Source organism: Mya arenaria, chromosome 10 (genome assembly GCF_026914265.1).
Source record: "Mya arenaria isolate MELC-2E11 chromosome 10, ASM2691426v1".
Taxonomy (NCBI): domain Eukaryota; kingdom Metazoa; phylum Mollusca; class Bivalvia; order Myida; family Myidae; genus Mya; species Mya arenaria.
The window spans coordinates 67,559,765-67,631,853 of NC_069131.1; the positions used below are offsets into that span (position 1 = coordinate 67,559,765).

A 72,089-nucleotide genomic window follows, 5' to 3' on the forward strand; every position below is an offset into this window, starting at 1 on the left:
ACTTTTTTCTGAATTCACGTAATATTTTGCACAATCATTACTTACGGCAGCGCAATTAAACGTCACGTGGTCAACAAAATGTACGTCATCAGAATGTGCATACAATTATGCTTATTAAATGCCTTTGTCAATTCACGTGGTACACAAAAATGAACTGCATCGAAATGTGCATAATTTTTTAAATTTTAATTTAAACTTTGCTTACGTCAACATAATTCGAGGTCACTCTGTACCCAAAAGTAAGTAATCAAAATATGCATTAAATTATACACAATTAATACCTACGTCAGTCACGTAGTATACGTAAAATATTATAATAAAATAATAATTTAAGTAAAAGTTTTGAAAATAATTACTAACGTCAGCACAATTTGAAATGACGTTGTACACATAAGTCAATCATCCAGATTTTTGTAAAACAAATCCCAAGAAATGCTTACCTCTCAATAAAGGATATTTATTCAAAGTTAATACATCTAAACAATTGTTTTACCCTTTTCATTCGGGAAAGCACTTTATGAAGTATCATAAATGTTTGAGCGTATGGAAAACTAATGTCAATTCTTTTTTTTCGCTCACAAAAATGCTTGGCTCAATTTCGTCAATTTTAACTTCCTCGTCTATGGTCTCAATGTCTTCAAAATTATCTTTATCATAACAGTAACCGTCACAAAGGTATTTCGCATATAACAAACTGTGCCATCTGGGTTGTCATCTTGCATGGATTCGATTTCGCTCGATATTTGTTCTTCAGCATCTTGAGCATCTCGCAAATAATCTTCAGCCATTTCTATCATTTTTTCATCTTCATTGATATCATCCATGGGTTGCTGAGAACAAGATTCGCTCGACATGTTTTTTGCATCTGCTCTTTTTCACTAGTGTTCTCACAAGGCGTTGTTTGCTGTGTCGATTCTTGACTGGACATAATGGTTTTAGATTGTGTATGAATAGTACCGAATTTCCAGCCCTTTTAAAATGAAAAAAAAACAAAACAATTCAGTACATAGTACATCGCATTCCATGATATAAATCGAAACCAAAACTGACAGTGATCGCTCACAATAGAAATATGACGGACATAAGCAACCTTAATCTACAAATTACCGGCTTCGTAGCGAGACTATGTATGGGTGATAACAAACACGAGTCTACGTTCAAAGACATCGTCTCGATACTTGACAATATCGAAAAAACTTTTCTGCAAAACAAACTAGCAACTGAGTATCGCAAGAAATGTGGCGCACTACAACAAATGGTGTTTAGTTTGACCAGAGAGAACGATCGGTATAAGCAAACTCATTTGCACAACTTGAATACGGACGATAGTCAACTATTGCAGGACGAAGTAACACGCTTGATATTGAATCTGTCACAGCTGACTGCGGAAAACAATCAGCTTAAGCAAAATAACACGGCATTGGAAGACGAAGTTTTGCGCTTGAAATCTCAAACAGACAACCTGCAATCCTTAGATGAAGCTGCCTGTATGGAACTATTCAACGGAAACACTGAAGATTTTTCATGAATAACTTTACTTTGCCACTTACAAGTGAATATTACGAAATACAAAAAAAAAGCAATTTCAAAGCAGTCGTTTGTATGTTTATTTTATGTTGTCAGAAGTCTTTATGGCTGGTTTTCTGTTGTTTTTTTTACATTGCTCACTTCGCTGGCCAGCTCACAGTTTTCCGTTTTCCTCTTAGCGCTTAAGTTCGATGTACAATCCATCAGCATCTCTTTTTGTTCTGTGTAGTACATCCTACAGTCGTCGCACTGACAGTCCTCAATTTCGAAAAACTTGCAGTTGTAATAATTCAATCTGAAAAACTTACAGTCATCACACTGGCAGTTCTCAATACAATTGTTCGTCATGATGCGATTTGTTTGACATTTGTTGATTTCAGCATGACTTAGCAAGATATATTCAAAAACCGTGGTCCTAATGTAATGCATTAAGTCTTAAGAACGCAAATCTCAGTACGTTGTGCTTAAACTGTTCTCTTGCGCTTTGCTTGATTCTAGCCAGATAATCTTTTCCTTCTGAGTTCCTTGACTATTGTTTATTTTATCCAATTTCTTGTAGTATCGTTTCCTTTCCTTAATGTGTGCTAACGCAACTGGATGGTTCAACCAACAAGCAGAACAAAAACGTTGTATTCATCAAAACAGCTTGGACACGCTGAATGTTCGAACACACAGTTTTTCATAACGAGCAAGAGATAGTTAATGTTACTGTAGCCACCGCACCAATGACAATCTCTGAAACGTTTTCCGAGTCTCTTATCATACGAAATATATTTTGAGCTTTTTTACCGTTGTTGTGAGCCGTACTTAATTTAAAAGGTTCAAAAATATTTCACTAATGTAGTGGCAAGCCGATTTCATTCAGTTTATGTAATTCAAATGTTTTGACAACAGTAACATGGCAAATCCAAACCCTTAGTGACACAATAAACTACTGTCTATGTTTGCTGCGTTTTACACATTTACGAAAACACTAGACGAAGAATATTTCATTTTTTTTTTCATGTTTATTTTACAATTGAATCGTTATCTACAAACACTTGAAACATCATAACACACTAAAGTCTCCAAAGTCCTGATACTCAGAGTCCCAATGATCTTAATTTTGAAGATCTATAGGTTCATTGTTTATAAGTATGGTTTTATCGTTTTCCATATATAGCCTATGTGCTTCAACAGGAAATCGTTTAGAATCTCAGGTTCAGCAAAATCGTTTGAACTGTGTTTCAGTGCTGTCCTCGGTTCTTCCGTCTCACAATACTTGATCATTCAGTACATTTCAACGCACCTCCGGATCTGGTCTGCCTCATATTTAGACTCCTGAATCTTGTATATTTGTTCAAGTATTTTTGCAACTTGATCATGATCCAAAGGGGAAGCCGGCGAAGAATTTTCAAGATCATCGCTAAAGCTCTTAATCGTCATCTGAAAGGACAATAGCTGTAGCTTCATCTTTTCCTTCCCGTGCCTTGAACTTCTTCCTTATCGGGCAAGCAGGTGGAGTAAGAACGTCTTCTTTTACTTTTACTGCGCTGAATTCTTTCTCATCCATGCTCACATCCATACAAGGCTCGATATTTTGATGTTCAATTTCAGTTTTTCGGTTTCAATGTATCGGAGCAACCCAAAAAACCATCGCAAATGCAGCAGTGTGCCTTCTTGCAACCTGGATAGTACCCCCAATACAAATCGGGCAATTGCTGTTTTTCGTTTTTCGACGATGTTGCAGTTGGCACATCTTTATGTTCTTCATGTTCTGCTGCATCTCGCAAATAGTCTTCTGCCATTGCTTGTAGTTTTTCGTCTTCAGTTAAGTAGTGCTGAGGAGATGATTTGCTTGACATGTTGTAGATTGTAGATTGTTTGTAACCAGTGCACAATTTGGAGACCTTATAATAGCAAAAAAATAATTCATCGATGTTATTCATCGTCATTTCATTTGATTCAAACAAGATCCATATAGTCATTGTCCTTGTCCAACATACCAACTCTCATCGATTCGGTTTGTTGGGGGTAGGTATTGCTGTAGTCTATTTTCTGTTTTTTCACAATGTTATACGTCTCACAATTGTCCACTTTTCTTTTCTTTCCCGCATTGGAACTAGAATCGTTCAAATCCATCTGCGGTTTGAACATTTCATAATAATTCATGAACATTTCCTTGTCCAACATATCAACACTCATCGATTCGGTTGTCGATTGTTGCGGGTAGGTATTGCTGTTGTCTGGTTTCTGTATTTTTACTGTGTTAGCCACATCACCCATCTGACAGTTCCCGGCATTGGAATCATTCAAATCCATCTTCTGTCGGTACAATTCACAATCGTCGCAGCGACAGTTCTCGGCACAGAAATTGCAGCGGTACTCATCGAAAAAACCATGGCATGAAATGGTGGTACCCTTGTTTTGATATTCCAAAAAACATTTGATTAGCTTTGCCATGATCTCTTTGCAGTTTGGTTTTGCAGTCTTTTGCCATGTTTTGTAGTGTTTTGCTTTTATACCCATTAGAACTTTGCATTTTAGAACTTTGCATTATTAAAAGGCGAACATCAACACGTCACTTTTAAACCTTTCCCTTGTGCTTTTCTTAATGGTGGCGAGGTAATCATGCCTCATCTCTCTCTATAACCAGTCGTTAGTTTCTATTTTACCCAATTTCTTGTAGTATTGTTTCCTTTCCTTGATGTGTGCTAACGCAACTGGACGGTTCAACCAACAGGCAGGACAACATCTGTTCGAACACACAGTTTTTCATAACAAGTAAGAGATACTACTCTATCCACACCACTCACAACATCGAAAACGTTTTCCGAATCTCTTATACGAAATACTTGACATGTTTGACATTTTTGGATCTGTATCGGCTGTCATGTTTTCTTTGTATGTTTGTGTGTTTGTATGTGGGCATGATTTCATAAAGTCTTACATGTTTTGTAGCCACCACAAATAATGGAATACAGAAAACGAGGGTGAAAATAAGGAGGGGGATTTTCAACAAGGGGGGGGGGCCTTTTTATATTTTTTTTCAAACATACGAACAAAACTTTGCAGTTTGCTCATATAGTAGGAAGGGAGCCAGACATGCTCAAACGATGAAATCTCAAAATGTCTTTAGTCTAATACGCTAAGGTTTCTTAGTTTATTTATTTAAACTTGATTCAACAACACAAAAACAAATATGTTTACATGATCATCTTAAAGGACTCGTTCGTGTTTTCTGTAAAATGCACTTTTTAAATCTCAACAAATATTGACATATGCTGAATTATGTCTTTGAAGTTCACAATTTTGAATAGCGTCAGGAAAGGGGTTCAGCAACAGACGTAAAGGTTCAGTTATGTATGTGTACGGTTCCTTGTGGGCGTTAGGTTTTGTTGTCAGTTCCTGCAAGGGTTCACACTCAAGTAATACTAGAATGTTTATTTTATACTCAAAGTGTACTTTTTTGAGTAATTCCGGATTAGATGTCTTACCGGAAAAAACAAATTGTTCAAAAGCATAAACGAGTCTCTTTAAGATCATTTTTGTTTAATTGTTTCAAACTTCTTTAAAATGGCATTTCTATACATTTGATACAACAAAATGTGTTTGCTTAGCTTGATCCTGTTTTAAGGGATTAAATATACTTCGAGAATTAGGCTTAGTTCGGTTTTCTAGCTGCTTAACATTATTCCAGCGGTAAAGTGTTAAAGCCCTCTCCGGGCTCATTTTTACTTCCAGGTTAACGATAAAGATATTACTTTACAAAACGTCCAGATTATAACGTACGCACCTGTTATCAGGAAGACGTGGAGTTCCGGAAATGGGGTCTGCCGGGGCGAGGTGAGGGGGAGGGGGCGATACTTGACTGCCCAATGTTGTTCGGGTAAAAGGTCCACGTCAGTCTCCTATGTCGTTCTGTTGAAGGTTTTATCTAAAAGAAACACACAAAACGGGAATTACTTTTTCATCAGTGCTGTTGATGATTACTTATAATTATTTTTATTTCACTCTGAGCCCAAGACGGTAACATAAATTTATGACATAACATTGCTGATTATTCAGATTTCTCTTTTTCTAGGTTAATGCTATGAAAACTATCAATATGCAGCATATATATCTCAATAAAGGCAACTTCGATGCTACATTTGTTTGAGCACTAAAGTTATAGAAACATATTCTTCGTTTCTTTTTTGGCAGATGAATCTTTTTAATTTAAGTTTTTAATTTCATCTGAAAAAACATTAATAGGGCATTTTTTGAAAAACATCAATTGATAAATCGCATTTGATAGCTCTACATTACATCATCATCATCATCATCATCATCATCATCATCATCATCATCATCATCATCATCATCATCACATTACTTACCAAACTATTCCTTAATCGCTTTGTTGTCGTCTCTATGTTGATGTGCACGTGACCTTTGAGCGGGCGGTAGATTTCTTTGACGTCATTCACTGGAAGGCTTGCACCTGGGCGTTCCCGATGCAAGGCCAACTTTAGGTGTTAGGAAAGTTACATCTCTGAAAAGAGTGATAGAATTGGCGGCGAAAAATAATAAAAATAAATATTATTTACGTTTGCTGCTTTATACAAAGTATTACTTATTGGTATGAAAAGGGACACCGAATGTGTATGATTGTATCAAAAATATTGAAATAAATACATTCAATGTTAACTATAAATTTAATAAAAAGTTCAATGTGCATCAACGTCCATATTCATGTTTGATTTTATTTATTTGCTTAATTTCGACAACCAAGTTCATATTCCGATTTTTTTTTCATTATGTTATGTTTCAAAATGATTTTTTATTACCCAACAAAACAAAATGAAAATCATTTTGTGAACAAGGTTTGCCTATCAGACTGTCACATTTTTGCGAGAAAATTACCCCAATTTCGTGCCAACAATGTGGCGAATAACATGAAAACAAAATAAACATGTTCTGCTACCCGGGTTTGGTTAAAGCAATCTTGGGAAAGATGCTGGCGCTTGCACTTTCACTGTAAGATTGAGAAAACCAACCGAAAATGCTAGTTTGATTTTAATGTTATTGTTATAAAAAATAACAAAGACATTTCTACATATATATTTGGGTTTGCTTTCGAAAGAAACAGTTCTTTCCCGGAAACTTAAATCCCATCTTTTATTTAAGTAACAAAATAGATTTGTTTGCAATTTATTTTCTTACCCGAAGTGATTTATTCACATTGCCCACAAAATACAAAATGAAAATAAAATATAAATTACTTCCAAATAATGAAACAATTTCGATTTTGGAATCATCCATGAATTATGAATGTCGTGAACAGATATAATTATTTACGCATTTAAACAAAACTTACTTATAAACATTCATACACACAAGTGTTTCTTTTCGGATTTTCCTTCAATAAAACATTATCGGAGCCATCGAATGTTGTCAAAAACAATCATACCTAGATGAAAGAGAACTGTCAACCTCGCATTATGATATAAACACTTAGCTTGTGACGCAGATCGCGTTCGGGTGTTTCCGTGATGACGTTCGGTCTAGATTGTTTATTGTCGGGCACTTTCGGCGATTTTCGTCTACACCTGTACCAATCCGTTCTGGCCATGATCTTCAAACTTTGCATCAAAACTAAAATTGTAAAAACATAACATTGTAAATAGCATATACGCGAACAACATAAAGCGATTAGTGACCGATTGAGCAATATGTTAAACGCAGTTTGACAAATAAAAAATTAAATAGAAAATAACCCGGTATTGGTTACTCGAAGGCACACTGTACGCGTCAGATTGGTACATTTGCACATGCATTGGTCAATAATCTTGGATTATAAGTTATTACTAATTATGGTCCATATCCCACTTTAGAAAATAATACAGCCCGAGCAAAACTGAGCAAGTTTTAACAAAAAGAAGTTTAATGTTAACTGAGAAATAAAAAGTAGCTTCATATATAATACGTACATGCACACTTTTCAAGGTTCAAAATATCTTCTTATTGTCAAACAAACTGACCGGGAGCTCCCAAGGTACCGTTTGCACATGTGCAGTGCCCATTTGACAAGCTGTCCTCATGTAATCAGATTTCAAAACCTGATGAAAATACAGGTGTAAAGAATATATATCAAATCTATTCGAAGATTAAATGTTTAATGCAAAGAGTGTTATTTATACATAACTATACATGGTTTTAGTCAACAATTAAATGTATGAATTCCCGAAATACAAACACATATGTATTCTAAATGTACTAATTGTTGATTGTTGGATTCGTCGTCTAGCGGTAACACACTTGACTGTCAATTCAAGGATCGCAGGTTCGATTCCCCGCCGCACCACTAAACAAATACGTATCGCCTTCCGGGAGGGCCGTTAAATTGGGGTCCCGTTTGACAGTGCCATACACTGGTGCAATTTAAAGGACCAGGGAAGCTCTAACCAGGGTTACAACTCGCACTTTGCTCCAAACAACATAAAAATAATAACAATCATATCGGAGCACTCGCCGAATGGGCAAGGCCCGAGTGCGAGAATTAATAAGCTTACAGACCACCAAATGTAATAATTACTCTGAAAAGCGACAAAAGGACACGGACAGGCACAAAGATGACCCAAATGAGCGGCATACCTGCACAGTTTTAAATAAAAAATGAATTATTTGTAGAAGGTGTTAGGTTAACAAATAAAGGGATCAACAGGGGATATATCCGTTAATCTTAGAACACTAATAATTAAATATTTACCATTCTTATAATGCAGGTATGTTATATACATCTGAATGTTGTGATATTTGATGTAACTGGTGCCATAGACAACATAAGCGACATTTGAGGGTGCTACACACGTACAATTACAAGTCTTAAAACGAAATAGAACACATATTTCATTGTCAACAAGGCCATCAGAAAATAAGCATCAGTAATTGGTGCCATCATATATACTGCACTGGAACTGTATCAATATTAAGTTTCAATAAAGCATTTAAAGATACACTCTTACTCCCAAATAAGATTAACCACAATTCAACCGATTATTTTAATATGTCAAAAAGGATGAATAATTGTCAAATACAATGGTTCTTATGAAGGCTACCAAGTTTAATTGGAATGAAATATGGAGAAAACGCGGTATTGTTACCTTATATGACGATAGAACATCACAGCAAATCTTTTATCACTCACCAATCTTTAAATAGTGTTGTGTTTTCGGCTTTTAAATACACGGTTACTATCTTGTTATCAGTAATTAATGTTTTCAATAAATGCATTATTTAGTATGTAGTTAAATGCTTTTCACTCAAAAATTAATTATTTATAAATGTCTTAAGGCCACACCAAATTAATGTTTAGTTCCTCGGATTTTTGCCAAAATAAATTGGAGCGAGCGAGCGAAATAAAAATAAAAATAAAATTTTGTCAGTTTTCATTAAAACCGAAGCGAGCGAAGAGCGAAAAATATATTTTTCCTTATATTCAATATAAATAAGAAGGATTGTTCAAAATAATTGCCCTTAAACCCATTTTAATGCCATCTTAAACTGAACCTCTAACGGACATTAGGAAAATGTCGGAATACACTCTATTTATTCATCCGTGTTTAGTACAAACATTATATGGATAAATCTAATTTCTTATATAATTAAAACGTACTTTAATATGACGATAATTCATAATAATAAATAACCCTGCTTTTAGTAAAAAGTTGGAAACGACTTATATAAATCTACCTGAATCAGTTTAACATCATATGCAGCTGTATTTAGACATAACTTAGGATTGATTTTGCATTTGTAAAAAATGATCACTTACACAGGCATCATCAAACATCAGACTCCATTTAACATAGACTAAATTTTGTTTTTATTATCACAGGAAATGCAATGACATGTGCTTATTAAAACAAAAAGAAAGATATTTTTTAGAGTACTTTTTTTGGTTATTTAGATGTTTTTATGCACCAGCCAATTTTATATGCCACCTCCCCCCCCCCCTCCTAAGTCCGGAATAGCGGGGACTTTGACTCCCGGTCTCTCAAAACCCGGGTAAAATACCCGACCTGCAAGGAAACACTGCTGGTAAAATCCCTGCCAAATGGCCCCGCAACCCCAAATACCTATGTGAGGCCCATTCCCGACTATTTTCAATTTGAAGACAAAACCACATTCACTAGGCACTGGGGGCCACCTGTAAGGTAAAAACACAGCCCATTGCCTCTGCTGTCCCCGGTATACCCCTGGAACAAGGTCGAGGGGTGGGCGGGGCAGTGGTTACAATTGACAAGCGCATAACAATCCCAGATTATGCTGCACATAAAAACAAAATATAAGGTGATAAACTTACGCTTACTTATGTTGAGTTATATCCAGACCAGTGTTTATATAGCTATTTGTGAAAAGATACTTGTTCAAAACTGTTGTTTTGTCAGAATTTGATCAAAAATGAGCTTGATACATCAAATGGACCAAACAATGACTCATGTTCCATATCATCTTCAGCATCGTCGTAACAAGGTAAAATTTTGGGCCCTTGTATTATGACTTGAATAAAACAGTAATGGACAGTACTAAGTTGATCATTCCGATTTCCATTCAAAACGAGTCACTAATTACGCAATATAATCGCTACCAGTCTTAGATACACATGCTTTATTGCCTAATGATTGCTTTAAATAATGATCCTTTAGTGCATGAGACGATCAAAAATGAATTCAAGCATGCTCAAAACATATTTATTGTCAAAAATAAGATTTAATTTCCAAACTTCGAGCCACATTGTTTATACCGGAAGCCGCCATTTTGATTGAATTTATTGAAACCCATGCTAAACCGATCGAGATACAGTATAAAAACACTACGCATCGGTAACTTCCCTTTACAAAAACACGAAAACTAGCGTAGAAAAATTATATTTGATTATTTTTAGCCTATTAATAAATTATTACCTGAAAAAAATCTGCTTGGCGATCAAAATGGAGGTGCGGGCGCACAAAAAAAATAAAAACATTTTTTTTACATTTTCATAAAAATAGGAGCGGTAAATCCGAGGAACGAAATATCAATTTGGTGTGGCCTAAATGGCAAAAAAAAATCGTTTTTTTTATTTCCTCAACTTTGTGTACATTTTGTGTAGTGACGGCATTGGCATTCACTCTAAATACAAATTCTTTGCATTTCACAAATATAAAATCGAAAATCCTTATATAATACCAATCAAAGATAATATATATTTATGTCATGTTCAGTTGTTTTATTTTCGAGGAGATGCTATTTTGTTCAGTGCTCGAAGGACACACATATATATGAAGTAAGTCTTAAATCGCCTGGCGTTTTTATATATTAATTTTGTTACGTTCCGTTCCGAAAAATACAGGGTAATTGTATTTTGTAAGAACGAACTTTGTAAATGCTTCAATTTCTATAACATGACATATAAGAATTTAATAACTGCTTTTATCATTAAAACGTGGCCTTTATTTTAGACAAATTCCATTTCTATCTGAACATATTGTATAGACTTCTAATGATACATAATGACGAAAACAGAGCAGAAACGAGCAGAAAGTCAAGAAGTCCAAGATATGCACTATCAGCTGAAAAACATTGACATTCATTGCATTAAAAATATTATGTTTGGCTTATCGGCAGCATTGACAAGTCGAATAAACTTAAGTTATCACATATTTTAAAAAATACCCCGACAAAACCGCTTGTACTCAGAAATGGCTGAATGTCGTGTTTCCGTATTAACAACACGAGCATGCGCATTATAAAACTCGCCATTGTTTTGTCATCTTAATTTTGTTTTTGAACTCTGGATTTCAATTCGGAGTCACAATCTTAGTCAGAGCGACTAAACTGTCACACAAATCCAAGGTTCGCGATTGACCATGCTAGGCAAAGTTCTTCTGCAGTTTCATAAGTGAAGTTACATGTGACATATTCTTTTTCGGGCCATTTGTAACTTAGTCAAGGGCTCTAACTCTCGTAATATATTGTAGAATGTCACACAATTTAGAGGAGCAAATAATCCCATTCTGACAGACATTCTTGAAGTTAAATGGTTGTATGTGCCATACGTTTGGAGCTAAATACGTCAATGACATGTCGTGAAGGGAGGAAACTTGTCTATATAGTCCCATTAATACATGACTAAGTTTTTGCCCGGACAATTCTAAATAACTTGGACGTTTCAACAAAGGTTTTGTCAGTTTTAATTTGACCTACAGACATTGGTTTTGCACGCTATTCGTCATCTTCTCATAATGAATGTGTGTGCGAATTATAAATCCCCTTTTGTGAACTGTTATTAACAATTATTTGCATATGTGATAGCCGCAATTGCAAGTGTGCTTCCAAATGCATGTTTTGCTGTACAAATGTCGTGCATTTCAGTTTAGTTGAAAGTAATTCGAAACCACAAGTAAGACACATGAAATGTGATAAATTGTGCACACTTTTATGAAATGCTTAAACACATAAATGTATTATTTTCTGCGTTGAGTAAAATGAATTAGAATAAATTAAGTTCCCTTGTTTGTAATGGAATAACCGCCCGGTGGCGTTTTATAAGCACGAGTGATTCATATGCACGAGTTTATTGTGCGCATATGAATGTAAAGACATTCAGGGCTGGTAAGCCGATACGTTCACATCGATACAATTAACTGCAAACAATTACAATCAAATGTTTAAGGTGAACGTTTTCTGTTATTATGCAATTTTATCATATGAATGATCTGATCTTAATTGTTTACATAGCCTTGTAATCGACACCTTTATGACTTGTAATTGATACGTATACATGAATCATATAAATAATATGTATTTTATACATACTTGTTAAGAAGGTTACGGGTGATAAGGCCCGACATCTAGTGGTACGAGACAAATCCTGTAAATCGGGATGACAAACGGGCAGAGGTTTCTGAGTTTTCCCCAGAAGGAGGGTTTTATCTCAGTTTTTCCTCGGCCAGTCGACCACGTCTTTAAGCTCCATTGTTTGCAAGCGCGTCGTTAACTAGACAAACTTTGCTCATTTGGTTAGTTTATGCTGTATGTGTTTATCGGTTTCCCAAATCGCTTCAATGAAACCTCACTCGAAAATTATACCATTAAAAAGTATTGATTGTATTGTTTTCTATAGGAGGTTATAGAATGGTATTGAGGGAATTACTATTTAAATATTCATTTTAAATTTGCGTCAAGACTATATCGCACGTGATCGCAGGAACAAACTTTGCAATCAAGCTTTGAGTTGCATCAACATTTCTGACAACGACCGCAGAACATACAGTTTTCATTTGTTTTTATTTGCAAAAATATTGCACATTTTTAAAGAATTTCTTTACCAGCAATATGGAATAGGCAACATTGCATGCACTACATTTCTACATTATATTCAATACATGCAAAAAAACAATAACATAATCAACAATGATAGTAAATCACAAACACATATTGCTTGAATAATAACCCAAAAACCAATCACAACCTTTAAATAATGTATTGCTCATAGATATATTCAAGTAAGGTTTCACATTCAAAACAAAAATACAGGATGGAGACGAAACTTCTGATATATGAGGTATCCATTCGATACTTTCAATGATTCGTTTCAAAGTGAAGATAATCTATTTGATGGCTGGATGTTTCAGCAAGTATGTTTTTGATAATTGGACTTTTGAAATTTCGACAAACATTCTTCAATTTGGCGAAAACGTCTTCAATGTTTGTGCTCGAAATGAGGCTATTCCTAACGTTGCATTTCAAAACGTTGGAGCGTTTTGAAAATTGGTTGGCAATATCTAGAAGCCATGCGTCAGGAAGAGACATATTTTCAAATTCCAACTCATGAATACACATCTCTGCGAATTGGACGACAATGTTTTCTACTCGAGTGTTCTTGAATCGCACTGATTGCAATGTCTGCAAAGTACTCGCATGATTTAAAATGGGCGAAATGATAAGCTGTTCACATCGTTCAAACGATAGTTTTGAAAGCCTGCTCCATTCTTTATCCTTGAGAACCATTCCTATTCGATCCGTGGTAATGTTAACAAGATACAGTTCTTCTATTGCATCTGAATCAACGCTTCCTACAACAGATTGTGATATTTCATCAACACGAAGTATCGACAGGTTTTCACACATGGATAAATCGGTCTCGTTTACTTGAACATTCTCTAGACTTAATTCACAAATGCTGCTGGTGAATTGAGCGTGTTCTGGAAGATGGAGCTCTTTTGGTGGACGTAATTGCTGTTTCGGTTCGGAAGTAAACGTCCAAAATATTTCTAAATTTTCAGTTGGTATATTCACAATCTGTACATTTAAGGTCAGCACATCGATATACAAATATTTGAGATTCGTCATATGTGACATGTCTAGTACCTTATTCTCGTACGAATACAATGTTTCAATGCGTAGCTCTTCTAGATCATTACAGTTTGCTAAACAATCTAAAACAGATATTCCGTGTTTTGTAGACAAATTGCGCACTATTAACAGCTTTAATTTACTTGACTGTGAAAAATCAAAATGTCCATACAGTTCAACATGAACAAGACTAAGCTGTTCCAGATTGTTTGTAAAGTTCGATGACGCAGGAACGGTAACAATCAGTGGTTTAATCGTATTTGCGATTGGTCTACTATAATATACCCATAGTTCACTTAGTTTTTTAGTCGTAATGACAGCTTTGTCTACTTTAACGTTAACAATCCTAAGTCGTTCGAGATTTATGAGTCCAGAGAAGTCCAGTGTGGCATTGTTTGGATACTGTAATGAATCTAATAGTACCTCTTTCAAATGAGTTAAATTCTCAAAGTTTTGAAAACATTTTGCATTATATTCCGGACTAGAAGAAATATGTTCTAATACTAATTTCTGTAAGTTTACACACTCAGACAAGTCGGTAGCAATGTTTAGCTTCACATGCATGACACTCAATTCTTTCAATTTTGCTGAAAACGTTCCTTGTAGTTGTAGCTCTAGATCTCTAGTGGGTCCCTGTTGTAGGAATTGGTTTTCAAAATACATCCAGAACTGTTCTAAGTTGTCTGCTTTTATTTTCATGGAAGAAAAGCAAACATTTTCTAATTCAATATTAGATAAATGTGTGCAGCCTGTTAGGTCTACATGCTTTTTCTTCAACTCCACATCATTGATGAAAAGAAATCGTAAATGTTCACTTGACGGTTCTGTTAGTGTTTCAAGCATCAATGTATCATTATTACCAGTAATGATAAGAGTACGTAATGAGGTCAATTTGTTCTCTCTGAATTCCATATCTAGGTCGTCACTTCCAAGTGCTGAAGATTTCAAAAGCAATGTATTAATATTCTGCATATTTTGTGCCACCAATAAACAAGGCGGTCCCTTGTTGTTATTTCTGTCTATAATCATGTGTTTAAAAACAATATCTGCTGTTTGTGTTCCACTGTTGATGCATTCCTCGTGGGCCATAAGCACAGCATTCTGATAACTGATCAATTCATTCTCGTGATATTTTCCATCTCTGTAGAAAACTCTATCGATTGCACTGTACATTTCTGAACACTTCTTTCCTTGCTCATAGTTCATAACACACAAGAATGACATCATGTCGGGGGATGCATTTGCTTTGAAGTATGTTTCAAAGCGATCCCAATCATCGCTGTTCAATTGCCTTGTACAAATGTATACACATGCGAGCATTTCTTGATATGTCTTGTGCAAAAATGTGTAAACCATTGATTTGTCACTAAATAGGTTAGAGACAGATCCCGATATGAGACCAGATGCTAAAAGAAATTTTATTGAGATTTGTTTCAGTTTGTCGTGAAAATATTCGCAGACAAAACTCTCCGTCATTTCGGTCTCAGATTGTCGCATTATGTCGTAAAATGCTAACTTTCCAAGACTGAGGACGAATGATGGTATGCGGTTGCATATTTTAGTTTTATCAAAACCCGTTGGTAGATCATCTTTATCTTGTTGAAATTCGCACAACACTTCGAAGCATTCTAGCTCTTTCTCAACTGCAAGTTTTAACATCATATCGACTACGTTGGCATACATATGTGTTCGTGTCTGTCCTAGTAAGAATGGTTTTGTTCCTGTTTTATTCATGTCATATCGATCGTAATAAATGCAGAGTAATTGCAAGGCTATGAGTGGATTTGGCAAAAGACTTTCCAAGTTCTGTTCTCTAAGAACAGTAAAAAAGGCACCAATATCACGCTTGATTACAGACTGACTATTCAGGCAAACATTGGCATGTTTTAAAAGTGTGTGTGTACTTTCCAAGTTCATTTCCTCAAGCTGGATTTCTGTGTATGTCGATGTAGACATGCCCAAGGCGCCAAGTTTCCAAGGACGAGAAGTACAAATAATTGTGTAGTTCCTAGATTCAAGGGGAGGCGTGAACTTTGACATGTTTTTCTCATCTAAACCATCTAATATGATTAAACTATGCTTCTCTCTCAAGTCTTGTTGTAGTTTCTTTTTGTCGTTTTCACTTACCCATGAATCATCGATTTTGTTTTGCAGATGGCTAAATATAATATCGTCTATATTCACATTGTTGCTTTCGACATCTTTTATGCTGACAGAAAAGAGGTAGTCGAACTTTCTTAAGTATTCTACGTCTTGCAAGTAATCCGCCTTCCCTTTGAATGCATCCAAGAGGTGATGGTCGTTTTTCTTTACAGCACACCATAATCGAGCTAAAAATTTGCAGAACGAGGTCTTGCCCAATCCAGCATTTGATGTGATGCAGGTAAATCTTTTGCGCCTGCCAAGTGGGTTCAATAGTTGCTCTAGACTTGTTATAGGTTCTTTTTTGTAACTGGTATATCCAGTAGCCAACCTCACTGGCAAAACTTTAGAAAGTGTTGGTGGAACGTAAAAGTCATCAAGGTCTGGATTTTCCTTTTGAAAAAATGGCCCTAGCGTCAGTTTGGTATTTTCAGAGAGATAATGCCGAACAATGGTGTTTTTTAGACCTGTTGAAAGAAACAAATGTATACATAGCATGTATTAATTAACTGAAATAAATGAATTGATTTAATTAAGTGCAAGTCATATCAGTTTATGTATACACATTTGCAATTGTGAATATAACGAATGCATATTTTTCATGTTATAAAACATGACTTTCCCGAAAATTTAACAGTAAAGTGTGCCCACAAAAACTTATAAAAAGCCAATAATAACCTACACAATGTACATTCCTGCCCAGTTCAACTGATTCTCAGAATCCCCACGCCAGATCTGAGCCTATTTGCACAAAGATATTTTCAGGTCAGTGTGAAACACTGGTTTTCCTGTGGAGGGTTTGATTGTCCTTATCTAATTTTTGAATGAATACACTTGCGACCTTTCTTCTAAGGTATAATTGGACTAAACGTTTTAATAACGTGGAGTTTACACTTGCATTAAACTATTTTGTTATTTTACAATGAAATGATTAACATCACACGGTAAAGTTGTTTATTATTTATAAAAGTTTAAGAAGGTACCAAAGTGTTTGTTGTATCTTAAATGTTGCTAGAGAAAAAGGATTTTTTCTACATAAAACATAGAACCCCAAGGTACGGCCATCTTTCATCCAAGAGTCATAATTTGAAAACTTTTGGTAAAGGACTATTTAATGATTCTTGTTTGTGATTTTTTGTTTTTGTGTTCTATGTCTTTGGCGTTTACCCAGTGCCATTAAACAGGGTTTATGTTTAAGCTTTTTTGCTACTGTGCTTGTTTCTGTAGTTTTTCACATAAGTAATACATACCAAAAATCAAGGCTCTAGGCCTTGCAGTTTCAGATTAGTAGATTTTCAAGGAACTTACTATATATAGTTATGAAAAACGTGTGACCCCGCGGGCGGGGCTAGTTTTGACACCAGGTATATAATTTGAACAATCTTGGTGACGGACCGGTACATAGAACTGCATTTCAAATAGCGTGGGTCTGGCTAATTGGGTTTCAGAGAAAAATGTGCTTTAAGTCTTAAAATGTTGACGCCGGACGACGATCAACGGACGACGGAAACTTGACGGTCGCAATAGCCCACCTTGAGCACTTCGTGCTTAGGTGAGCCTTAAAGTTTTAGCCATATACTGGTCAAATCACTGAAGATCATTAGTCATAGGTCAAACCGATCTCGAGTTATTTTGCGTACGAAGTTTTTATAAGACTGTTGACTGTGGCCATCACTTAACCTACTGGTCTTAAACAACGAAAGCCAACTTCTGGTGCTGTACAGCCTACTACTGTAGCTTGCTGGTCCTATGTTAAACAGTTTTTGAATGCTTGTACGGACAGGTATGGTCTATCGACGTGCTTTTATTTTAAAAGGGGGCGTGAAAGCCTTAATTCTATTGTCAACATCCCTCAGAATTTTCCGACTGTTTTCGTAGACAAGAGTGATCAAACTTAGTTTGAAAAAGAAAAGGATTCTTTATATTTCATCTTGGTCGAATAAGAACGCATGACGTGGATTCACCCTTATAAAATCAAAACCAACAGCAACATGAACAAAGATAGTAAACCGTGTTGCATCCATCGCAAATGATTGCCTTGCGTGACATAGAGAACTTTAAAAACTTTCTTTATTCACCGACAAAGATGCATTGTCGTTACGATTTTCTAAACTAAACATAATGTTAACTTTCTGAATATGGTAGTCCATATTTTTTACCTTCAAACTCATCGTAATAACGTCCTTTGGAAGAGCAAGGGTCTTCTTCTGTCCCAATTTTTCGTCGTTTGGCTGGGATATCATCCGACATGATGATATCTTCAAATCTTCTGCAAATTAAAGCAATCAGTTTATGAAAGTTCGTTTGACGCCTATTAAATCAAGAAAATTGCTAAATTATGCAAAATAAACATTAAAATAAACATCTATTTAATTTGAAGACAACGATAAGTGTTTTGCTAAATCTGGACAAAACTCTTTTTTAGTTCATGAATTTTATTCTGCACTTGTGCGAAAGTGAAAGTAGACAAAACTTGTAATAACAACACAATGTTTAGTACATCAAAATTTAGGCATATTACTCTTTGGTCTTTGGTATCAAACAAAAGCACACTAGTATGTGAAAATAAATAGTAAGGTAACTACAACGTATAGGTCTAAATATTGTTCCTGTAGATCAATGGTTTGTGCTCATACTGCGTAGAAGAAACAGCCAGTTACGTACATCTCGGGGTACTATGCGACAAGTATATGAAAATCTTATTTCGGTCTTACAGATTGCGGGGCATCAGATGACCAAAGTCTACAACCCCTAACCATGAAACATTTTTACGAAACGATAGTACTTCCAAAGGCTTTATACGGTTGCATGGTGCGGAACAATATCTTAATAACACAAATAAACTCCCTGATTCGTGTCCATAAACAATGTTTTAAGTCGATTCAAGGATTTTCACGCGCATGTAGATCAGTCGTAGCACTAGACTCTATCGGTATTTTATCTTTTAACTACACAATAGACAAAACAAAACTTTTGTTCTTCGGACAACTTTGCAAACTGGACCCCGCGAAAACAGTTAAACGGATATTTATATACAGCCTTCTTGAATTCCTTGAGAGTCCAAGTCAAATAATAGATTTTTTTCCCGATTGATATCAAATATTGTGCAAATACATTATTTTGGTTTACGTTAACCAATATCTAGAAAATGGCATGTTTACAGTAATGTGTACGTGGAAAAACATCGTTACGGCGTTGCTAACGCAGAATTTCAATCAAGGCTATTGAGTGAAGACAGTTTGCATGGTTTTCTGTCTATTAATAATGAAATATCACATCATGTATTATATGGAGGTTCTGTCAAATATATCGTGAGCAACTCAAATATTGCAGGACGGTGACCTTAGCTCTAAGTAAAATTTTCAGCAGACCTTACGTTACTAGGTGCACACTATGTTCTGATCAAACATATTTCATTTCAGAACATTTTTTGTTATTTTGTCGTGCGAACGATACTACTAGGCAGTGCCTTTGGCGAAAATTAAGTTTATTATTCACAGCAAAACAGTTTGATGAATTTTGTCGAATGCATTATTCAGAACAATTATTAGAAATGATGTCCGGGTTACGATCATATACGTTCCGCGACCATTGTCGAGTAAATATTTTCAAGACGGTACCACGATATCTATTTTTCTCAGCAGGCAACTGGCTCAATTTTTACCGCATATGTAATTACATGTACAATGTGTGTAAGCATACCCTCATTTGAAGTTTTGTTCATTTTGGGTTTTTTTGTAAAAGTAATTATTTATTTCACTGTGTTTACTGTTCTTATAAATATCACTTCTTTATCATTGTCATAATTCTTATCTAAAATGCAGGAATAAAAGAATCATCTATCTATCTACCAGGTTTAGTGTAGGGACATGTCATTTATTTCCCAGTCTTTGAAGTGTTGTGTACCCTGAAATTGATGTTATATGCATAACATCAATTTCAGGGTACATATTATTTTCCATGTTTTGATTATATATCAACAGTATATTCATGTATTATATGCTATAAATATGTTATGCCCTCCATTGTTGGAGGAATAAAAGAATCCATCTATCTATCTATCTTACTTGATAATTAAAGAATGTTTGATCGTCGAGTACCAATGTAGAAAGCCTCAATGCAATATATCAGGTATTGCTGAGATATTGACATATGTGCAAAACCTTTACTAGAATGTTAAAGTATAACAATAAAGGGCAATATTTTCCATTATTTGCAAAATATAGAAATTTAGCTTAATTAAGAAGTTTGTATAGTTTGAACACATTTCTAAAGTTTAAATGCATCACATGATGTATAGAGTTATCTAACTTAGTTCTTTAAAGTAGGTTGGATGGTTGATTATCGTTGTATGAAGTCTCAATGCAGTTGTCTCTCTGATAACTCATTTATCTTCACCTAAAATGCACTTCAACCGGGCGATTTAGCCCCGGAAGAAGAAAATATATATTTCAAATGCCATGCCTTAATGTTCGCTTGTTTGGTTGAAGTCAATGTTTTTTATAACTATTTGTTTCCTACTTCACATGAAACTCGGTTGACTCAGTTGAGTCAATAGTTGAGAATGTACGTGCATCTTCGGCCAGATATCAACTTAAATGCCCGTCGTCAATAAACAGGCCGCATTTGTAACTGTCCTTTACAATAATTCATTCATCTTTCCATGAAAAAACTATAGTCCCTACGAGACCTGAACTACCCTTAGTCCCAACAAGTTAGAACATATGTTAAATATCATGCTTTACGCTATGTTTGTTTGGTTGTAGCCCATTTTCTTATATAGATTATATTGAAAACCTCCAGAAACATAGTATTTTACAAAATTAGCTTCGACCAAACAATCTAAAATTCAAGTATGTCATTTGAAATATATCTTTTCTGATTCAGGGGACTAATTCACCCGGTTGAAGTGTATTCAAGGGCAGATACATGAATTATTGAAAAGGACGATACATTAAGACGTTGCCGAGACATTATCCTATTTGCGCTAAATACTTTCTAAGTCGAGTTTGCTTTTTAAAATCAAAATTTTATTCAAAATGCTGTTATCTAGCTTTATTATTAAGCATGATAGATAAAAAGATACATATATCTAAAATTGTAATACAATACATGATGTATTTGCTGAGATAACGATACATGCAAAACCTTTACCAACGCGTTACGCAGACGCAGACGCAAACGTGATGGTATATATTTCATTACTGTTCGAATAATCAATTTTAAATCAACGTAAGTTGCAGGTTCCCAAAAGACATATTTCCATTAGATTAATAAAGGAAGATTATAAAATAATACTATTGAAAAATGGATTAAGTATTTGTACATTATTAAACCAGCAATTGCAATTCATATCTGTTTTGTTTATGGGTGATACTAATTAAGCCATTCAACTCAGTAGTATGAATTTGGTTACTTCATGTTAAGATAATATCTCATCTGTCCTTTGTTCTATTCGGAAGAACAGCCCTCAGTTGTTTTGATTTATTTTTAAATCAAGATAATCATTTTGGTTTGTTATTATACAAATCTTTGTATTTGATGTTATAATTGTATTGTGGTGTATTTGTTACAACTATATAGTCTCCTAAATTCAATAAATAGGTGACAACGCATAATATGTGTCATATTATATTGAAGATACATTAATAAACTACGACACAATTCCGTATGAGTAATTTTATTTGAAACCTCGTTTGGCATTCCTTTTTCCGCTTTAAATAATCATTTTAACATTATATCATCAGACATTTGTACCGTTGATATAATCATTCTTATATATACCAGCTACGTACACGAATGTAGATTGTTTCTATATGTGATATTTTCGTCATCGATCAATGACGGGTTCTTAAGTAATTAATGTGAATTGAAAATTAATGCTAGCTGGCTTGTATAAATGTATTCAATTGGAATGGTAAAACGATAACATTTAACCATTTAAAACAGGTTTTTAAAATTACAAAGGTTTAAGTTAGTTAATATTACAAACAAGAGATAATAGTTCTATACATTACGATTTGTTCTAGAAGAAGTGAATAGTTCAAATCATTACAAAAATCATTTAATTTTAATACTCACGTTTATTATGTCACAGTAACATTCCATTGCCCATGCCACCTCGGCATAGTATGAAGATACGCTTGATCTAAAAATAGAACAGTCCGTAGGTTAACACTATCACGCATGTTAAACGCCACATTCATGGTAACACCAAATAGTGTTAATATCTACATTTATGATTTGATTGTTTAATGGGTTCTTCCCTGCTCCAAGTTTTTGTTTTGGGAAGAACTTTGAATTTAGCTCTGTTTTACAAACTGACTGTAACTGTCGACCATTTTAGTTTTATTAAATCACCCTTAATTTATACCATCTCTTGTTACTAGGTAGCATTAGCAATTATATATGTTGTGCTGCGCAGTTCACAAACGAGCGTATCAAGTGTTATTATGTTGAAAGTCCATTTCCTCCTTTCCTACTAGACTTTCGGCAGCATGAAACTCAAATCAAATTAAACTTGTGTTACCGGAATAGATTAAACAAACCTTTCATCTGGATACTGTATCCAGAAGGCTAAACGTGTTTTTAAATCAACACTTGTCTGTTAAAAGTATTCAACAACGTTTCTGACTCTGTTAATATACCTTGTAAGCGATAGCGAATACCACGCGTGTTAATCTAAAACGAAATATAACAATACGGTCTCGGTGGGTTAGTTTATATTTAGTTTGTAATATTTATCTTTTATGCTTTTCATAAAGCCTCAATTCCACCTTCAAGGTGTGCTCAATGTTGAGCTTTTGTGATATCAATATCTGGCGTCTAGCGTCCGTCGTCCGTTGTTTGGCGACCGGCGTCAACAAATCAATATTTTCGTCTGAAACCCTATGGCCCAGGCCCATGATATATGGTATGCAGCCTCAGGAAGTATTCCATAACCAAGAGTGTTCAAAAAACGTTCCCGGGGTCAAAAGTGGCCCCGCCCCAGTGGTCACTAGTTTTCTATATACTCATGTATAAAAATATCCTTTAAAATCTCGCCCTTATCCTATAGTCCTAGGTTGAGTCCATATAGAGTGGAAAATAATTTTGATAAAAATATGTTTGTAAATCCTGCAATAATGTTGATTTAAAAAGATAGTTTCATGATTATTCAGAAGTATAATAGTTTGAGTATTTTAACAGTACACACACTTTTAAAACACAGATATTTAAAGGAGACTCATATGAAACTGTTCTTGTTGTGACCTCATTGTAACTAAATTGCACAATAGTTCTATAAATGAGAAAGTGCAACCCACTACAGGAGACGGAATACTAGATTTATTCAATGCGATGATCTCCCTTTTGCACTGCTCTGCAGTTCTCTGAGTAGCATTGTTGATAAGATGGAAGAACTTATATCCTATATCATTATCAAGCAAAATATACCTCGGATATATTGAGGTTCACAATCCGACCTCTCGATAGGTGGGTAAGCTAGGTCAATTCCATCTGCATTGCTATATATTATTGTGAAAGATGACCTCCTTATAAACCAACAAACTACTCGACAACCACCTACTTTCTTAGCAAGCAGCAACATTTTAAATAACCACTTACTATTTGATAATTTTGATCAACTGACCAATATTATAAGTTACGTTGTTAGTAGGTGACCCGAAATTGGATATAAGGGGCAAAGGAAATCATAGCTCGAACCCGAATATGGTATTCTGCGCCCCGTTCATCCCATATAGGGTCACCTACTAACTGTTTCTTCTAATAGCTCGTAAAAATGCTGCAGCTGTAAACAAACTTTAGTTTTATTAAGTTCTAATGTTGTTTGGTTTACCTGTCAACAAAACTGAATGTAAGAGGAATACGAAGTTGCAATTTTGGCACCGTCTATTATGGTACCGTCACATGTCGATCTAGAACGGTTACATAAACGAAACAATAGAAATCGTACTAACATGACGTTTCTTAAACATTAAAACAAAACTTTGTTTCTTTAAAAATAACGCCTACAGTCATTTACAACGATTTATTTTGCCAAATACATTGTTTGCATTGTGCTACGCCCTGTGATATAATCAAAAGAACAATACCGCATTTGACTCAAACAGATTTGATTTTAAATGAATAAAGTTTTGCTATGTATTTTTGGGTGATAAAACGAAAAAGTTAGAAATTGAAATTAAGTATAAAAGTTATATATAAAACATCGAAGGGAATTTGTTCAAAAGTTATAAAGCAGTTTAATTTTTCTGTCAAATATGTCAAATTTGCAAATTCTAATAAAAATGTTTTTTTCGCATATTTAAGATATTACGCACACTTGAAATACGAAGTCGAAATAAATTCACGAGATAGAGAGCTTCCATAACTGTATTTATATTCAGTCTGACCCATGCTTTCGAATAATTTTCGGGCCCACCTGTTGCTCCTGAAAATATATTACAGAAATTAATTTATTTTTAATGTTTAATGAAAGTACTTGTCAGAGAAAGGCAAAACTGGCAATAACTCTTTAGGTTCGATTTCAGCTTGACATGAGTTAAGATAGTGCCATATAAATATTGTGTGTGAATATAACGTCATTCTTTGTAATGGAGTATGTTTCCTTCTCCAATTGTCAAATTTTAAAAGTCCCTGTAACGATAGGAATTGAATTAAAAGAACTAGAGAACAATTTCGTAAATGCGTTTTAGTAAATATTCTTTTTGTTTTAATTAAATCCCCCTCTCCGCCCGCTGACTTTAATTTAAATACAGCATTTGAATGGTACAAATAAATAGATGTCACGCTGATTACAGTGTTAACTTCAAGAACGGATATTGCTCATGATTGATAATAATCTGCACCATTATTGCAATCTATACGAAGCAAACAATGATTCCAATATCTTCTTAATCATAGCACTGTACTATCATTTAAATGCAGTGTATGGTCTATTAAGCAATGTTGATTTACGGATATAAATTATCCTTAATTAAACTAAGACCGACTTCTGCTGATTTCATGGGATTCGCTTTGTCCCATTCGTCGTTGTCCTATATGACATAATAACACTGTGTGCAATGTCATCATCACGCGATTGTCCTGTTGAAATATTGTAAACACAAGGCAATAAATGACATCTGAGGATACTATTATTTCTTACGGTTTATTTATATTCAAGAATCTAGTTAAGCGTATTTCACAATTAAAATGTCATTCTAGTGTACACTCAACGTAATCACTTCAAAATGTTGCTTTTACTCTGCTGTTGCTTCTGCTTCTAATGCTGCTGCTGCTGATGATGATGATGATAATTGCCGACATCTATATTGTAATGTTAGACTAGACTATTCTCAAAGTTACGTACTACACATGTAATATAGCATTGCTGGTGAATTGCCTTTAGCATTTATAACGTGCGAAAGATCAACAAGGCCAACAGATCCCATTATATACACTAAATTCTCTATCCACACGTAGCCCGGGCATTGCTAATTTGCATATTACCAACCAAGTAAATGAACGTACTATGTACGTACTTCAGTCTATAACGGAATGTTATACTATGAACGCACATCCGCCGCCTATAGCGGACAGTTACACTATGAACGCACATCCACCGCCTACAGCGGACCACTACACATTGAAATATCTCATATCAGGGACATTTTGTTATCGAAAAAAATGTGATTACAAGTTTGCCCAAGCAATTCTTGTTAATAAGGGTTTGAAATGGTAGAGTTAATTATGTAGGGGCTGTTGTCCGATCTGTAGATTGTTATTCTTTACAGTTTCCCTGTCCCACACGATGCATCTTTCACTATTTGGATATAGTCCGAATATCCTTACAAGAAACAAGCAAAACTTTCATCGGGCTACTTTATCAAATTGGCTAAAGTTACCCGATCTTAGTTATATGTGATAGGTTGTAAAGATTTGATAGAGTCTATGTTCATGTAAAAGATGAAGAAATTCTTTCCGAACTGGTCAAGCAATCTAGATGGTATATTTAATCTTTATCTATGTATTTTTTTATCACCTGTAACATTGTTGCTTTTATGATCTAATAATCGGACTGCCGTTCCGAAAAAGAAAAGAAAAATATCCGATGTTTTTTGGGGTTTTTCAAATGAGCACACGTCTTCGATGGCTTAACAGAAGTATACTTATTCCGATTTTGACAGCCATTCAGAACAAGTTAAAAATACCTCACTCGGGTTTCCCAATATGAGGTGTATTCATCTGGATTAAGAATAGTCTGTTATATAAGCCCGAAGAGAATCAAATGAAGTTGATAATATTGTAGTGCTTAGGGACATTTAAACGGTTTCGTGCTGTAAGTTTATTAAGAATTATATACTTCTTTACCACATTGTACAAAGTACCAATATACGTATTTCATTTCAGCTATTGAATGTTTATTATTAATTCAAAGAACCTGCCGTTCTGCTCATATTTCTCTCACTTAAAGACCAAATCGATATAGGTGGCGACAACATTGCAATAAAACTTTCAATATTAAAACTACTGTTGTTGATTTCATTATTAAAATCATATATGATCTGTTCTAATCCAAAGGTGGCAGTATACGCCAGATATGATAAAATGTTATTAATTATGTATATAACTTTCTACATGATAACTTCTAATCAAACATTTATTTTTCAAAACCGACTAAAAATATAGGTTGCAGTATCAGTAAGTGATGAAGGAAATATTCGTATGAAAATAATTCTATACATAATCAGTAGAACAGGTATCCAACATTGTTTTAGCACGTGCTAATAAAACAAATCAGCACACCTCCTTCACTTTTATTAAGGAGCTTGGATGTAAGAACACTTACCGCGGTTTCGAGAAATGCAACTTTGTTCACTATGTTATCGGGTTAATTATCAATTATTTACTAGTAGTTCAATAGATCAATTCAATATCTGATAAAATAGTCTAATGCCTTATACCATGCAATATTAATATAAATAAGCTTATAAATCTACGATACAGTCAGATGTTTGATAAAACCTTAAAACCACACGGTGCTTGATTGATTTAAAAGAGAAATGTATAGGAAAAACCAACGACATCCCTTATTCGACAACTGACCAACTATATGCTAATGAGGTAGATAAGTTGGCGAATAATGGCGCTTTGCAAAGAGTACTGAGCAGTTGCCTATTTCCAAACACTTTTTGAGTTTTAGACTTTATAGATTTATAACTAGAGAAATACTGTACATTTTCAATCCTGTTTCTAAAATAAATGTGATGCAAGCCCTTTCGAATGAAAATGTATTAATGTTGTTCAGCGAAACATCACCGATTTAAACTGACGTATGATTTTCTTATTATCTCTTTTTTCTTCAAATGAATATATTTCAGCTTTAAATCAAAATATTTTACGAAAATAACAGTGTAAGTATAATTATATTGTTTTCCTAAAAACATATTTAAGCAAATAAATTCTTAGCAACGCTGGTGCGCTTCATGGATATGCAAAATCTCGGCCGAGCGTTCATATTGCATGATCGTACAAAAAATAAGAATCAATCCTTTGTAATCAGAATTACGAAGCTGAACATAATGTACGGTTCCTTTTCAAAGTGCGTGATTGTTGTTTGCTCAGTTTCCTAAAACTCAAAAAAGTGATAGAATGTGGTATTCAATAGACAGATTTGCGTGAATAAGGCTACGAAATAGTCTAGCTCATTTTAGAATATTCATTTCCATTCCAACCTTTTCGAAAGTCCGAAGGGCTGAAATTCATTGCATGTTCGGGCGGGGTTTGATTATGTTACGAAAAACGGTCTAATATGCACATTGTGGTGTATATAAAACAATTGAAACTACTGGGAGGGCCGAACAATAAAACATACTCCTGTTTAAAGTTAAATCGTTTCTCGCATAATGTCAGTACTCCTGCCTTAAGTTACGTCGTTTCTCGCATAATGTCAGTACGCCTGTCTAAAGTTACGTCGATTCTCGCATAATGTCAGTACTCCTATTTAAAGATACGCCGTTTCTCGCATAAAGTCAGTACTCCTGTTTAAAGTTACGTCGTTTCTCGCACAATGACAGTACTCCTGTTAAAAGTTACGTTGTTTCTCGCATAATGCCAGTACTCCTGTTTAAAGTTACGTCGTTTCTCGCATAATGGCAATACGCCTGTTTAATGTTACGTTGTTTCTCGCATAATGCCAGTACTCCTGTTTAAAGTTACGTCGTTTCTCGCATAATGGCAATACGCCTGTTTAATAATACGTTGTTTCTCGCATAATGTCAGTACTAATGTCTTAAGTTACGTCGTTTCTCGCATAATGTCAGTACACCTGTTTAAAGTTACGTCGTTTCTCGCATAATGTCAGTACGCCTGGCTTAAGTTACGTCGTTTCTTACATAATGTCAGTACTCCTGTTTAAAGTTACTTCATTTCTAACATAATGTCAGTACGCCTGTCTTAATTTACGTCGTTTCTCGCATAATGTCAGTACGCCTGGCTTAAGTTACGTCGTTTCTTACATAATGTCAGTACTCCTATTTAAAGTTACTTCGTTTCTCACATAATGTCAGTACACCTGTTGAAAATTACTTTGTTTCTCACTAATGTCAGTACTCTTGTCTTAAAGTTACGTTGTTTCTCGCATAATGTCAGTACACCTGTTTAAAATTGCGTCGTTTTTCACATAATGTCAGTAATCCTGTTTAAAATTACGTCGTTTCTCACATAATGTCAGTACTCCTGTTTAAAGTTACGTCGTTTCTCACATAATGTCAGTACTTTTGTCTTAAGTTACGTCGATTCTCGCATAATGTCAGTACTCTTGTCTTAAGTTACGTCGTTTCTCGCATAATGTCAGTACTCCTGTTTAAAGTCACTTTGTTTCTCACATAATTTCAGTACTCTTGTCTTAAGTTACGTCGATTCTCGCATAATGTCAGTTTGCATGTCTTAAGTTACGTCGTTTCTCGCATAATGTCAGTACTCCTGTTTAAAGTTACGTCGTTTCTCGCATAATATCAGTACTCATGTCTTAAGTTACGTTGTTTCTCGCATAATGTCAGTACTAATGTCTTAAGTTACGTCGTTTCTCGCATAATGTCAGTACTCCTGTTTAATGTTACGTCGTTTCTCGCATAATGTCAGTACACCTGTTTAAAGTTACGTCGATTCTCGCATAATGTCAGTTCTCATGTCTTAAGTTACGTCGTTTCTCGCATAATGTCAGTACTCCTGTTTAAAGTTACGTCGTTTCTCTCAAAATTTTAGCACACCTGTTTAAAGTTACGTCGTTTCTCGCATAATATCAGTACTCGTGTCATACGTTACGTCGTTTCTCGCATAATGTCAGTATTTCTGTTTAAAGTTACTTCGTTTCTCACATAATGTCAGTACGCCTGTCTTAAGTTTTGTCGTTTCTCGCATAATGTCAGTATTCCTTTCTTAAGTTATGTCGTTTCTCGCATAATGTCAGTACGCGTGTCTTAAGTTACGTCGTTTCTCGCATAATGTCAGTACGCCTGTCTTAAGTTACGTCGTTTCTCGCATAATGTCAGTACGCCTGTCTTAAGTTACGTCGTTTCTCGCATAATGTCAGTACTCTTGTCTTAAGTTACGTCGTTTCTCGCATAATGTCAGTACGCCTGTCTTAAGTTACGTCGTTTCTCGCATTATGTCAGTACTCCTGTTTAAAGTTACGTCGTTTCTCACATAATGTCAGTACGCCTGTCTTAAGTTACGTCGTTTCTCACATAATGTCAGTACTCTTGTCTTAAGTTACGTCGATTATCGCATAATGTCAGTACTCTTGTCTTAAGTTACGTCGTTTGTTTCTCGCATAATGTCAGTACTCCTGTTTAAAGTTACGTCGTTTCTCGCATAATTCCAGTACCTCTGTTTAAAGTTACGTCGTTTGTTTCTCGCATAATGTCAGTATTCCAGTCTTAAGTTTTGTCGTTTCTCGCATTATGCCTTTACTCTTGTTGAAAGTTACGTATTTTTTAGCATATGTCAGGAAAGTAGTACAGATAACCACAGCGGCAGTTTTTCGAGTGTACATGTATTTGATATTTTCTACGACAGTCATACATAGTAACTCAAGACAATCGTTGCATACCTTCTTGCGGATCTGTATCGTCCCCAGGCATATTTTTCAACGCGAATGAATCGAGATCATATTTAATCCACATATTATGTCATGATTATGTCAAATACATGTACACAAAATGCTAATACACTCGTACAATATTTGCCATATATCCAACGGAGTCGTTTCCCTACCGTACTAATAGTCTTGTCGCAACTAATCGTACCATATTACATAAACTCGTATATAAATACTTGTACGAAACCGCTGTTACTCTAACTTATCGTACAAAAACATAATTATACTCTTGTGAATCGTCTTTATCATAATGTCGAATAAGTATAGAAGGAATTTCGTACTTATGTCGAAACAATTTGTGAGCTGCCGTTAAAGACGTATATCCATGGTCTTTAACATAGCAAAGATTTCGCAAACAACCGTACACACATGTTTACCAATTATTTCGTAGACAACTCGTGGCTACCGTTGCGAGTTCAGTCTTGCCATACTTCGGTGAAATGCTGTGACATTGTGAAAGGGATATTATGTGCTACGTAAAAATCATATACAAATAAAGAAATGCCATCTGGCAACATTGTTTTATTGTACGTTCATTTCGACTGACTTACGAAGTCAATCATTAAAATACAATAACATCAACATAACCGGCACAAAATTTAAGCGGTTTGTGACATCCCGTCGGGCTATTTTGAATAGCCAATATGGAGGTCACGAAATTATAAGGCAACAAATAGTTATACAGAACTGATTATAAGATAATGTAATAATGCTTTTGTGTGGTGTTTTTAATATTTACAGACCAAGATAATTATGGGAAATACTGGAGGAGGAAGCGGGGGCGGCGATGATGGATCCATTCAACCTGTACCTTCTATTGATGAGGGCGATGGTGGAAAAATAAGAACAGGGGACAGGGATGCTAGTATGAAGTCCCTACGTGTCAGTCCTTTATTAATGGCCGTGCTTCAGGAGGCTCGGAGACAGGCGAATCTGCTGACTGTACGTCACGATGAAAGGTTCCCCTTTCGACAGCCACGGTGTTGTTATACGTAAAGATAAAAACAAAAACTCGTGGGATCGTCCATGATTTATTTAAAGATGCATTGTTACTCCCAAATAAGATTTACCATGTTTAAAACAATTGTTTTAATTTATCAAAAAGGATTAATAAATGTCAAAAACAATACTTATTTTGAAGGCTAAAGCCCTCGGGCCATTATCAACATGCCGGGGCTATTATCACTCATTGGCCCCGCGCGGCCATATATTGAACTGTTTAATACACATGTTTTGACTCAAGTATTCAGTAGTCTGTCGATATGCCGATACTGGAAAAGCAAATTGAAATAAAATACATGTAGAACACATTTATTTCACAGGAAGTGAAGATAAAAGAACATTTTTCAACCCAAAAACATGTGAAATAAAAACAATATAATAATAACAGTGGATGAATGGAATAAAACATGTATGCAGAATAACTTTGTTCACTCATTCCAGTGCCTACAACTTAAGGAGGCAGTACCAGTTATGCATGCATATTGTATGGTTCCTAATTTCTCAAATTAATGCTGATAGGCCCATTAAAGGTGCAGCCATTAAACAGTGACTGAGTGTCCTTCATAATTTTTTGCAGGGTCAGTGTTCCACCTGGGCTTTGTTTAATGGGAAGGTCTAAAACTTGTTCAGCTTCATCATGTGTTGGTTTTCTTACATGAATCTCTTCATATGTTTGGATGGAGGATAGCACTTGCTCAATTTCCTGGGATGCTGCTACAAGTTCCTGATTGTCATCATCATCAAATTCCTCCATGCTAGTAACTGGTTCTGGTTCTGGATTTGTCACTGGTTCTTTTCTCTTACACATGTGAAGAATATTGGACATGTTTTGCTGCTTTTCTATATTGTTTGTATGGTAATGATTTAGAGACATCAGATTTTTGTGACCAGTCAGCTGTGCCACCTCAGTAGGGAAACAACCGGCATCCAGCAAATTTGTAATGCATGTTTTTCTTGCAGAGTGATTAACATGCCTAGCCTGAAATCCAGCCTGCTCACTCATGGTTTTGGCCAGTTGTCCCAATTTATTTTTTCCCAGGTTTTGGTTGATGAACCAGAGATCATTTGATTCTGTTCCCTTTCCAAAATTTGGATTCAGGGCTACATAAAACCTTGTTTCTGGGGCGGACATCTGAGGTGGTCTCTTTTCCTTGTAAAGCTGATATAACCTTACAGGGCAGTTTGGGTCTCCTACAAATAATTTTAAAACACATTTAGAGTACTCAATCACATATTTATTTCTTTTTTACAAAATCAACATTTGAATTCTTATTTTAAATGGATTTTAGTTTAAAAAGTTTTGCTAATAACTGCAATAAATGAACATCATCTGTTAACAATAGAAAAAATAACCTTTTTATAACAATGCTACTTTTACTTGGTTACCTGGCTGTTCAAAGAGCTTAGGTACATATTGCCTGTGGTCACCAGCAACTCCGTTTCTTGTTTTTGTCGCCCTCTCCGTGAAGGCCAAGTAACTCACACCATCGGAGGTCTGGCTTAATTCCAAGTCCCCCCACAACATGGTCAAGTGCTCCTGTCTTCCTCGCAATCCAAGGTGCATGGTGTTGTTAAGCCAAATGGTATTTGTGAGGGAAATTGGAGAGGCTGTAATTAATTCGAAATTGATACCATTTGAAACAATTACACAGTTAAATTGTGCTTGATTATTATGTTGTATAATGTTCTCTACTGTTTAACAATGTACTGCACTGTAAACTCACTCTAAATGCATATAGATTTCTTTTTTCTACCTTAATATAGTAATGAATGTTTATAAAATATATATTAGGTTAAAGAAATATAAAATAACAGACATAAAATCCATGAATTTCGTCATACAATAATAATTACCCATTATTCATTATTACCACGCAATACATATTATAAAGGTAGGCTTTTTTGAATACCGGGGACCGGCTTATATCGTTCTCTTTAATGCTTTAGTTGTCTCCCTTGTCTTTGTTGCTTAGTGATATGTAAACAATCAATTAACTACCAAACTTACCGGCTCCAAGAAGTTCCTTTTCGTAGAGTTGTTGAATCTCTGAGGAAGTGAAGGGATCGGCTCTCTGTTTTTTGTTGCCAAGTCCCTTTTCTTTCAAGTCCACGCATTTCGCTTTTAGTGTGTCCCGTGTGAGTTTAAACTCTTTTCCGCCTATGACATCGCCTTCGTACTCTGCAAAACGAGTTGATTATGATTTAAATAATCAAAGTCTGTGCATAAAATTATAGGCAACTATAAAATATATAACTATTAAGGTGTTTATATATTAACTTTAGTTGTTTTAGATAATAATAACAAACAAAAATACGCCTACCATTCTCGGACAGGTGCCTCTTTACACTTGACAAGATGCCACGCAGGGTACGTAGATGGCTCGAAGTTGGTTGCAGCGGGGCCATTCGCCTCTGCCGAAAGCTTGGTCTTCTTGACACTGAGCAGGAATCTGGATAGAAGAATATCTAGCTCCTTTGGTGGAATGTCTTTGATCTGGCGGGTCTCGCCGTCATCATTCAGCCAATCGTTCACCTTTTTCATGTCACTCCTTGTTTTTGTTACCGTAGCCTTGTTTTTCTTTGCTTCAATGAATTGCCGGGCTTGTGCCTCAGTGAAATGTTCATTTTTTTCGATGGCAGAATCCAGCTGAAGTAGCCTGTTGGCTAAATTTTCGAGCGTACGTTCAACAATGTCTACTCCGTCAGCCATCTTCAACAACGTGAAATTGCGTCACGTTGCACGTGCGGACAATCGCAGGGTCATTATCGGTCACGTGACTGATAATAGCCCCGGGGCTATTATCAATTTTGATGATTATGGTCCCGCCGCGCCGATAATGACTATTCTGACAACGTTAAAATGTTACTATATATAGTAACATGTGTATTTTAAAAACGTTGTACTCAAATGAGTAATTACGTGAATGCTTTCGAAATAATGGGGCCAGACCCTAAAATCACAAAACTCTTTTTAATAAGTCATTTCTCAATCTCGATTACATCTTATCTTTTCCTCATATAACATTGTCGGTTTCAAAACTACTACTATCATAAAATTTGTTTTATAAAATCTGTTTAATCACATCAATTAAGACATTATTTCAATCAACAAAAATAATCGATTTAATTCTTACCTGGCATTCTTGAAAATATTATCCGACGTGTTTGATGAAATTACAGTTATGCACGTGGTTTAACGTTACGGAGACTTCGTACCACTTCAATATCGTACCAGGAGACTTCGTACCATTCGGCTGGAGAGATCGTACCGTATATATATATATTGTATAGTTATATAAGTTTTTGATAATTTTTGTGTTTAGAAATGTATAGATAATTGAGAGAATATATATATATATATATACGAAATATAGTATGCTGGTTCAAGTTCTGAACAATGTTTGTATTTTGGTAATTGTTTTAATGGTTCATTTAGCAAAAACATAATAAACTTTAAATGTAAATCTCTTGTTTGAAATAAATTGAAAGAAAACATATAAAACCATCGTTTCCATTTTACCAGTTGATGTCGATCCACTCCTTTGTTCGAAGCGGGGAGAACGTCAAGCAGGTCCCCTCCTGTTTGTCCTCATGACACGGAGGACAAAACAGGACTACGTAGCTGTCTTACGTGCGGTGAAGGAACGGCTTGGTGATCCAATTGTTGAGTGGTTCATGCTAGATTTTGAAGCTGCCGCATGGCAAGCAGTCCGGGAAGTATTTCCCAACACCGTTGTGAAGGGCTGCAGCTTCCATTGGTCTCAGCGGGTATACCGGAAGGTGTCACGTCTGGGACTGGCACCACCCTATACTCAGAAAGGAGGAGTATATCACTTTGTCAGGAAGCTGCTGGCTCTTCCCTACCTACCCGCCGAGCATGTGAGGCCTGCCTTCCTTACACTAAGGGAGCAGGCTGTGGAGTCGGAGAGTGAGCGTATATTGGACCTGGTAGACTACATCGGAAGAACATGGGTAGAAGGCACGCTATGGCGCCCAGAAAATTGGTATGTCTACATGGAGACAGTTAGATCAAACAATGATGTGGAAGGATGGCACCGCCGCCTTAACACTAGAGCCGGAGGAGCGCAGCTCCCCTTCTACGTTCTTGTACCTCTCCTGTATGGAGAGGCCCAGTACGTGGACATCCAGGCACGGCTGGTCTCAGCCAACATCTTACAACGCCTGCACAGGAAGAAATACAGGTCAACTCACGAGAAACTACATCAAGCCTGGGAGAAGTATGAAGAGGATAACATGACGACGAACCAACTCCTAAGGACAGCCAGCCACATCATCGGACTAGGACCCATAGCAACATCAGCAGAGAATTACAGCGATGACGAATAACATGTGAATTAAACCATAAGTGACTGCAGGCGCGTAGCTGGATCAAAATCAATGTGGACGCCCATTGAGGCGGCGAAGCCGCCGAAGTGCTAGGGGGGTCTGGGGGCATGCCCCCCCGGAATTTTTTGAAACTGTTGAATGTAAATGGTGACATCTGACGCATTTTGGAAACGTATTATTGCCTTAAAATACTGAAACAAATTTCTCTTTTCACATCTGATTTATTTATTTGTGAACACATTCATTAAACAAAGTCAAGCCTTCGGCTTTTGCTTCCAGCGAATTTAGACACTACCTGGTCAATGTCAATGTTAACATCCCGATATACGTGCATCAGGGCAAGTCCTGTCATGCGCTCTGTCCGCATCGTCGACCTCAGGTAGGTTTTCACCCTGCGCATAACGCTAAAGCTCCGTTCAGCAGTAGCAGATGATGCCGGCATGGTCAGAAGAATGGTGAGTACTGTATAAACTCCCTTGTAAAGATCCGGATTGGTTGATGCTACAGTTTCACCCAATGTGCTTGGTTTGTCATTTTCATCCATCAATTGCCATCTAGCCTTCCACCGCCTAACCTCGTTATGGAATGACTGGTTTCCCTGAGGTAGGTCCACCGAATACCCCGCAAAAATGAGATCCACCATTCCGTCTGTGCAAAGGTTCAACTTGGATGGAATCAAGTACTGTGCACGGAATCTTTCCTCGGCCACAATCAATCTGTCGCTAAGTTCTTGACACAAATGGTCCAAGAAAGGGAAGTAGAGAGCTCGCTGCCAATACTGTTGTGGATCATTGGCCGGTGGGTTTGCCCGGTTTCGTTGGCGTTGAGCAAGACGGGGCATTGAAGGTTCAATCTCAAATTCTGCTGCAATATCTTTAGCGCTCTGAAACAATGCTTCCCAGACATTAGGGTCTGCCCTTTCGTTTTGAAACTGGCGGATGAGGGTTTGACTTTCTCGCGTTGCCTCAAGCAAATCGCAGTCGACTGCCTGAAGAAGATAAGACAACGGAACTGTACTTTGCATAACGTGCTCAGCAACGACCAGTCCGATTATGAAGTCAAACTTCATGATCGACGCCAAGTGTTGGCCTGCCTTGTCATCGCCATCCTCCTGTAGCTGTTCAAGGGCATGAACAACAACGCTGTATGCTGACTTGAACGTTGAGAGGGCATCGGCTCGGCTAGTCCACCTAGTTTCACACAGAGTTCTCAGTTTGGTGCGTTTCTTCAGCTTTTCCTGTGCGTCTTGGTCAGCAGCAAGTTCATCAACAAAGAAGTTTAGTCTTTTGGCCGAATAATCAAATGCAAACCCTACCTCTTGCACAGTTGTCATCACTGACCTTATGCATGGGTCCTTGCTGCTATGCATAACTGCTAGGTTGAGGCAGTGGGCTCTACAGTGTACATACAGCGCAGACGGCACCCGTTGACGAATTCGTGCCTGTACGCCCCTGTGCTTTCCAGACATATTTGCGGCACCATCATAAGCCTGAGACCGCATCTTATCTACTTCGATTCCATGATTTTCAAGAGAGGTCAAGAGTAGTTCTGCAAGTACCTCGCCAGTTGTTCTACTTGCTTGAACAAATCCAAGAAAATCTTCACGGACTCTAAATTGCTGGGAACCGCTTCCACGTTGGACAAATCGCAGACACACGGACACCTGTTCTTTTGTTGACTTGTCGGTCGACTCATCGGCTATAAGAGCGAAACAGACTGCATCATTGCATGCCTGCACAATTTCGATCTGTATCTGCTCAGCACACAAACAGATCAGTTCATTCTGTATGTCGGGCGATGTGTATGTTGCCCTACGATTTTCTGGAACATTTAGATGCTGTGCTAGGATAGGGTCATCTGCTGCCTTTGAATGCAGTATGGCTAAAAAATTGCTTCGTTCTTCTGTATTACCTCTGATAGCGATATTTTGCTTACCACAAAGGACGATTACTTCTATAATTTTCCTGAGAATATGGCGGTTCTGCTCCACTAGGCGTCTGTGACTGTCCGATACAGAACTTGTGATGGGTTCCATCTTACCTGATTGTATATCAAGAAAATGTTCCGCCATAGCTGTAACATTGTGATGGTTTGACTCTGCTAATTCGTGCCTCTTGACGTACTTGGCTAGGTTGGACCAATCCTTCACTGGTGTACTGATGAAAGTTTTCTCCTTCGCATCTTTCCGTCCAAATACGAAACAGGGGGCGCAGAATAAGGCATCTGTAGAAATCGAGTATCTGAGCCAGGGGTGGTCTGTCAACCAGCTTGATGACAGCTTTCTCATTTTCCCATGGATGCTTCTACAAAAGAGAAAACAAAAGATGTATTAGTTGACCTGGTTCTGACTTCTATCAAGGAACAGTTTTCACCATGAAGTGTCCGGTAAATTGTATTATAAATTTACCAAAGCTCTTTTTTGATGCAACTACCATAACCTATAAATGTTTAAAATATAATGCAACTAGGGTCTACACTATTTTGTTTACCTAACCCTGTACCTGCTATTCGCGACTATTCATGCTTACTCAAACAGCTTGAATCCAGACCAGACGCCGAGTATCTCATCTGGATCCAAGTTTTTTTTAATACTAGAAAAAGGGTATACCAAATTTGAAGAAAATCGGACGATATTTAAAATTGAAGTAGACGATATTTTTAGCAGACGACAATTTTCGTAGCCGCCCGGCTAAGGGTAAAAAGCATGACTAAACATATATGTTACATACTTAACTAATATCGACGACGTGATCGAGATTTAAAGGTCTGTCAGACTGGGGGCGTATTCATAAAGCTTCTTAGGAAAATCTCAAATTAGAGTGATAAATTCAAAGGCAGATTTCTCGGTTTTTACCCACAACACTTCAATGAAATTGTGTATGCTCAAATGTTAAACAACGTTTTACACAAGCATGCCATGTTGCAATGAAGTATAATTGAAAATAAACTGGAAATTTGCATTTTAAATTTTTACTTGAGTTGGGGATTTTTAAATCTGCGTGTCACTTAATTGTATTTTTTTGCATTCAAAAGACAACACAACCTACCTTGAGGGAAAGTTGAACATATGGCAGTCAGTCCATGTGTCTTTCAATATCGACCATTTCCACTTTGCTTCAAGTTCTCCACTTGCCGCAGTAGCTATATCAGGATATGAAGGACCACTGTGGGTAGACTTAACTGGCTGAGCCTGTCCAGGTTTGGTGCTGTCAGATTCTGTGGCAGATAGATCTAGGTCCATGCTGTTTGCATGCTCCGAAGGTGCCGTGCCGGTTGCTTCTGGGCACGCAGTCGCTGTCGCGGTTTCAAACATCCGCTTGAACATTTTGTCCAGTGTCATAGGTTTTGTTTTTTTCATTTTTTACAACAGCCCGAGGACGACCGCCATGAATTAATAAAATATTAAAAATATATTGACGTCACTTTCATATGTAGTAGATGACATACTAGTTGTGACGTCATAGTATGACACAGTTATCGACCGGGTCACCCAGAGTGGCGTGTAATTGACCTGATGTGCCGTTTTACTTTAAGTATTACACACTTTTTTCGTTTAAATTATTAAAAAAAAATACTTTTATTTATTCAATAAAAGTAAACTCGTGAAAATAATGTGCACGCCCGGGCGTCTTGGCGTAAAGGCAGCTACGCGCCTGGACTGTGCTACTGAGTATCGTGTTTTAATGTGCTAAATCAATGTAGTGATATTCGTTGTTTAATGATTTAAAATCCATTAGTTTATGTTCTTATTTCTATTCGTTTTTTGTAATGTGCTGTATGTGATGTTTGTTTGTATTCATGATCATTTGCCGTTTTAACTTATTGTGTGCTTATGTAAATAAGATAATAAATCTTCCATCTACCTATGTATCTGTGTATCTAAGTTTTGTATTTGCATTTCATTATTGTATATGTAATGTGCTGTTTTAATGTTTGGTTTGTATGATTATTTGTGCTATAATTTGAAAAATTTCCATGAACTTGAATAAATCTACATAATCGTATAACACTTGTTATACCTGTTTTTCACACCATTCTTAACCTCAAGTATCCCAATTGTCTCCTTTCACGACCATGTTAGCACCTAATTAGCACCTACTAATCGCCTTAGAAAACCCTTATATAGTGCATTTGTGGTACGATGTCTCCAAGAGTGGTACGATATAGTAGTGGTACGATATTGAAGTGGTACGAAGTCTCCGACATCCTTCAGGCCATACTGAATAAATTATTTGATTAAATTAAGCAGCCGTTACGTAATAGAATTCACGAAGCGAAACGAAAGCCTGTACATTGTATAACATTGTTTATAACTGTTGACAAGAGTTGTTAGATTAGAACTGGTTTGCACATGTCGACAACTTTAAATGAAATATACATGTAAGGTGTGAAACGCACAATACTTTTGAATCGCTTTTGTTTCTAAAATGTAGGTGGATTTATTTTCACAAAATAGAGTGGTTTAAATATATACATGTGTATCGTTTGTATTGAATCGCTTTGCAGTAAGACTTTTTCAAAATGTAGGTTATATACCTGTGTTTCTTACGTATTAAATCGCTTTGCAGTAAGACTTCTTCAAAACATGGGTCGATTCATTTTCAAAAAAGCGAGTGGTGCAAATGTATACAGATGTTTTGTACGTTTTGAATGTGTTGCAGATAAACTATCTTCAAAATGTAGGTCGACACGTTTTCAGATTAAACAAAGTTTTGCGCTTTGTAAAACAAAAATCAATAAACGGTATTACTGAATCAATTTCTTGTTTTTACTTCCATGAGTAAAATTGAAATCATGGAAAAGAAAAAGGCTATCAAGTTTGGTTTTCTTAATTGTTTCATTTACCTCTGTCATTTTTTATTACCAAAAATGAATCAAAGCACTGAAAGTGCTGAGAGACGGTGCCTCTGGTGTATGTGCAGAAAAAAATATACAGGGAGAGCTGCCTGGTTTTAAAATCGTGTCGTTGTTATCAATTATTGACAGTTTGGTTATTTCAAGAGCCAACTTTCGTCATGCATGACTATTTTTTATAAGCAAGCGATCACTTCGTACGAAGTTGCATACGAAGATTTCTGCGACCGTATTATTAACGCTTTCGTACGTAATTACTCTTCAAAATGGGGAAGGATCGGACGAAAATGTAAACAAACCGTAGATTTGAGTATACTAAAAAACATTCGCAAATAGTGATTTGACTTGCTTCGCTTTTCGAATAATCAAAATAGACATTTACTATTTATTTTAATAAATATAGAGGGTGGTAACGTTTTGTCGACTACGGTTGCTACGGCATGGTTTGACCCGTTTAAACAGCTGTTTCCTGTGTCACATTGCAATGTTTTCAGGTTATGACACATTTCGGTACCAACTATATTCAATTCTTATCGCTTGTATTGTGTATAATAATTGTTATGGAGTTAACATGTTAAACAATCACATCCCAAAAGGTAAATGTACAATTACGTTCGTTAATGCTTTGTTCTATTCGATTGAAAACCCCGGAAGTACAAATTTAAGAAAGAGTTTAGTTAGCGAATATTAATTGAACTGTTTCCTTAAGGTATGTAAGTTTACACACACAAACATGTTTTAATATACAATTCTATATACTAACCAGTATACAAATGACATTTGTCATTACAAATAGGTAGACCTATTGTCAATTACAGTAACCTCTTTGTTTGTTATTGATATAATTTATTAAGTTTTTCATTGCAGGCAATCTTTTGAAAGAAAAGCTCAGTCATCTGAGCTGCAGTGTTGCAGCACTGAAAAGCATTGGGTATGACTGTATATCTCAGGGTATGATTAAACCAACTATTGCAAAAACTATGCAAACAGTAATCGGGGAGTTGGATTATTATTATATTTTTTAGTGTTATTAGACCCAGTCTTTCAAAAACAGATGCAATTGCTATAACATAGTATGAAATAAGAAAATACTTGCTTCTGCTTCTTGCAAACTACCGATTTTTTACCAATATATGTAATCTTAATACAAAATATCACTGTCAAGGCAGGCATTTCATTTGAATTTGAGAAATGGCTTTTACAAAACAAATTTGTACTGTAGTGTTTTTTTATCTCTTAAGATAAATGTGTACTTTCACAAGAAATATTATCAAGAATTGTATTTGAAAAAAATGTTAGACCATTTCTTTTTTTATTTTACTAACAACTTTCACGTTTTATGGATAATAGTAAAGATTATGTATCTTCTATTTTACAGGTGCCCATCATAGAGTGTTTCTCTTTGCCTGCAATCAGGATACATCAACTGACCTTTGAACTGTGTTTTCCAACTTGGGATTCAAACACATGCCCTCTTGGGTAGGAGAAAGTCAGACAAACACCTGTGGCTATATCACTATACTTCTTCAAGTCTTGCTCAATGAGTGATCATGATGTGAAATAAAACAAAATGCAGTCATTTTTTTGTTATATTAAATAAGTTATGAACAAATAAAATATTTCAAACATTTTATTAATTTGTTATTTTGAAAAACAGTATGAATAAACATACATGTATACCAATAGACAAACAAATAATTGGCAAAGAATGGGCACAAAAATATAGTGAGAATATTGAAGTTGGAGCTTTATTGTTAATATTGATTTTAATGTGACAGAAAATGCTCCAATTTGCCAAAAAGCATTGAATATCAAATGACAATGCTTAGATTTACAAAATTCTGCCCAAATGAGTATAGATCTGTGAGTTGCTGTTTGGTATTTGTTCATAAAAGTCATGATATATAAATCAAAGTTTAAAAAAATATGTTGCAAACATAAAACAGTGGAGGATCTGATGTTATGTTGAAATGATATTCTTGTATAAGCTATTTAAACTGTATATGAGCAGATTCTTATGGAAATATGAGCTTTAAGTATTACTTTATTCCAAAATGGTGACCTAGAAGGTTTAGTTCCTTGTATTGGTCAATGTTATATTGTTCACTTAACAGCTTGAGGTAAATGCAAGATATAATACAGTCAAGTTCAGAAACTACTCAACAGTTATGATAATAAACCCTTACTCTCAATATGGTGTACATTTGTGGGAAATTATATCAAATCCTTCAAAAGGTTAAAAGGACATGGAGCAGACACAATTTGTTACAGACAGACAGACAGACAAATGGAGCTAAAAGAATTAGTCTATTTCAGGAGGAGACATACTTAGCCAAATGGTTCTTGAGAAAAAGTCATTAAAAATAATTTATAACAAGTACAATAAACAGGCAGTCATAAAAGTTAACATGAACACTAACTTAGGCTTAGATGAGCTGGATGAAAAATGTCTTAAACAAAATAATTGAGAAGTTGCCCAAAATGTTACAGCTACATGTGAGAAATGAGCCAAGTATCAACAAGAGATGTTTGTCAAACATTATGCCCCCACCTGAGCGCCATGTTGTCAGGATTATATGAACAATTGAATGAAATAAGCATGGACCGAAATGACAGCTGATTAGTCACTGACATTGGATGCCGTTGAGGCAGTTTTAAGATTATGACCATTCAAAGTGTGAGGATAGAGTGTGTTATGACCATGACCTTTGACCTCAAAATCCATACGAGTCATCAGCTGGTCTTCAAAAATCTAAATGCCAAGTTTGAGGGACATGGGTTCAAGCATTGACATGTTATCACACAGACAAGCTTTTTTCAATCAATGTCACTGTGAACTTGACGTTTGACCCGATGACCCCTAAAATGAAAGGGACTCATCTACAGGCCAGACACAACTTCAAGTCAGGTTTGAGGGCCATGGGTACAGGCATTGTCAATTTATCACTCGAAATATTTTCACATTCAAGGTCACTGTGAACTTGACCTTTGACCCAATGACTCCTAAAATCAATAAGCGTCATCTCCTTGTCAGGACCAACATCCATGTCAAGTTTGATGATCATAGGTTCAGGCATTGTTGAGATATCCCTGAGAGAGGATTTGTTATCTTTTTTGCATTAAAGGTTATTGTGACCTTGACCTTGGCTTGATGACCCTCAAAGTCAAGAGGGGTCATCTACTGGTCAGGCCCAACCTTTATGTCAAGTTTGATGACCATTCAGACTGAATGGCATGATTGGTCCAGGAATTGTCGAGTTTGCTTTCAAGATCACTTTGACCTTGACCCCTAAAATCAATAGAGGTCAACTACTGGTAAGGCCCAACCTCCGAGCCAAGTTTGAGGGCCATGGGGACAGGCATTGTTGATTTATCACTTGGACAACCTTTTACCATTCAAGGTCACTGTGACCTTGATCTTTGGCTCGATGATCCCCAAAACCAATAGGGGTCATCTACTGGTGAGGCCCAACTTCCATATCAAGTTTGATGACGAAAGGTCTAGGCATTGTTGAGTTATCACTCAGACAAGCTTTAAAATTAATATACCATTCAAGGTCACTGTGACCTTGACCTTTGACCCCTAAAATCATCTACTGGTCAGGCCCATCCTTCATGTCAAGTTTGATGACCATACGTCCAGGAATTGTTGAGTTATCACTCGGACAAGCTTTGGTCTACAGACGGTAGACGGTACCGACCGACCGACATGTGCAAAGCAATATACCCTCGTAAAAGCCGTCGTAAGACAGCGCGCTCGACTACGCCGCTTTGACTTAGAATACAATAACGATGTAATAATACCAAGTTTGGTCTCTTTATGTCAAACCTAACTAAAATTATTTGATACATAAGGTGACTTTGATGCTGCCCTCCCACCAGCCCGCCCAAACAATGACGCAAGTCATTCAAATAACTTGATTTCCCATTATGAAAATGTGATTAAGAATATACAAATATGCCTTTCAACGGAAATTTAAAAAAAAAAATCAAGGGCCATAACTTGTATTTAGGCTTAAAACGGAGTTATGTTTCTTGTTGTAAGATGGTCGTAAATAATTTTGAATTTTATTAAGTGCATTTAATGAACGGTATAGACGTTTTTTTTTATTAAAATCCCAACTTGCCCTTAACTTTTACTTGCTTAAAACTTTAACCTAAGTCAATCAGGGGCCATAACTTGTATTAAGGCTATGGAGTTATGTAACCTCATTGGGTGATGGTCCTGAACAATTGTGTGAAGTATTAAGTCAATTGAATGAAGGGTATAGAAGTTATTAAACAATATCCCAACCTGCCCTAAAACTTTAACCTAAGTTCCATAGTCAATCAGGGGCCATAATTTGTATAAAAGATAATATGGAGTTATCTAACCTCATTATGTGATGGCTCTGAACATCTGTGTGAAGTATTAAGTCAATTGAATGAATGGTATTGGAGTTTTAAGTGAAAATCCCAACTTGCCCTAAAACTTTAACCTGCCCTAAAACTTTAACCTAAGTCAATCAAGGGACATAACTTGTATTTAGGATAATATGGAGTTATGTAACCTCATTGTGGGATGGTCCTGAACAACTGTGTGAAGTATTAAGTCAATTGAACAAAGGATATATATAGAAGTTATTAATAAATATTCCAACTTGCCCTAAAACTTTAACCCAAGTTCCATAGTCAATCAGGGGCCATAATCTGTGTAAAGAATAATATGGAGTTATCTAACCTCATCATGTGATGGCCCTGAACAACTGTGTGAAGTATTAAGTCAATTGAATGTAGGGTATTGGACTTATAAATGAAAATCCCAACTTGCCCTAAAACTTTAACCGCACGCCGACGCCGACGCTGGGGCGAGTAGTATAGCCCACCTATTCTTCGAATAGTCAAGCTAAAAATGTCTTATTATGCACAGCACTAATTACATTGACAGAGACATTTTTCCTTTGAAGTATTTATAAATTGAGTCAGTAGCTGAGTCCTTGGATGACATAACAGTGTAGTATGTTGGTTATAATATTTGTTTCCTTTTTAAAAGATATGCCAGCATGTATAAAGATTGTCTCTTCTTCCTGTATAGAGTCAACATCAAAGTCCACAGTAAATAGATTCATGTGAGTTGCACGAAGACAGAATTTTCAAGTTTAAACAATTTACAATGTTGAATTGATGTAAATAGTTGCTCAGATCACAGCAAGGGTAAACTGAATCAGAATGAATCCATTGAAGGTGTTGAAGCAGTTTCTGTTTGAAGGCTGTTCAACTCAAGCACAATCCTTTGATATGAGATGGTGGCATAAACTGTTTTGTGAATTCTGTCCTTGAAGTCTTTGGTAGTCTCAAGTATCACCTTGAAAAACAGCTAAGATGAATTTTGTAGAGATTGGAAAGTCTATTGCTCTTTCGGTAACTTTCATTCTAGGTTCTGAAGTATTTGTGACATGGCGCTGAGTCTCTGAAACGAAAAACAAAAATTATTTAAGAGCAAAAAAAAAAATGATAAAAAAAATGAGTACATATATACAAAATATTTTAAATTTACACCTTTTAACAGTCACAGAATATTTCACAGAGCCACTTGTAAAATATGTATAATAAAACATCAGTTGTTTTCTTAGTTAGATAAAGGGCACAACTCAAAATCACTTAAAGCCGGATTTATAGACCTAATAATTAGGACCTATACATCATATACAAATATAATACAATAACATTAATGTATTGTTTCTGACATGACAGACGGCTATAATGATACCTTGAATTTGGTTCTTTGACAACAGACTTATCTGCTAGAAATCATTAAAAACCCTTTTTATTTCATTTGTTTTCTTTAAGGCTGCACTCTTACAGATTAACAGTTTTAATATTTTATCTTTTGTCCAGGAATGAGCAAATTTTGTGTAAACATCTGAAAACCAGCGATACAAGAATGCTGACAAAAGATTTTATCGCAGTTTTTCATATTTCTGTCGCAAATTAATGTTTTTGAAAAATGCTTAAAACATTCATTTTTGAAAATAAATATGAAAACTTGCAATGTGATTTTTTCAGCAGTCTTATATCACTTGTTGCTATGCATTTTCACATGCAATGTTACATATATACAGAATCCAGTGATGTGGATCATTCCATATATATGCTGCACATCTTTAATATTATAATTAAATAGAATGTGCATCAAACTATATGCATGATAAGAGTTTGTATTAAATTGAGATTTGGTAAAAAAAAAATGCTACAAACTGACTGTAAATACATACATAATGCACGATTTCCACTTGATTCGCTCTTGCGGTGTATTTACTTTTATCTTGTTTATAAATAACACAAGTAAACCGGAAATACGGAAATTTAGTTACCCATACAGAAACCTGCAGTTCTTTCTACCAATCCGTCCCGCCTAGTTACCAGCATCTTGGATCCATGTCAAGATCTGAAATAAAAAATGAATAATCTATTTATTTATAAACAGGCTGTTTTCTTTCTGAAGCTTAAAATATGGTTGACATTTTTCTTTAAATGTTTCTGTTTTAATAAAGCCATTGCTTGAGCTCAAGTAGTCATCAGTCATGGGTTCAAGATCTGAACCTGTCCCACTTTTGCTCCCAGGTTTACCGTACTAATATTATACCGTTCATGAGTGTGTCCCAGGACTAACCCACAAAGGTCAGATTATTTGCAAATTAAGTTATCAGGAACAGTTTGTCGAGCTGGTTGAACAATTCAACTGCAAGCTTTAAGTTATTTTAAGTTCTAAGGGCCTGTGAGCCAAGTTGATAGAGCACAAACTTGCAAACAGGGAGTCCCCAGTCCAAGTCCCATTACTAGCTGCAATGTTTTCAGAACCGCAAGAAAATTGAAAAAAAATGTAGTTTGGGACAAACAAGTCTCCCAGCTGTGACCAATAGAGCTTATGCTTAACTTCTGGCTGCTCTGGATATTTTAAAAAAAATACTTTTTGACCCATCCCACCCCGCATCCCCACCCCCAGGCAACTTTAAAATTTATTTAAGCTTCAATGTTGATTTAGAATTTCTGAACACTATTAGAGACATGATAATCTTGTAAATATAAGTCAAAGCAAGTTATTAAACAATGATAAAAACTTTGACAGATGAAATGACAGATCAGTGTAAACACTGTCATAAAATCAGTCTGTTTTTAGCTTGTTTGTTTTACTTAAAACACCGTAAAATTCAAATACCATAAGTCTAATGGTTGGATAGTGTTTCAGTCTATATTCCAGTGTTCTTATCACAACAAAACTCTTGAAATGCATCGAAATAAGAGCATTTTGTTTTTCAAAACATTTTGACAGTTGGCACGAGGTTGCGTCCCCTGAAAATTTAGTCAAAACGGCGTCTTAACGATTTGTTAATTTACTCACCGGGTTGCAGATTCCACAGAGTCGTCTTCTGTCTTGAAATTGGCAATTGGTTTTGTTAAAATGCGCCATAATAAATGAAAGATCGCCAATATAGAATATTTCTGTTGTTGTGGCGGCCATTTTTTAGTCTACGAAGTTCGTACGCCACCCTAAGAGCTTACGTAGAAATTTTCGTAGATCTACGAAGAAACAGCCTGAGATACATCGTACAAAGTTCGTAAGCAGAACAGACTTCGTACGAAGTTTAATAAAACTGGCCCTTATTCTAGTAAAGCTTGGAGTCCGGATTTATTCTAGCAAGTAATTTGGTTGGTGCCAAAAAAGGGAAAAAGTCCAATGTCATTAAATGTAACGGTCAGCTCGCGCAGGAAAAAATCAAGATAAAATAAATCATGCATTCTTAAGTAATGTATTTTAAACATATCCTTTGTGCTTTAGAATTATTTTATTGCATAATTATTAATGTTCTTGTAAGCTATTGAATATTACTGGTGTTTTAAGCATTGAAAAAACCGCACTCTTTCTTCGACCGAGACAGGCGGTAAATCGGTTTGTAACTTTTCAGCCGATTGCCCTTGCTTTGAACGCTGCCCTGAGCGGGCACCCTCCAAAAACGAAAACCTTAAATACAGTATAGCTTGTTTTTCTTTTCGTTTTTATTTGTACTTTGTAAAATAACAAAAAAACGAAAAACGGTATAAACAAGAGATCTTTGTCAAACAGCATGTCCCCCCACCAAGTGGCAGGTTGTCAGGATTATTTGAACAATTGAATGAAATATGCATCGACCGAAATGACAGATGATTTGTCATTAACATTGGATGCCTTTAAGGCAGTTTTAAAATAATGACCATTCAAAGTGTGAGAATAGCAGGTACAGTTTTTAATCATGTTCAAATGATAACTGATATTTGCAGATAAAAATGTATCCTCTCAGCAGCAGGGAGTAAGTAAATATGACGAAATTTTAATGATAGTTATGACAATGACCGCATGACCTCAAAATCCAGAGGGGTCATCAACTGGTCACCCAAAACCTATATGTCAAGTTTGAAGGCCATGGGTGCAGGCATTGTCAAGTCATCACACAGAAAAGCTTTTTGAATTCAAGATCACTGTGACCTTCACCTTTTGGCCGATGACCCCGTAAAATCAAAAGGGGTCATCTTCAGGTCAGGCCCAACCCCCAAGACAAGTTTCAGGGCCATGGGTGCAGGCATTGTCGAGTATCACTCGGACAACCTTTAATCATTCAAGGACACTGTTATCTTGACCTTTGGCCCTATGAGCCCCAAAATCAATAAGGGTCATCCTTGGCTCAGGCCCAACCTTCATGTATAGTTTGATGACCATAGGTTCAGGAATTGTCTAGTTTGCCTTAAAGGACACTGCCATCTTGACCTTTGACCTGTTGACCCCAAAAATCAATAGGGGTCATCTACTGGTCAGGCCTAACCTCCAAGTCATGTTTGAGAGCCATGGGCGCAGGCATTGTCGAGTTATCACTCATTTTAATCATTTAAGGTCACTGTGATCTTGACCTTTGGCCCGATGACCCTCAAAATTAATAGGGACATCTACTGTTCAGGCCCAATCTCCAAGTCAAATTTGAGGGCCATATGTGCAGGCATTGTCGAGTCATCATAGGACAAACTTTTATCATTAAAGGTGACTGTCACCTTCACCTTTGGCCCGATGACCCATAAAATTGATAAGGGTCATTTACTTGTTATGCCAAACTTCCAAGTCAAGTTTTAGGGACATGAGTGCAGGCATTGTTGAGTTATCACTCGGACAACCTTATATCATTCAAGGTCACTGTGACCTTGACCTTTGACCCGGTGACACCTAAAATCAATATGGTTAATCTACTGGTCAGGCCCAACCATCATGTGAAGTTTGATGACCATAGGTCGAGGCAATGTTGAGTTTTCACTCGGACAAGCTTTAAAACCCTTTCACCATTAAAGGTCACTGTGACCATGACTTTTAACCCGATGACCCCTTTAATCCATAGGGGTCATCGTCTTGTCAAGCCCGACCTTCTTGTCAAGTTTGATGATCATACGTCCAGGAATTGTTGAGTTATCACTCGGACAATCTTTGGTCTACCGACCGACCGACCGACTGACCGACCGACCAACCGACCAACCGACCGACATCTGTAAAGTAATATACCCTCTTCTTTGAAGGGGGACATAATAATTTTTTTAAAAGGAAAACGCCTATCAATTTTGGTTTTCTATCCAGTCATTAGAAAAACGAAAAAGGATTTGTATGTTCCTTTTTCGTTTTTTTACTTTCAATTGTAAAAAAACTAAAAAACGAAAAGACGGTATATACACGGACCCGTATCTATGTATGAGTGGAAATAAACTTATTTCATTTCAAAGAAGCTTTATTACTGTATAGTGTTGAACAAATGTTGGTTATATTGAGGTTCAAATGTATAATAGGAATCAGATAGCTGCAATGATATACAACAAATAATAGCTTGAAAGCTAATGAATAAACATAATTGGATTGTAACAAAAGTTGATACTTATGTGCACTTTCTTAACATAATCATGTGAATAGGATTAAATAAGAACATTTCTGTTCAAGGTTGCCTTAACATTTTATATACCATTTAATTCAAAAAGTAGAACTTTTCTTCTATATTGAAAGGGTTTAAACATTTACCCATTTCTTCTTATTTCTTCAAGGTGGTCTAAACAATTGAAAAATAACTATAAGCTCAGTGTATTTAATGGATACAAATGTAACACTGTTGACAAATGTTTTTATAAATCGTTCTTCTTGCTGGCCACCGACCCGGCCGCCGCCCCTCCCATAAACAATGCGGCCTTAGCCCCGACTCCAAGACCAGCCGCACCTGCACTCTGCGCAAGCGCAAATGCACTCCCGGAAACAACTGCTGATCCCTTTAAAAGAAACATGTTATAATGAAATAGTATGTAACGCTGACCAGGTTTAAATAATATATATTTTACAACGATTGTAAAGAGAGTTATTAAAACTTATACTTAGTCAATCTCGTTGGCACGATGTTGCCCGAGAGTGTGGTCTTATGTTGCAGGGGAACATGAGTACCGGGGAGATACTCCACTTGTACAGCTTGGTGACCACTAACCAAACTCACATGCGCCCAAGCCAGGGATAGAGTCCGGGTCGCCGGTGCGCGAATCACTTCGCTAATCGGACACTCAATGAGTTTATGTTTGAAGGTTTAGATATTTGATATAACGAGTAGACCACACTTCCTTTTATCGTCGCATACCCACGATACCTAATTATATTTCATCATTTACGAGTGTAGTGTAAATAGTATGCAGATCCTTGATGCGGACCAGTTAGTTCCTTTTGTTAAAACACTGTATACCGGATGGCGACGATATATTACTTCTTCAAGTTGTTTATAGATTCTGTATAAAGTATTCTGTCGATTCTTTAGCATCTGGTGTTAATAGGATGTGTGTAGTGGATGCCAACATTGTTTCAATCCTAATGTTGATGCCGACGATGAAATAGTTCCTGGTATTCATAACAATCCTATGGACACCGACAACGTATTAATTCCTAGTGTTAATGGCATATGTACCGTGGTTGACATTGATGAAATACTTCCTTGTTTAAACAGCATGTGCACTTTTAGTGTATATGTCAAGTATTTCGTGGGTGTCAATGTCTGCCTGGTCTCAATAGGATGTGTTCAGTGTGTACCGACACTGAATTAAAAAGAATGTTGACCGTTTGCTAACGATAAGTTTTATTCAAATATGAGTGTAGTGCCGACGATTAGTTATATCCATATTTAACAAAGGGTATCGACGATGAGTTTAACGTTGATAATAACGATGAGTTAGTTCCTTGAATCAATAGCTTGTGTTCCTTTGATGCCGATGATAAGATAGTTTAGTAGTGTTGCTATGATGTGGACCGTGGGAGATGAAGATGAGCTAGAAGCAAGTGTTATTGCTATGTGTAACGTGGTTTCCAACATTCCCCATGATAAGTGGGTTGTGTGCTGCAGATTCCGATTATGAGCTCCCTGTGTTGTTATTTGAGATGCAATTGGAATGTTATTTGATGAATGACATAAAATATTATGGTGACTGCATTTATGGATCTTATATTAATTGTTATAAAACACAAGGTTTCCGCATTTACCTGAACGGCAGCCGCCAACGATCCGGCCGCAACACCAGTGGCTCCAAATCCAGCAGCCCCAAGCACAACGGGTGCCGCAAGAACGGCACCTATTCCAGCAACGCCGCCAATGACAAGATTCGTCAGGCTGAACCAAGAGTCATCTACAAAGATTTAGGTTGTATTAACCTGAGCTGGATTCTAAATTATGTGAAATAATGTGTTCAATACGTCAAGAAATACATCAGAAATGCAGTTGCATGCACACATATTTCAACCGTATGTTTTATTGTACATACATTTCGTCTAGCCCTTGTTTAAATTCCATATAAATTATTTCAATTTTCAAGTGAATATTGTAAATTAGGCTTCAACAAGAATTCGAACAATTGCCACATTCATTTAGATCAAATTGTGTATATAGATAAAATACGGTGCATCGATCGGTATTTAAATTGTAGAACTCACGTCTCGACTGTTACCACATGGTGAGAATGGAGTCTCCTGGAGGAACAACTGCGTCAGCAAGAGTAGATGCGAGCTATTAATATTTATCATCTAAAAGGGTTTATTGCAGCACACTAGTGAAGCTACTATTTCGATATTGTTATCTGATAAATAGCTCATCACTCACGCTGGTATCCCAATCAACCTCACTTCCAAGTATGTTGTGTTTCGGATCAGCAAGGTTTTGATTAGAAGACACAGGTCGTATTTTCATCTTGTTATAACTGGCGTGCTGGTGGTAACGTTTCTCCAGTAATAAAGTTTTGAAATCAAAATCAAATTTGGATTTGCAATATAATTGTTTTGTATCAACTCATTGATAGCATGTTCACCTAGCACATCAAAGAGTATTGCCGCATTACCGGCGAGTAGATTTAATCAGTCTAAACCGTATGACGTATCCCCACAACCATTGTGGTAACGTCAGTGGGGTGGTATCAAAAACTGAGATGTTCATTGCGGCACACATTTATTGTGAATTGCTGGCTTCGATTTAATTTAAAGGGATTCTGGCACACATTGTAAAATAGCATCTTGATCGAGAATTATGTTTTCATTGCACAAGTTTGAGTATTCTTGATATTAAAATACTTGGAAATATAAATACCCTAGTAATTTAAATTCGCATAAAAGTAAAACAGAAAGAAAAGCCCTTCATTCAAACGTATCCGTTGTAATTTCTGAGAAATGCTTAGGCATTAGAATGATAAGGGGTGGTCATAATGAAATGTTAAACAGAAAGATAAAGCAAGTCCCAGCAATCAGAAGTTGCTACGTTTACAATTAAACACGTCTAATGAACTCTCACAGATATGCCATTTTAACAACTTTTTTTTTATTTTTTTGTCTTGAAGAGCATTTTTTTTGCGTAAAAATCTGCAAACCAATAATATAAGTTTGCTGACAAAAGACCAGATGCAGATTTTCATATTTCCGTTCGAAAATTAATGTTTTATGGCTTAAACCGTTACTAACGGTTTAAGAAATATACATAAAACATCAATTTTTGAACTTAATTATAAAAATCTGCGATCTTATATTTTGTCAGCAGTCTTATACAACTGGTTTCCATGGATTTTCGCACAAATTTGCTTGTTTCAAGACAAAAAATAAAAAAAGCTGTCAAAACGTTCAATCTGTGAGAGTGCAGCTTAAAGATTGAATATATCTAATACATATGTCCAGGTTATTTGATATTTAACACTTTTGATCTCGAAAACAATAAAAACAAAATTAGCAATCGTCTCCTTAAACTAATTCAGATAAATGTTAACGCTCAAGTTAAATGGGTAAATTGTCAAACATTTGAGATAAATCGAGTTTTCGAAACAACTTTTCGAAAACCATAATCGTATAAATACATTGCTTTGGAAAACGCGAGTTTGTACATGCCATTTGGCGGTTGGAGTTTAAAAAAACATACAAGTCTGAGTCGCTTTCATTAATGTAGCTAGTCGATTACAGCATCGATTTTGTCATTTTAAGGGATGTGCACAAGGACATTACCTACGTGAATTGGTGCACCATAAATGTTGCAAAAATCACCAGAAAAAGTGGTATTTGATGTAGAATCAGCGATTGCGACAGTGTGTGAACTAAGCATTGCTGGCGAGCTGCCTAGAATGGGCATTTTGCAAGGAAGTAGACTGGGTATTTTCACTGGAGTTACAGGATGCTGGACATTTCCTTGTGTTAATTTGGATTTATATGGCTATAGTTGTTCATAGATGCAATGTTCTTGAGTACCGATGTTAGCATAATCTGGTTCGCATGAACGTTGTTGTCATTCATTTTCTCGACGAGGTATTTCATGGCGCTGTGATCAGGGAAGTGTTTGTTTGGATTAAGCCCAGCCTTCTTCACTATTCGTTTCATAGTTGAGCTGAGTTTGTTGACACCGACATGATTTCTTTTGAAACAGCGCGCATTCCTAATTTGCATAGTTATTACACTAGTTATATATAAAGAAATATTGGGGTTATATCACTCCTGCGCCGTAAATTATGTTATAAATATATTTATAATGGTTACGACATTCAACAACTTGAGACTGGTGAACCATGTGCATCTTGTGGTTCCCCTTTATGCAAGCTACTGATTTTTGGCAGTCATTTTTCAGTTATTAACGAATGTAGCAGTGACAATACTGTTTAATGTATATAATTATGCGTATATATCCTGCATGCATTACTATGTTTCTGTGTAAGGAATTGATCAATCCTTTTGAAATTGCAATTGTGCAATGAATTTAAACTTAGGGTTGATACTCCTAATTCTTAGTAGTTCATACGATAATATCGATGTATTAATAAGAAATAACGCAACATAAGTATGTGTTTATATATGAAGAGATACGTATTCTATTATGTTTACTGTTGCTGAAATACATGTTTATTTCTTAATGACATTGTTATGCTATACTTTTGGTTCTTTACATTACAGAGAGAATTGAAAGCAACTAAAGGAATTGTAGAAATAAAATTGGTTTCCTAGCTAAACTCGCCTTATAATAAACATAAATTGTAAAAAAAACATTGACGTTTTATCTCATGTGTCAAATTAATTAAATACAGTGTGTCCACGTTCATTTAAGTGCAGTCGAACTCCGTTGGCTCGAAATCCTAGGAACCGGCGAAAACACATCGAGTCTCTAAAAATTCGAGCCAAGCGGAAATTCTTACCTATAGAATAAAGAAATCGGTCCCTTACACCCAGTTCGAGCCAACAAGTAATTCGAGCCAAACGAGTTCGACCCAACTGGGTTCGAATGTATTTAAAAAAAACTGTATATGATTTGCATGAAACTTCGTGCAGTTGACTTATAAGTAGGACATTCAGATTGTAAACGTTGTACATCATGTACGTGAACTCTCCTGAATAAATTTGAATGAGATGTATTTGATAACTTTTGATCTCACCCCTTATCAAGTGAAGCAGTTAAAATCCCTCATTAATGGCCGATTCATCTTGTAAACAATTTACTGTCACAGGGTTTATCACCAACAGATATCTAAATAAGGAAAGTGTTATTGATACTCGAGTTCACTCATGTGTATTAACATATCTTATGTTTTACAATATTATATGAAGTACTTTAGTGTTGACAAAACACAGAAGTTTCAAAAGACAAGCGAGACTAAGCTACAAAGCCTCTTTCTGAATTATTTTGTTTTGTGCTTATATCGCTTGTCTACTTCTCACATATCATTTCCTCTATTAACCCTTTGATTATGCGTAAACTTGATATAGCTTGAAAATTAAGATAAATATTATCTAAACCAGACGCAGGAGTTCAAAATATGGAATTAGTTAGAAATGATATCTATTTCACACAAGGCGTACAATCTTGTAGTTGTTTTTACTAAGCGTCTTTGTCGACAATAATACCAAATGTAATATCAAATATGATTAAACTGTAATACGTGACAGTGGTCTGGTGGATTTACATTGTTAGTTTAAGCACCTGGCCCACGATTCCCGTGTATGATTTGTCTGCAAGGGTATGGTTTAGCCACACACCGTATTTATACTAATCTATGAAAAAAAAAACATTCATTTTGTATAGCTAAATGTAGGTTTGTACTAAGTGCAAATCAAGAAAAAGAACCCTTTTTACGTGGAATTACCAGTGACAACATATTAAGTAAATGATACAAAAAAACACTTCTATTTATAAAAAGCAGATTCTTCAAGTATAATTGGTCTGTAAAATCATGAATTGATCATGTTCTTGTTAAAAAATATTTACCTGGTAACCAACAGAACCAATGATGGTACAGTCGAACCCCGTTGGCTCGAACTCCCAGGGACCGGCGTAAATACCTCGAGCCTCGGAAAAAAATGCTTCCCTCCCTTCAGTAGAGGGAAATCCTTTTCATCCCGTTTGAGGCAAAGAGGACATCGAGCCAAGCGAGTTCGAGCCATCGGGGTTCGTTTGTATTTTGATTGTTGTTTAATGGTAGTTGTGTCTCTTATATGGTGTCGCTTTGACCATGATCCTAGTGCCATTCAAGGGGATCTGTCTACCGGGCGAGTCTTTGTCGTTTCAATTGTTTCTGGGTTAAGACATTCGAACCAATATTATTCGAACTGTATTTTTGGTTTATCCTATTTAAACGTTTTTCTATAAATAGATACGTATTTGCCGTATGCAAACATATTAGCTCAATACATATTTGATGATCTACAAAAAAGGGCCATGCGGTCAAAATGTATTTTATCATAGAATAAAAAAATAAATTCATTGTCATTGCCTTCGTGTTGTCGACGGCTTCGGTGTTGAAGGCGGCGTTGTATTGCAAAAAATTTAAACTAACCCATTTCTCAAAAATTGTTAAACGTATTTGAATGAAAATAAATACTAAATATTATCAGAGAGACTACGATTTGATTTTAATAATTATCGAGTTATACCCCTTCTTCTACTGAAAAGAAGATAATCGTGTGATCTGAATTGCCTTTGGTTTTATTTATATTATACACACGATTGTATTACATGTACTGGTAGTATAGACATTATTATGTATTAGAGGGGTTTTATCATTAAAAAGCATGCCCGTATTCCGCGAAACTGTGGTTAAGAATTTGTTTTACATGCTGCTATAATTTAGAATATTCTGGTTATCTGAAAGTGGAATGGCATATCTTAATTATAATAGAACAAAAAAACAAACGAATATAATTGAATTTCATTTTGTATCGTATGTTAATTGAAACGATATGACGTGTTTCCATAATGTATTAATTGAGGGTTGAATCTGCTCCAGATCACATAATTTTGCTTTACAAAGATCATTTGGTGTGGACATAAATGTAATCGAATATGGAGATTATGACACTGGCATTATATGATAAACTTGACTTTCAAAAATCAGCAGAATGCCATTAATGCTCCTTTGTTGGTGGTATACACTCTTTATGCATTACTCGGGACTTAGGAGAGAGGTATGTGGAATGCAGAGACTTGGAGGACTATAAGTATCTATCATGTGTGTCCGTAACGGATAGAAAAATCCGACCCGTGGGCACGCGCGTAAGCCGGTAACGAGGCTTGCCGAGTTACCGGCCACGCAGCGAGCCCGCGGGCCGGCTCTTTCGAACAGGTCACGGTGTGTGTAACTCGTTAAGTTTATGTCAGGCTATTAACCTTGTGCCTGATAGGGTCATCGATAAATGTTTTGGTCCTGTTTGTTCCTTTTGTTTAATTAAGTATTTATTTTCTGTTATCGTTCGAAACATTTTAATTGAAGAGAAATTATTTCACACTTGTCAGGGCTTAAATAATACATTGATTTCCCGCGAATCAGTATTTTGTTTTTAATGTGTTTGTGCGCGCGCATAACATCTATAGAAGGGAAGTAAATGAAATGTACACAACATATAAACCCTTGTACTTTTTACGTAACGTTACCTGTATTGAAAGTGCTGACTGTATCTATACAATTTAAAGCCCAACATTTTGTGTTCAACATAGAGATTTAACGATCTTATTCTGTAAGATTTGCAATTGAGAAAATTATGTTTTCTCTTTTAACATTTTAATGTCAGTTTCTCATTAAACTTTCGTAAATGAAGTTCATTTAAGCATACATATGCACATTATTTAACATTGATTTTACTTTGCAACATTTTGAATGCAATATCAATACACTATACTCAGTATAATCAATAAAGACCATTTCCAGACATTTTGCCAGAAGTTTCCTTGCAATCCATTCGATCCATTATCATTATGATTCTTCTGGTCATGTGTATGCCCGGAAAGATTTGAGGATAACGATGAGGTCGAAAATGGTGCTAATCCTTCAGTAACCCCCTCGATTTTCGGATATGCAGACGCTGACTTTGTACCGGAGAGAAACGATGTCGTAACTGAAAAAACATGGTCTTTATAAATGGATGTTCGGGTGTGTAGTAAAATAACTAAGCGGTACTTTACATTCGTTTCATAATTGATGGATTTTAGTCATAAACGTATGGTTATGGCAAATTGTTAATGAAATTATTTCATTTTTAATGGTTTCTTAATAATTACTACAAAATGTTGTATGCATCCATCTCTTTCAAATGCATCTATATGCATGATGGATAGGCCGCTTGCCTCACAAATAACAACAATTAAAATTAAATTTTAAGATGATATACTGATTAAGAAATTTCAACATAATCGCAAATTGAATTGCTTAAGAAAAGAAAGAAACATTTACCAGGTGGTTTTGTCGTTTTGCAATCGCACCCAAGCTGGATAGAGTAATCCGGACAGGAACTGTTTCCGTCATCCCTGAACGGCCAGCACTTGAGTCCAGTTATCACCGTACATCTCGCAGTAAACTGCCCCTTTGAGTCGATATGCACATCTTGAAAGGGGTCGTCTGTAGCGTGTTTACAGCGTATCTTCAACGCTCCGCCAACAGATGAATCGCAAACACTTTCCAGTCCTGCCGCATTGAATGGCAGTATCTCTGTATCGGTACTGCAGGAAATGGTTAAAGATGCACTCTTACTCCCGAATAAGACTTATTACAATTAATACACTTGTATTTCAAAACAAATTATTAAATGTCGCAAACAATCGATCTGAAGAAGGATACCGAGTTTAATTTCAAAGAAAGGTGCCGAAAACACGGTATTTCTACCTTATGATTCGAAAGTAGATCAGAGTAAATCTTTTAGCACTCACCAATCATTTAATATTTTAACGTTTTCAGCTATGAAATACACGGTTACAATCTTGTTATAAGTAATTAATAATTTCCATATATGCATTATTTAGTAAGTAGATAAAGGTTTAGTGTACATGTGTATATAATGATTTTGAATAAGAATTTCACTTTAATAGATTACCACTTGTGATGTCATTTTAGATAAATTAAATAAAGTGTTCGAATTGTAATAAAGCCGGTGCTCGGACGCTCGTTGGTAGTGTTTTGATCAATATTACTGCTAATTAACTGACGCAGTGAAACTGAGAACGTAGATGCTCGGTACCATACGGTTTAAGTGGTACGAAAACACTATAAAGCGGGCATTATTTGGTACAAAGTATCTCAAATTTTCCGAGCAGGATTTGGATAGACAATACATGAGTATTTGTTGCTCATAAGAATTATATCTTTATGTACATTGCATTATATCTTACTTACTGAAATATCACGTCGTTCACGACACATGCATCTTTTGCAGTCTTTGTGTACTTGTTTAATATAAATTAACTGGGGTTTTATATCATGTAAATCCAAGTTAATTTCAAAATAACGTCGCTTTATGTATCTGAACGTAACAGGAGACTTATTTTATATATTGTAAAGCCCCTTTAGTAATGCATTTATCAATTTATGCATAGCTTCAGTAATACTTCAGGCAATATATCTGGAACCATAACCAGTTTTTTTCCAGAAAATTCACATTAACGTGCAGGTACGTTATCGTGTTTTGTTCTCTTTCTTTACTCGTATGTTTACGCTGTTTTAATGGTAGTTCAATTAAGGAATGATTTGCGGGTATTATGTCATTATCGGGGTGTGAATGCACCTGGGCTGGCCAAAGTGTGTGGAGTACCCGACAATGACATCAAGCCAACAATTAATTACTTATATTTACACCACTAGTTACAGTAACCGGAAACACATGATCAAATGACGTCACAATAACGCAGGGAAAAAATCAACCAATTGAAATCACTTGTACACGTAAAACTGAAACACTTATGACAACAATACATTTAATATGTCATAAATGAACACTTCCTAAAATGTTGATTTATATTTTACGGGACCTGCTGAGACAATACAAACAATAACAAGATGAACAATTTTCATGTATATTGTTATGGGATGAATTGCGATCCGAACATATCCAAAGATGTTGCATTCGTCGGATGATAACCGCAATTGCCGAAAGGCAGTTCATTTAAGGAATTGAAGTAAAAATGAAAATATAACCCGTTTATAAAGGTTACGTTCATTAAAGTGACTCACAAATTGTTGGCTGCCGATGGCGATCCAGTATTATACCATTTCGAATCCCATCCGCATATAGCCCCCTCTGCAATGTAAAGATGAATTAACATTATACTTACCATTTAACTATTGTGGATCTTGTATGTCGCAATCGCCCTTGCCTAGTTCGCAAATCTATCTAAGGTGCATTACGAGCTCAGTATAATTCTCCAAAGATTTTATCCATTTATATGAAATGTTTCATTTAACTGGCAATTATCAGCAAACGCTCATATTTGTGAATATGTTGTTTCGCCGACCGTTCCAAACAGGAAACTCTAACATTTCTGAATAACTATAAACCATGTGGTTCTGTTAATCATGGTATTCGTTAATTGTAAAGGCACTGTTCTTTTTGTTATCATTGAAAATTGAATTATATTATAAGTATTTACATAAAGAAAAGTCAAAACCAATGGTCCTTATGAAGTAAATCTATTAGCATTCACCAATCATTTAATATTTCTGCGTGTTCGGGTATTAAATACACCATTACAATTGTGTTATCAGTAATTAATATTTTTCAAAAATGCATTCTTTAGTAAGTAATTAACGTTTATCACTCAAAATCTGTATGTCATACCCCTGTTTTTAATGATTTTGAATAAGAGTGTTACTTTAATTATTAGTAAATAATTTAATAATTGTCTTACCAGCTGACCACGCCACTAACGAGGCTGCAACAATAAGAGATATAGCACCCATCACTTAGATGAGAAGCGACGTAACGATTAACTGCTGTGCGATTCTATATTCCAGAGAGTTGTCAAACGTTGACTTTTAATTTAACAAGAAACACGCCAAAATATTTGAATTAAACTTATCTCTTATCCTTACATAAATAGTTTGATCCGTTCATTTAATCTTCAACTTTCGATGTGATTATAGGCTTTATACAAAGTGAGTACTTGAAAACTGATAAGCCTATCTCTATTGAGTACTAGCTTCATGTGGATTTCGGTTAAATAGCGTTTCCCCTAAATTTCTAATTGACTGTCCTGTTGGTGTGTGAACAAGTGGTTTATGTGTATTAAGAGCACGATTTGTGCGGAGCGACCTGCAGAGAATTGTTGACAAGTTAAGAAATACTGAAGTAGAATCCCCGTGAAAATGAACAATTTAAAAGCGTAGATTTGCGTGTATAAGTTCGATTCCAAAGAAGTACGTAGCCGTTTATCATTTCATAGTAAAAACATGACACTTATTTAGTTTTTGAAAACCGGTCCTAGTTCGTTCAAGTGCTTATACAGTAAATGTATGTGATAGTAATAGAACGACTCTGCGTGCTTCTCATGTTTCTTCCCCAAACACCTTGCCGTTTAACTGACCTTTCCAAGGCGGTTATCTCATCATTTAATGATAAAGTTATGTTTTGTGTTCGTGTGTGGTCTGTTCGTGGTACTTGTGTGTTTGTGTCTCTTTTTCAGTGTCGTAAAGCCCCTTACCATGTGCCTCTATAGAAGGATTATATTTGAATTCATGACTCTGTTCAATTTTAGGCTTTTTAACGGTGTTTAGGATATTTTTCTAAATTTAAAATTGAACTCTTGGATTCATAAAGTTTTTGCTGGATTTTCTGGATAGAAATTAAGTAAGTTTGATTTACTACAGATACATTAAAAGAAGTTTTTATTTTTCCAATATACATAATACTTATCAATATGCTCGAGAAATTTGTTCGCCATTTTTACGGGTGAATAACTATGCCATATTAGCGATCGTCTGCACAGATCTAAGTTAACACCTGTTACAGTAGATAATCCCTAAAATACCGAGTACAAAATTAACCCGTTATAGTTACGAATCTCAAACATTTTATTACAAGCAACTTCTTTTTGAAACTAGACTAGCCGTAATGTTGTCTTTCTAGGATTGTTATCGGTTAATATATGTTTTCTTACCTGGTTAGCATAAAGAGCCAAATAGACACGCTTTTTGTATGTAGCATAAATGCCTAATTATACTGTACACGTATCATATGTCGAATTATTGTTCACATACTGTACTGTCATTCTTATAACTTTGTATGGTAACATGGCAACCTCATCAAACAACAAGGGACGGACGACGGCGGTGAAGAGGATCCGGTCGGCTCTCAGCTCTGACTCCTCCATTGACGGCGAGCTTTCGTACCTCGACCTTGATTCGGGACTCGTTACGACCGCCTCCAAGAAGCCGGAAGGTGAATGGATCACACTTACGAGCCCGCAATATGACTCTATGATGTCTAAACTTTCCATTCTTGAAAAGGTGCTTAGCAAGTTAGAGAAATTAGACAAGTTGGATGAAATAGAGATAACATTAAAATCTTTAGATACAAAAGTAGATGACTTTGAACGACGGCTTTTAAAATCTGAGTCTGGCATGAAAAATCTAGAACATTCTATACAGTTTGTAAGTGATAAATATGATGAAGTGGAGTCGCAACGAAAATATGAAATTGTGAAAATAAACTGCATTTAAAAATCTTATAGTGATATTCGTCGCGAAAATGATGAACTACGGGCAGTCATGAATAACACTAAACAGTTAAATACTAGTCTGAAAGATGATTTGAAACACATCTTGATGATTTAGATGTTATTAGTTTGGATAATTTTGAATGTATTTACAAAAACCGAAAGCAAAAATATGCGAAAAAATCAGGTGGTATTGCAATTTTTGTTAGATCGAATATATCAAAGTACTGTTTAAACATTGATTCTGATTGTGAATATGTTCAGTGGTTCAAGTTATGTACACATCTTTTCAATACTGACGAAGATGTTTTCTTTGGTGCGGTCTATGTTCCCCCAGAAAGTTCGAAATGTTTTACGCAAAACCTTTACAATCTTTTTTTAGCTGAATACGAACAATTTAGTTGTTATAATAAATATGGCATTACAATGGGTGATTTAAACGCAAGAACTGGTACTTTAGATGATGTTACTTATGTTGATGATAGCATTTTTGATGTTATTGATGTTAACCCCAATACATTATTTGATATCGATTTAATTAATGAGCTAAGACGCTTGAACTTCTCACTGAAGCGATCATCGATGAATAAAACAGTAAATAAGGTTGGCAAAGATATAGTTGATTTTTGCAAAGGCAACGATTCCGTTATATTAAATGGTCGTGCTTTTAATGATAAAGATGTTTGGAATTATACTTGCCAACAAACCTCTGTAATTGATTACACAATATCATCGGCCCATAGCCTTAGATTATTTAACAGTTTACAATTAATGATTTTAGCTCACTGTTTTCTGATGTGCATTGTCCTGTTCTTTTTCCCCCTGAAGGCACCATTAGACATTAACTCTGTTAAACCTAAGCTCGATAAAGAAAGGGTTAAAAGGTGGAACGATGACAAAGCTGACACCTTTAAGCTAAATATTAATGTTGCACACATCAACAACGTTATTTCGAAAATAGATAACTGTGATAGTGTTGATAAACAGTTTGTTAATGATATATCTGCTGAGGTAGAACGTATCTTATTAGATTCAGTTAAATGTACCCTTGGTACATATAAGTCAACTACAAAGCAAAAATGTAAACCAAATCATAAACCTTGGTATAATGACCAATGTAAAGAGGCAAGAAAATATTATCATACATGTAAATGTAAATACCACTTTGTAAAAAACCAGCTCAATAAGACTGAATTAAGCAAAGCAAGTAAAAGTTATAAAAACGTATTACATACTAATTTTGTAAATTTCAAGAGAAAAACCCGTCAAAAAATACGTAATTTGAGATCGACAAAACCAAAGGACTATTGGAATTATGTCAACAGCCTAAATAAGAAACAAAATAGCCCTGAGGTTGATATGTCTGTATTTTACGATTTTTATAAAGAGCTCAATTCTGATAATATTAATCAGAATGATGAACCAATTTCAGATTTTCCAAATATTGATATACCAAATAGTCTTAATGACGAAATTACTTAAGAGGAAATACTAAAAGCTGTACGTTCTCTAAAGAACGGCAAGGCGTCCGGGTTTGACCTACTCATAAATGAATATATTAAAAACAGTATAGACATGGTACTGGAATTATATCATTAATTATTCAATATTGTGTTGATAACTGGTTATCTTCCAGACTCATGGACTGTAGGCTGTATAGTACCAATATATAAAAATAAAGGGGATATTCAATTACCTGAAAATTATCGCCCTATTACATTGTTAAGTTGCATGGGTAAATTGTTCACTTGTATTTTAAATAATAGACTGACTCAGTTTGTAGAAAATTATGATTTACTGAATGTTAACCAAGTGGGTTTCCGGAAACACTATTCTACCATTGATAATATATTTGTTCTGCATATGTTGGCGGAGTACCTTAAATTCAAAAAGAAGAAATTATTCTGCGCTTTTGTTGATTTCCAAAAAGCTTTTGACTCGGTGTGGAGAATAGGTTTATGGTCAAAATTGGTAAAATACAATATATCCGGAAACTTCTTAAATGTAATAAAAAATAAGTATAGTTCCATTAAGTCATGTGTATCGTTAGACGGTAAATATTAGAACTTTTTTGCATGTAACAGAGGACTTCGCCAAGGTGAAAATTTATCTCCGTTACTGTTCTCGCTTTATCTTAATGATTTAGAACACTATATGGTAACAAGAAATGACAAAAGTTTAGTGGTAAACGATGTGAACTTAGATATGTTTATTAGACTGCTTCTTTTATTATATGCCGATGACACAGTGGTGTTTGCCACCTCTGAGGATGACCTCAAATCTGTACTCAATACATTTTATTCTTATTGCTGTCAGTGGAACCTAAATATTAATTTTGATAAGACAAAAATTATGGTATTTGGCGATAAAATGAAACGGAATAGAGATATTAAAATTAATGATTGTATATTGACTGCCAATTTAAATTATTTGACCACACCATTGTACCAATTTTGACATATGGTTGTGAGATCTGGGGCTATGGTGACCTGTCCCTTATTGAAAAAGTACACACTGATTTCCTAAAACATATTCTCGGAGTTAAAAAGAGCACGCCTCATGTTATGTTATATGGTGATCTTGGTAGCTCTCCATTGTCGATTTTAATTAGGAAACGTATGGTTGGATTCTGGCATAAATTAGTTACATCGACAGAAGGCAAACTGTCTACAAAGCTTTATAAAATAGTATATACCCATTTAAATGACAATGATACACATTTCAAGTGGATGCATCATGTAAACTTATTTTTGACGAATGTGGAATTAGTTATGTATAGAATAATCAATATTTTAATGGTACAAAACAACTGCTATTAACTAGAATCAATCAAACACTTTCTGATCAATATTTACAAAGTTGGACATCTGATGTTAATTCCTTCTCCAAATGTTTGAATTATAGAATGTTTAAGGATACGTTTGATTATGAATGCTATTTTGACAATGTTCCTGAGTTCTATTTGCAATATTTGATAAGATTTCGAATGTGTAATCATCACCTCCCTATTTAAAAGGGGCGATGGTTTAATATTGAACATAATAATAGGAAATGTCATCTTTGTCAATCAAACGATGTCGGTGACGAATTTCATTATCTTTTTAAATGTACTCACTTTGTTGATGCAAGAAAACGACTGCTACCGCATATTAAAGGTGATAACTGTAACACAACTATGTATAAAAACATTGATGAATGAAACAGATGAAAAGAAATTGATAGATTTAGCGAAGTTTTTTAAGATTATACTGGATTATTTTATTAATACACCAGGCTAACTAGCGCTTACCTCAATTTTTACTATAATTGTTACAAATTAATATAAATATATTTATTATACTTGTCTTAGTTTACTCCAGAAGATAGAAAATAGCGTTCATCTTCTTATTCTTAGTACCTACACAGCTTGACCGATTTAATTTGTGTATGTTTATTTGTTGTAAACCTCGTATCACATGTATTATATGTGCAGAGTGTACAATAAACTTTGAAACTTTGGATACGCTCGAATTGCGAATTATCGCGTATAAATATAAAAAAGCGTTTGTGTTGTGTTGTGTTAGCAGTCCATGTTCAGATATAGGTTTCTTTTATCAACATATTGAAAACATTCAATTTTATTATTTGTTAAATGTATTGTTGTCAATAGCGTTTCAAATTTACGTTTAAAGGTGATTTTATTTTATTTTGGGACTATTTTTACCGTAGCAATAAAATGTGTAACCGGTCGGATGATACTTTTTGCAGCAATCCTTCAGCAAATGTTTATATTTGCTCAAATGTCAGATTTGAATACCACAATTTTCAATAGTGTAAATTACGGCTCCTGGCGATTCGATGTTGCGGCATTGTTTGATTTAAATTATCTTGTGATGTAGTCAAAGTATTTTAAAAGTCAAAATATCCATCACTTCTTTTCTTGTGGCCTTGTGGTTAGGCGTTTGTGTTCCATTTCTTCTCTAGACTTTACCGGCATATCTTCCCAATATTTGTTCGTTCTTTAATTGCATTTTTCTGCAATTTCGTTATCATAGTGTAAAATGATGATAAAATAAGTGCTTCATATGCATAACCGGGACATGTAAATTTTGGTCCAAAATCATAAAGTCCCGTAAGGGCCTAACATGGATACTCAGCGGGGACGCAAACCATCACTAGACAAACAATACACGTCATTTATAGCCATAATGTTTGGATGACAAACCTGGAACGGTCAGTGAAAACTGGTGTTTACATGGAGGGGAGTAACACTATCTAGCAGTTAACTAAAGCAAGTGATTTCGATTGCCACTGTCTATACGATATATTTATTATCAGAGACACACTCAAGTCGTCTTTAATATTCTTAAGAAATCATGTGTTTCAACACAATCTCATCACTTGTTGATAAAGCTATTTCAAAATGTGTGTGGTCTGTTTGTATTTTGTGTATGTGATGTTTTTATGTCTCTAGTTCATTGTCGTTTGGATCCTTCCCTAGTGCCTCTAAACAGGGTTTATTTTATTTATTGTCTACTGGGCGTGTCCCTACGGATTCTATCTTGTTATTATTTGTTTTCGTAGGGGTGTATTTGATCAAACATCCAAACTATTTCCCAGTTTATTAGTTTAGAAATAAAACATTATACAAGTTGCACATACTAAGTATCATATAATCACAACAAAACATAAAATATTAACACCCGGGCAATATGAACATACGTAAACTGATAGTCCTTAGTCGCACATATCGTTTCAAAAGGATTTCATCTTGAATCGTTGGAAATATTATCCGTTCCTTGATTGTTCGAAGCGCGATGTCATATTATAGAATCTCCAGGGGAAACAACGCAGTGTAAAATGCGGCATCAGGCGGAAATGAATTATATTTCCTATCAACAGTTTCTTACGAGATGTATTGTGTTTAATATACAAGTAATTTCATATGACTTCAAACGATCATTTTTATTTGCTGATGCTGCCAATTCACTGAAACTGATACAACAGTGATATGCTGATACTCTAGTAAAAGATCATAGTAAAGGGTAAAGCACGGTTAACCAAATAGGGCACATCATCACAAAGTGTCATTTTCAGTGAAATGGTGACGATGAGGTTATTTGGATACTTCCGCGTGCATGGCAACTTATTTTTACACATTGCAGTTATATCTTGCCTGTATATCCATTAAAACACCCAACACGTTAAAGACAGGTCCTCCATTTGTAAAATTCATGTTATTATTTTTTTCTTAGCCATATTAAACGATGCCATAGAAACTACATACAGAAGATACAATTCAGCTAAATGTAAACACTGAAATATAAACAACGATACATGATGTACTTACATATATACAGATATGTTAGCCTGAAATAATTGTTATCAATGGTTCATACTATTAACTCTGCAACATAGAACGGCATATTCATTACGAAAGAAAATGTATAGAGATATGCAATTTATAGCAAAACTTATATTTATAAACTATGCAGGTTAAGCAACATATTTAAATTGAACATAAATACGTAATTAATTACAATATATAAATCAACAACATCTGCATTGCCAGTATCTCAAATGTTCATAGTATGCAGTGATATAAATATGTTTAAAATGTACATAGATAAATAGATTATTTTATTCCTCCAAAATTGAAGAGCTGAACTTATATACAATTATATACAACAGTATAGGCAGTAAATACACATTGATGAATACATATCATATCATTCAGCAAGTTTAACAAACCGAGAATAGGAAACTATCAGTATATTATCATACAATTTACACACTGACGACACAAATATCATTCTAAGCTCTGCGAGAGTTTCAAACAGAAATAAGATGTTAAACCAGACTATAGCAAACAGCTTTACATAATTTTACAAACAACAACAACAACAACAACAAACAAGTGCATTTAAGTTTTGCGCAACATTTTAAGTACAGCGATCGTAATTGGATAATTAACTAAACAGCCGTTATCATTTTCTGTCCTGATAGCAAAACAAGTGAGCACATTGGTCAGAACAAGTCATTGTCAGAATCGCCTTATAAGTCTCGAGACCACAATGGTCGTATATCATATCCAAAAGAAATTGACGATATTTTTTCTTTCTCGTGTAAAATAAAAAAAAAAATCGTCAATTTGGCTATATTCGTGTTCTGATCTTGCTGTGTAAAGGCTTGGTTCCCCCTTCACCTTACCCTAATTTGATCAATCAGCAAACACTATAAAGACATTAGACAAAATTCAGCTCAAACAAATAAGGCCTAAATATTAATATTTAAAGTACATATCATCTACTTGAACCTTCACATGGACAAGAATTTGCAGTATTAACAGTATATTTGAAAGGTTATATATAAATAAATATCCAAACAGCACGGTGTTAAACAGTCATTTATTTTTTTGGCAAGTGCGCTTCTTTGCAAAAGTTGATTATCTTCTGAGCCTCAACTCCCTTCATTCCAAAGTCAGTCATCAGGTCATTCTTTGTCAACCCCGTAAGCAGGACTCCATCTACATCATTATCTAAGAATTGTTTTGCATAACTACTATGATTCATTCTTTCTAAGTAGCCAGTTACTTCACGCACTGTTAAATTACATACATCTTCTGGTTTTTCAACGACCGGCAGGTCGATTTGGGTATCAGTTTCGGGAACTCTTGCTACAATGTACTGAGATTCCGGTTTCAGAAACTTGTGATCGCTTGCTTCTTTGTCAACAGTGACCGGAGCTACCATTGCTGAAGGACGTACACTACTCGGAACCGGGGTGTTATCTTGACTGACAATTTTCGCTTGCTGAACGTTATGTGCCAATTTTATACTTGTTTTTCCGAGGATTTCTGGAGGATCTGAACTTTTCAGCCACCCTGTAGGCTTGATGGGAAGTTTTGGTTTACTTCCATGTGCTGGTGGATTCTTCAGCCTAGCTGCTGGAGTTTTCTCTTTAAGCTCAGCTCCTATAGGCATATTGTGTGTTTCCTGTGCTGTGGCGCTGCTCTCTGGCTTCGCTTTCACTGGTTTCAGTCGTGATTTTGCAAATAGTATGTTCTCCTCAAGGTGGCAACTACCGTCTCTGTTCGGCTCTACATCGCCATGTTTGTTTTCTTTAACTTGATCTGATAGAGTCTCGCTGTTCTCATAAATATCGATATCGGACTTTTCAGCAGGTAGCGGCATAAATGGTTTGTGCAGGTTAATCTCCTGTGAATTTCGTGTTTTGAAATGACTTGTGTTTGCCTTTGTTATAATCTCCATTGGTTCATAAGCATCCATACCATCAAATGATTCACCCACGCAAATAATTTCATCTTCTGTTTTTGTAGAACTTACGTTTGCGTACGGTTTGTGGACAAGTGACCAGAAATTGATGTACGAACATGGTTCAACGTAAGAATGCTCCGCCCCATCTTTCGCTGAGAGTTGTTCTTTATAGTGGCCATTTCTACAAACAAAATTTCTAAATTTGTTTGTCTGTAATATATAATTTTCCTTGTGTTATTTTAATTTCATGATATAGTTATCGTATTCAAATACTATTTTGATTCCTTTCATACATGTCTTAAACAGGAATTGTGAGGATAAACTTGTTAGAGAGACTGATAATTTGAAAGTTTGAAGAACAAAATATAATGTATGCAAACTATGGTTTATTGAAAAGTGCATTGACAATAATACTTGTCATATAAAATACCTGGATTCCCGTAACAAGTATCATAGAAAATAGGACCGCAACGATTGTCAAGGTACTTGTTAAAGGCATGCCATTTGTCTTTAGATTTATTCTTGTGTCCCGTCACAACGGCAAGGCGAAGCTGTGTGAGATATAGTGGCACACGGATGACTTCGGTCTCTAGGATGTCTGAATCTGTTGAGTGGGACAAATAATTAAGAAATTATACCTTTACTGTTGTTTCCCATTATTTATCAAATTATTATATTCGTTTTGCATACCATTACGTATCTGTAAAGTACTGATGATTAACTGCATTGTTTAACATAGCTATCATTCACCAGATAACTTCATATTGAACTCTGTTCATTAATTAAATACGCGTCTTTGTCTAAAAACAAGTACATCATCTCCTTACAAAATATGTCTCTTATAAATTCCGACCCTAACCGTGTACGCTCCATTTTAGGTTTAACGTGTCCATGAGTATACTTTGCTATATATTAACCATTGGTGTTATCTAATTCTAAGGTGACTTCTATGACCGTGACTACAACAGTTGTAAGCATGTAACAAAATAGATATAATTGTGAAACATTTCCCGAACCTATATAGTTTCCAAGTAGGTAAATCTCATCAAATGTGCATGTGATGTCAATTTCAGGAATGTTGTTAGTATTTATTCTCCGGTTTCCAACTGTTATGATGGTCTTTTTCGGAAACTCAACCACGCATGGTAGAGTTTGCTCTTGGAGAATTTCAGCGATCGTCCTTGCCTTTATAACAGAACGTTAATGTAAATTTAAAAAAATCATGCTCGTCGCAGGGTTTAAACAATGATAAAAGTCCAATGAAAAGACCTAGATGGCAACATGGAGCCTTCCAATGATTTCATCCACCTATCCATTCATAATTTCATTCATCCATTAATCCATTTACCAACCCAATTTTAGGCCCAACCATTTATCCACCGATCCATTATTACACTCATTTATTCATCAACCCGTATACTATTATTCTCATCTATTCATCGACCCATCTATTATTACACCCATCTATTCATTCACCCATATATTATTACACCTATCTATTCATCCGCCCATCCCTTATTACACCCATCGTTTATCCACCTATCCATTACCATACTCATCTATTCATCGACCCATCTATGTATCAATTCATTAATTTTTACAATCGTCTTTTCATTCACCCATCCATTATTACACTCATCTATTCATCAACCCAACTATTATTACACCCATCTATTCTTCGACCCATCCATTATACACCCATCTATTCATCGACCCATCTATTATTACACCCAACTATTAATCCACCAATCCATTATACACCCATCAATCCATCGACCCATCGATTATAACACCCATCTATTCATCAGCCCATCCATTATAACACTCATCTAATCATCCACCCATCATTTATTACACCTATCTATTCATCCACCCATCTATTATTACACCTATCTATTCATCCACCCATCTACAATTACACCCATCCATTCATCAACCTATCCATTATAACACTCATCTATTCAT

The 72,089-nt window shown here is 35.6% G+C and overlaps 5 protein-coding genes and 1 long non-coding RNA gene across 8 annotated transcripts in view; 1 reads left to right on the forward strand and 5 right to left on the reverse strand.

The window, feature by feature from the left end:
- Nucleotides 1–5,308: 5,308 nt before the first annotated feature.
- LOC128204956 (uncharacterized) lies at nt 5,309–34,335 on the reverse strand. Its single transcript, XM_052906354.1, has 8 exons — nt 34,309–34,335; nt 22,111–22,177; nt 18,189–18,298; nt 15,792–16,496; nt 15,404–15,530; nt 7,104–7,143; nt 5,886–6,014; nt 5,309–5,443 (listed from the first exon to the last, which is right to left on the reverse strand). The coding sequence occupies exons 3-8, from the start codon at nt 18,277–18,279 to the stop codon at nt 5,309–5,311; spliced, it is 1,227 nt and encodes a 408-aa protein (XP_052762314.1). The 5' UTR covers nt 18,280–18,298; nt 22,111–22,177; nt 34,309–34,335.
- A 430-nt stretch (nt 34,336–34,765) lies between these two features.
- On the forward strand, nt 34,766–35,521 carry LOC128204957 (uncharacterized). The gene has a single exon (XM_052906355.1). It carries the CDS (start codon nt 34,766–34,768, stop codon nt 35,519–35,521), a length of 756 nt encoding a protein of 251 aa, XP_052762315.1.
- Nucleotides 35,522–35,765: 244 nt separating this feature from the next.
- LOC128204958 (zinc finger MYM-type protein 1-like) lies at nt 35,766–38,846 on the reverse strand. The gene is made up of 2 exons (XM_052906356.1): nt 38,569–38,846; nt 35,766–37,824 (listed from the first exon to the last, which is right to left on the reverse strand). The coding sequence occupies exons 1-2, from the start codon at nt 38,844–38,846 to the stop codon at nt 35,766–35,768; spliced, it is 2,337 nt and encodes a 778-aa protein (XP_052762316.1).
- A 3,153-nt stretch (nt 38,847–41,999) lies between these two features.
- Nucleotides 42,000–47,697, reverse strand: LOC128206498 (uncharacterized). The gene is made up of 3 exons (XR_008256487.1): nt 47,574–47,697; nt 46,729–46,802; nt 42,000–45,824 (listed from the first exon to the last, which is right to left on the reverse strand). It is a non-coding gene; the product is annotated as an uncharacterized LOC128206498 (long non-coding RNA).
- A 2,834-nt stretch (nt 47,698–50,531) lies between these two features.
- LOC128204959 (elastin-like) lies at nt 50,532–52,626 on the reverse strand. The gene is made up of 3 exons (XM_052906357.1): nt 52,563–52,626; nt 51,927–52,069; nt 50,532–50,680 (listed from the first exon to the last, which is right to left on the reverse strand). The coding sequence occupies exons 1-3, from the start codon at nt 52,624–52,626 to the stop codon at nt 50,540–50,542; spliced, it is 348 nt and encodes a 115-aa protein (XP_052762317.1). The 3' UTR covers nt 50,532–50,539.
- A 14,828-nt stretch (nt 52,627–67,454) lies between these two features.
- Nucleotides 67,455–72,089, reverse strand: part of LOC128206160 (uncharacterized) — a 17,219-nt gene continuing 12,584 nt past the window's right edge. For 2 of the 3 annotated variants that reach the window (XM_052908457.1, XM_052908454.1), the window contains 3 exons: nt 71,141–72,089; nt 70,555–70,728; nt 67,455–70,305 (listed from right to left, as the gene is read on the reverse strand). The exon at nt 71,141–72,089 is cut by the window's right edge and continues 5,043 nt beyond it. The gene's annotated coding sequence lies outside the window, so the exon portion shown is untranslated. The remainder of the gene's footprint in view (nt 70,306–70,554; nt 70,729–71,140) is intronic. The other variant, XM_052908455.1, reaches the window with a different exon arrangement.

Coding starts and splice junctions, on each gene's coding strand:
- LOC128204956 (XM_052906354.1), bottom strand. CDS start 18,279: ATGTCGGATGATATCCCAGCCAAACGACGAAAAATTGGGACAGAAGAA. Junction 15,531..15,791: donor TGAGGAAATGAACTTGGAAA/GTACACACACAC, acceptor TAAAACTTGCAG/TTGAGAAAGAGCTAGAATGC. Junction 5,444..5,885: donor AGCGATTAAGGAATAGTTTG/GTAAGTAATGTG, acceptor TGTTTCTTTTAG/ATAAAACCTTCAACAGAACG.
- LOC128204957 (XM_052906355.1), top strand. CDS start 34,766: ATGACACGGAGGACAAAACAGGACTACGTAGCTGTCTTACGTGCGGTG.
- LOC128204958 (XM_052906356.1), bottom strand. CDS start 38,846: ATGTTCAAGCGGATGTTTGAAACCGCGACAGCGACTGCGTGCCCAGAA. Junction 37,825..38,568: donor ATGTTCAACTTTCCCTCAAG/GTAGGTTGTGTT, acceptor TCTCTTTTGTAG/AAGCATCCATGGGAAAATGA.
- LOC128204959 (XM_052906357.1), bottom strand. CDS start 52,626: ATGAAAATACGACCTGTGTCTTCTAATCAAAACCTTGCTGATCCGAAA. Junction 52,070..52,562: donor GAAACACAACATACTTGGAA/GTGAGGTTGATT, acceptor AAATCTTTGTAG/ATGACTCTTGGTTCAGCCTG. Junction 50,681..51,926: donor CGTTGGCGGCTGCCGTTCAG/GTAAATGCGGAA, acceptor TTTCTTTTAAAG/GGATCAGCAGTTGTTTCCGG.